Source organism: Pantherophis guttatus, chromosome 3 (genome assembly GCF_059756535.1).
Source record: "Pantherophis guttatus breed Tessera chromosome 3, ASM5975653v1, whole genome shotgun sequence".
In the NCBI taxonomy this organism is placed as follows: Eukaryota; Metazoa; Chordata; class Lepidosauria; order Squamata; family Colubridae; genus Pantherophis; species Pantherophis guttatus.
In genome coordinates, this window is record NC_142065.1 from 41,102,423 (window position 1) to 41,174,511 (window position 72,089).

Here is a 72,089-nt window from a genome sequence, read left to right on the forward strand (position 1 = left end):
CATATTAAGCAATATGAACTATAACAATTCAATTTAAGGGAATATGGAGAATATGGATTCATCACGTCTGCACTAAACTGAGTTTATCTAAAACAGAAGTAGAAGCGTACAATGCCTTCCTAGCAGCCATCCCAAGGGGGAGGAAAGTATCTCCAGTAAGTGTTCATGTTTTATGTAGATGGTAGTCATAGTATTATGGATTTCCTCAGATTTATTGTATTCATAGTATGTATGCTAGGAAACCTTAATTAAACAAGTTGATTGGTGTGAATTCTTTCATTCAAATGAATGAATTAGTCCTTATCCACTCTTCATATGTGCATGTGAATTAAAAGAAGGCTTTGCACCAGATTTAACAATATTGTCAATATCCATTAAATATACTATGAACTTCTAGAGTGATTTTGTCAGCGCATAGCTATACCTTGACGTACATTGAAACAACCTTAAATTGTTTTAGTATTTAATTAACATCTTGTGGTAAAATATGCAGGTGTTTTTTTTTTATTTTATTTTTCTTAAACAAAGCTCTTTCAATTTTACAATATACATTCAGAGTCAAATGTTATTCATTGTATATTCGTATCTGTTTAACTTCAATGATGCAAAGATTGCTAAAAAAGTTTTCCAATCCCATATCCAATAGTTTCTGTATAGTTACCCTCTTAGGGGCTAGCCATGTGAAAGACTTAATGCATCTTCCTTTTATGACCAGAGTTAGAATATTCTAAGAATGAGCATTTATATAGAGATACTGAGATAATAATGAGAAGAGACAATCAAACTAATATATATTGACGGTTTGTTTCTCTGCGGTCACCAAATTCCACTTAGCAATTCCTGCATGAAACAGGATTTTCAGAGAGAGAGGCATAATAATGTGATGTCCATGATTGGGGTAATGTCCATTCTTGCAGTGGAATGTACTTCCTCCAGCACTTAGATAATGGTGGGGGTTTTAAACATCATAATATAGTTGTTTCAATCAATTGCTGTGACCCATAAAAGTTCTGTTTTTGACATACTGGAGTACTAATTTTGAAAGGGTGCCTTTTGTGCAAGCAAATGACCTTCTAGGGTGGTGATCTAGATTTATTTATAGCCTGCATTTATAAATAAATGCACATTAATCACACATGTAGGGAGAGCCTCTAGGAGTTGGGCTTCATTATCAATTTTTCCATACAGTCAAGCCATCAGAGATCTAAATATTTTTTTTATATATACAGCTGCTTTGCACAAACATAATTTATAATGTAGCTTCATTTTTTCCTTATAGGAAGAGGCTAGGTTGCCTGGTCTTTTAGACATTCTATAATGGTATGAATTTAAAACCATATCTAAAACCATAAATCTAACTCAAAAGCATTTTAGGTCCTATGGTCCACTTCATTAAAAACCACATCCAGAAGACAAAATTAACTTCATTCCACAGATGTAAGTGAAGCCATTAGTATTGCCTTGCTACTTAGATAGTGTCAGAGCATTCTCTGAGCTAAATTATTAGCTTTTTTGCAAGGCAATTATATAATGTATTCTATCGATTAATACCGCCTCCATCTATCTGCATTTATCTATTGGATCAAATCTGTATGATTTGCCAACAGGTTGTATTCAACAACCTTTAGAAATTCCTCCCAGCCCCATCATTAGTGTGTGTCAGTGGTGAAATCCAAATTTTTTTACTATCGTTCTGTGGGCACGGCTTGGTGGGTGTGGTGTGGCTTGGTGGGCATTGCAGGGGAAGGATACTGCAAAATCTCCATTTCCACCCCACTCCAGGGGAAGGATACTGCAAAATCCCCATTCTCTCCCCACTCCTGGGTGAAGAATATTGCAAAATCTCCATTCCCACCCCATTCTGGGGCCAGCCAGAGGTGGTATTTGCCGGTTCTCCAAACAATGCAAAATTTCCACTACCGGTTCTCCGTACTGCTCAAAATTTCCACTACCGGGTCTCCAGAACCTGTCAGAACCTGCTGGATTTCACCCTGGTGTGTGTGTGTGTGTGAGTGTGTGTGCGCGCACAAGCGTAGTTTCTTGTATTTTATTTTAATAGGACGATGACTGCAGCCATTAAATAAAAAGATGTTTGTTATTTGGTAAAACAAATAATGATAGACAAAATATTATTTCACAGTGACAACAAAGATATTGTGAGGCTCAGTTTTCCAGATGTAACATATGGCTGTGAAAACTGGATTATCAGAAATCCCGAATGAAAAAAAATGGATGCCTTTCAAATGTAGTGTTGGAGAAAACAGTTAAGAATATCTTGGACTGAAAGAAAAACAAAGGTTTCAATACTAAGTGAGATAAAATCAGACTACTCACTAATAATAGTACTATTAATTAGATCAGGCACACTGGCTGGGAATGCTGGGAGTTGAAGTTCACACATCTTAAAGTTGCCAAGTTCTATAAGAACTAATGACACCTGAATTTCAAATAACACAGATGATCTTCAGGGGCTATCATTTGAATGCTACATATTTATTTTCCATTGGAGCTATACATAATTTTTCCCCCCACATACTGAGTTTGCAATTACGGATTGAAAAGATATTCTTAATGTAAGTTTCAGAACGTTCCAAGCTATTTTCAATCTATGTAATACTTTTAATTCCACATGACATCTGTACATTGCATGGTTATATTTATATTTTGTGTTTACATTGTCTGTAATTGCAGTTATATATGTGTGCGCATGTGTGCGTGTGTGTGTGTAGGTATATCTCTCTGTTTGCCCCTGAAATAAACACCTCTTCAGTAACAGGCCTATGTGCTGAGCTGTGAATTTTCATCTCTCAGCTCATCAACTCGCCTTCCAGTCCAAACCTGTCAAGCATTTTATCCCCAGGCTGGCCGCCTTCTCTTCAGTCTCCTAGTGAGAGCAGGCATTCCCTTCACACACCCCTTTCTCTTATGTAGGCAGCCCCTCCACAAACAAACCTCCCGCCATGGTGACCCTTCCCCGTCAAACACATTTGACCCCAGATCCTCACACTCTGCTTGCCTCAGTGGCTCTGAGCCTGGCGGCCTTTACCATAACATTTGTTCTGCTCTGTGCATCTGACAGTCGGACTATCCCCAGTCACAGTTAGTAAAAAAGGGAAATGTTTACCAGGCGGCACTGTCTAGGTTGGGGGTTTATTAATTGCTGCCTTAGACAATTATTCAAGTGCGAGAGATTAATCATCTGGCACGGCACACATGCACGCATACACATGGCCTGTGAGGCAGACGAGAGGCAGCTGTGTGTAGAAGAACGTGGTTGGCTAAACCAAAAAAAGCTGACCTGGAAAGAGCTTGAAGAATTGGAATGCAGTAAAACGGGACCTTCCATTCACAAATCCTACTTGAATGTTCTTTGCCAAGGCAGTAAAAATTCATTCACCTATTTTTCTTGCCTTTATTGGAAATATGTTGGCAATGTGCAGTAAGCCCTTCAAAATATTTGGCTCATGGTTTTTCCAATACTGATGATTTGGATTTTCCTCTCAGATCACCAAAAACTAAACTATGGAAAGTTATGCTGTAAGATTCATGGCCTTAATTGTCAAAATCATGTTAAAGAATTATGTTCAGTACGCTCAGCTGGAAATTATTTCTGGGAAGGAAAAAAACTCTAGTCCTATTGGGCCCATCAACCCATAAGGCAACTTTGAGTAAAAAAATGCTGCTCTTTAATTGGGATGTTAACATAGCAGGTCGTGGGAGATTCCCAACATAACTTAATGGGGAAAGGAAGAAGAAAAAGAATAATGGAAAAAAATTCATTATCAATTCACTGTATAGAACCTTTCAAAAACACCACTCCATGTTTGGAAACCTAAGTAGTTAACAGTATTTTAGAGTAGCACTTAGTGAAATTGCATATGATGTAATTAAATCACTGTAGCAGGGAGGAGTAACTGGCACTTCCAATGCCATATATGCCTCCTAAGTCTTTGGTGCTCTCCCCCAAATGTCTCCAAAACGTTCTGCCAAATTGATTTGTTATGCAACAGAGAATGGTAATTACATGCATCATAGTAACTTCAATTAATTTAACTAAAATAACTTTTGTTTTGGCTATGTTCTGTCTACTTGTGTCTCCAGATCTAAGGCCAAAATATATAGCCAACTATGGCCCCTGAGCCACAACAAAGTTGTGTGCTCCTGCGTTATACAGATCAAGGAAAACTCATGATTTGCAATGGGTGAGGTAATATGGACAAGTACAGAACCAGAAGTTTGCTTGTATTTTTCCTGAGTTTAAAGGAAGCCTTTGAGCTTTCTCTTTCTTTGCTTTTAAGCCCAATAAATACTCTTCTCTTGCTTTCTGCTTTCAAGTAGCAGACAATTTCTTCACCAATTTTCAGCAATCGTGGTCAAAGAAATCTCGGAGAATACAAAAAATATACAGTACCTGGGAGATGACAATTGAACGTATTTCTGTTCCTTTAAGGGCTCTCAAAGCAAATTTCATTTAAACCAACAGCAGGCAGGAAACAAAAATGCAGCAGACAGGGCAAGTCCCAGGAGCAATCAGTGATGTGATTTTGCTGATGCTATTGTGTCATTTGTGGGATATTATTGGGCCACAGCACACTCCCTGTGGTCTTATCTGTGAGTGCTGGAGCATCTTCTATGAATAGCCATGCAACTGGGTTAGCAGATGGCAGCTAACATTATGAATATGTACCCGTAATATGTTATTTCAGAGCAATTGAATTGGAAGCATACTGATGCCACTGAATGCAAATATGGGGGCTGAGGGGGAAATTGCTATCAGCATTGGGCCTTGATCATACAAAATGGGTGGAGGATATTATGATAATTATGATAGAATTGCTGGGATTTATAAACTCAGGCATCTGAGTCCTGACTCTAAACAACCCCCAAATCACACTCACTTTGCTTTTATAAATCAGTGACACCCAACAACTGCATGGAATAGATTTTTCTAGTTCATTTCAACTTTTCATCCTAAGTGCAGTCCAGTCTTTGCCCACTAGGTTTGGTGAAACTCACTTCTAAGCAGGCAACCCTCCTCCCCACCAATCAATCTTCCCAATTGAGCTTTCCAAGCAAAGGGCAAGTTTCATTTCCCCCAATTCTAAGTAAAGCTGGTGATTGGACTGACTGCTACTTCCAACCTGGGCAGTAAGACAACATCTTGAGGGCAGGAAGAACATTTTAATGTAGTAGACTGAGGACAAGGATCCTCTTCCAAAATTTTGCTCCTTAGTGTTTCATCCAAATATAATGGCTACCATTCACTATCTACCAAACAAGAGGACCAGCTCTACAAACAAGTATGGTTAAGAAAACAGGCCGAGATGCACAAAATCTACCCATCTGTATGGGAAACTTGGTTCAGTCTAATTCTCATCATCAGTTACTTTCTGCCACAATGGTACTCTATAGTTTATACATCTTTTCCACTGACTTTTCTTACACTCCCTCCTCTACATACTCCAATATGTGTTTATATTTTAGAATACGACAAATCAATGTCAGAAATGTTAATGAGATTTATTCGGGATACAGACTAGAGAGAACTTTTAGATGAGAATTTCAATTCCCTCTTGGCAATATTCCAGACCTCCTGCTCTGCTTCTAAACTTCAGCTTGAAGAATCTGTCCTGCCAGCACATCAAAGACAATTGGGAAGCTCCACTTGGGGAAAAATAATATTCCACCCCCATGTTGCTTTTCTATCTTTAACACTCATTGTTCATGATAACATTGAAGATGAGAGGTATAAAAAACAGCTGGACATTTTTATCCTTGGCCTGAACCAATAAAACATATCCGTATTACAGTAGATGCAGTTTCTGGGTATAAAAATGACCCTTCTCTTTTCCTATACCAATAATTATTTTAATTATTTTAAGATCATGCTTTTGGAATGATGATCACACTGGAGAAAAATGCCTGCCATGGGTTTTAACATTTGATGACAAAGACATGATAATGTGTTATGATATCATTGTGCAAATTATAGGAATTATATATTTGGTTTTAGGTGCATCATGCTACAGTTAAAACTTACTTTTTAATTAAAATAATATTTTAAAGTTGGCTGGGGGAGTAATTTGACAAGTATATAGGGATTGATTGATTGATTTATCATAAAAGGTAAAATACAAAACATAAAAACAAAATAAAAACATGCATTCAGCCCTAACAACAACAAAAAAGAAAAAAAAGTGTACAAAAAAAGAGAAAAATACCAAATAAATTTAACATCCAAATACAAAATAAATTTAACATTAAGTATACAGGGATCTGATATCCATTTGGGTAGCATTGGCATTTGCAGATAATAGTGGGAGTCCCATTTTAAAAAAGTTGATTTGAAACCATCTACGCCCATTCTTCTATAATCATCCCTTCCCCCCATATTGCTTACACTCATTCCTTTGCCCAGGACAGGAATGGCATTAGTTCCTGGGCCTTACTTGAAGAATATGCATTTCCACACTATTACACAGAGGGGCAAAGAACTAGAGCATATCCCACTGCTTATTATATATACTGTAATGCAATGAGCATTATGAGCAGTTACCATCTTAAAGTCAGTTGTCTCTGCTTCTCTGGTACAGTCCATCAAAGTGGGTGCATTGCAGGTTTTATTAATTACAGAAAGTTGGACCAGGCAGTGCACTCACAGTGTTGGAATCCCTATCCTCTGGAAGGATCTCTTCCCAGAAATTCTTCTGCTGACTTAGCAGTTTGAAAGCACGTTAAAAAAATTCAAGCAGAAAAATAGGGACCACCTTTGGTAGGAAGGTAACAGTGTTCTGTGCACCTTTGGCATTTAGTCATGCCGGCCACATGACCATGGAGGCGTCTTTGGACAGTGCTGGCTCTTCGGTTTTGAAATGGAGATGAGCACTGCTCCCTAGAGTCGTGAACGACTAGCACATATGTGCGAGGGGAACCTTTACCTTTTACCTTATATCTGTACAAATAGTTTTGGTGAAAGATAAGGTTTTTGGCAATAACCTTCGGAAACTATAAGCTTCTGCTTTCATCAATGAAAGATTTACAGGTAAAGGGGGCAATCATAACCATAACTTTTTTTTCTGCTTAGATTTGGGAGTGAATACTGTGCTGTACTTCCTCTTGCCCGAAGAAAAAAATGAATAGTATCCAACAGGCAAAGCTGCCACCTACTGGTCCCATGTTTTCTTTATATCATGAAGAATGGGAGCATCTAGAACAGAATCTGAAGCAAGAGAGCTGGGCTGATAACAGGTTAGATAAAAGGCTAACATGGGACTGGGCAATTTGTGGCTCAACCTGTGTGTGAATTCAACCATTATGTTATGCCATTGTAAGTTTTTGGGTTTTTTTTAGCATATATAATGCAAAGAGAAAGTTCTCTGGAGGCTTTAGTGCTGGGAAGGGTTGAAGGAATGACAAGAGTATGACGAGCTATAAAGTAGGTGGGCTCAGTTACAGTGACAATGAAGGCACTGTTGGAACATCTGAAAGTTCAGGTTAGGGACAGATTCTCATGGAGAGATCCTATATATGTGGTTCCTAGGAGTCAAGAAATTTCATGGACCATAATCAATTAAAACAGTATCAAGTTATGATAAATTCAGCTTTGGATTTATGTGCTGTGAGAACATAGCTAAGAAGATGGATGAGATAACCTTTTTAGATTGAGGGAACATTTGGAATTTGGCAGAAGGCAAATTTACTATTGTCACCATCGCAGATATAATCAGAGGAAAATCCAGATACCCACTGATTATGTGTCATCAAATCGTTTTCAACTCTTGGTCACTGATCAAAGGGAAACACTTTTTTTGTATTATTCTTGGAAGTAGTTGTGTGATCCCAAATTATTTCTGGAAATACCATAATTATTTTTAAAGGATATGTTTTAATTAATCAAAAAAAAAATAAATCCAGAATACTAGAATGCTAGCTTTGTCTTTTCTAAAATATTCTTGATATTTACTTGAATATTTCTGCTCTTATATATATATCATCTTGGCATACTTAGAAAATAAAATAATGTGGGATAAGAGCCTGGTACTTTCTTTGGAAAGTGCCCACCTCTCCAGGAAAGGTAGAGAAAAGGTTAGTGGGTGGGAGAGCGAATCCACTCTAAAGGGGCAGGATAGAGGAATTTAAAATTTGGAAAATACATATACATAGCACTAAATGTTAGTGTGACAGAAGCTGCTATTAAGATTTTAATAAGAAACTGATTAAGGTTACTTGTATCTGTAAAAAAAAGGAGAACTTGAAATCTTGAATTCAGAGGTGTGGCAGAAGTCCAATGTGGTGGGTAAAGCTGGATCTGCCATTGTAGGATTTTGCCTCCTCTGCAATTCCGAAGTTCAAGAGAAAAGATTATTGCAACAACCTGGAAATTATATCATGATAGGTAATAAAGTTCATCTGGGAGGACAGAGATGCTGGTGGAGAGCTACTGGACCATTTGCCAGTAAAGGGAAATTTTGTGTTTGGCTATATCAGATCTATGTAGTGCTGAAGGCATCAGACTAGAAGCCAGAAGATTAGGCACAAAGCCAGATGGGTAACCTAGAGCTAGTCACTTTCTCACAGTCCTAGGAAGGAGACAGTAGGAAATCCCTCCTGAAAAACCTTGCCAAGAAAACTGCAGGGACTTGTCCAGGCAATCTCCAAAAATCAGACATGATTGAATGAAAGAAAAAAAAAGTAAAACAAATATCTAGCAGCTATTTTGGAAGAACGACCATAATATCCCTTGAAAATTCACTCCACTTACTTTATAGAAAATGGGGAGTCCTGCATTTAGTATTTATCCAGGCTTAAAGGTAATGTAATCCTTGAAATTTAAGAGGCTGAAGTTCATAATATCCTGATCTATACAGGCTTTGAGCATCCTGGATATGGATTATGAAAACTGAAGCCTGGCACATCTGGAAGACACCAGTTGGGAAAGTTATTTTAAAAGCTCATTTAGTCAAGAAGTATTGCTAGATCATAGAAGTAAATAAAATTTATGGATAGGTTGCTCCCTAGTGGATCTATTGTGTAAATGTTACCAGAAAAAAAATAATATTAGAGACTTAATTAGTTATATTCCTGTTCCAGTCTTCACATATCTGTTAATAAAAGGAAATCTAGGTCACGATGGCCCAAGAAGTATCCAGGAAGAAGATGAGAATGGCAAGGGCTTCCAAGAAATAACATTTGATTATTTTGGTTTTAAAATACTTTCAAGTCAAACTCAATTCCTGATGGTTACATAAACAATCTATGTAAGTTTTCTTCACAAAGACGGAAGTGGTTTGCCATCGACTAATTCTGGATGCTTGACTTCGCATCCAAGCTTACAGCTCTAAAGATTTCCTGACACTCTCCAAGTCAAGTATTAATCTGATTCAACCCACTGTAGCCTTTTTTGAGACCAACTATGGTCACAAGGTGCTATCATCTGTTGTGACTGATTCTGGTTTATAGTATAATATGCAGACAGAATGAGTACAAAATTTGATTAGTCAGGTTCCCAATCAATTCAAGTGGGATAGTTGTCTAAGCCATAAGGTACATAGCTCTACCCTTTTCCTAGGTGTAATGTTTGCTGTCCATCATTTTCTGTTCATTCCTGCTCTCATTCTACTTTTTTAACTGAGTCGCCACTCTGAAGCAAAAGTTCTACTGTATCTGAAGTAGGCAACCATTTCTGCACTTTTATAACAAGAAATGTAGGAAATGGGTCTTATGGAAAGATTGTGACATGATATAATCAGTGAACAGAATCAGAAGTCTCAGAGCATATTTTGTTTTATTGGTAAAGGGTTTCTTAGGTTTAGGTTCTCTAGTTTGTTTAGCCAGAGAGAGTTAAAAATAAGAGAAGTACCTATTAAAGCACATTCTAAAAATGGCAAAGGCAGCTGTTTTCCAGCTTCAAAAATTAAGAACTTGATTTACAGAGGCTGAATACATTCTATTAATGGATTGCTTATTTTTCAAGTCACTCTTGAATCCTGTTGACGATTAGTCCCTAAAGTTTCTTTGCAACATTTTTGGAAGTGGTTTGACATTGCTTCAAGATCACCCAGATGACTTCATGCCTAAAATGGGATTAAAACTCACGGTTTTGAGTTTGCTGCCTCAACTTCTACACCAAACTACACCAAATAAAACATACAAAATTTAAAAAAAGTTTAAAATAATTAAATATTTTTGGCCACAATTTAAAACAAACCCAATTTAAAATCAGTTAAAATTTAACCCAAAACTGTGGGAACTAGCCGGGCTGGCTTGACATATCAGGACTTCCCCCCTTTCATTGAACTGGGTGTGGGCATGGCCAGCACGTGACACTTCTGGCTGTGAGTTTGACAGCCCTGATCTACATAGACAAAGGTATAGTTGGTAACATCCTTCCTCAATTGGCCATGAATCTGTTATCTGTGATTAAAAAAGTAATTATCAGTAGCATGCTTCCAGATACAATTATCTTTAAAGCAAAAATTAATTAGGCTGTTATATTTGAACCACTCCATTTTAAAAAATGCATGACATTTACATTTCTATCCCAGATTTGGAGAAGACACTACAATCCATGGCATTTTTAGAAAAACAGGTAACAGATGTAATGGCTCAGGCCTGGGTGGAAGCAGGGATGGGCTTCAGTCTTCCCTTTTCATCCTTCTCAGGTGTATTGACATTGTTAGAGGAAGCAAACAAGGTTTTGTGTGTGTGACCCTCTGTGCAACTCCCCAGCCAGCATTGCCCTTGATGCTTAAAAGATTATCCACCAATTGCAACACATTGCATTTCTTTTTCTTCCTTTAAAAGGAATCACATCAAAAAGACAGTACAAGCCATGGATTTAATCATTGCTGTCAATTAAATTAAATTAATTAAATCTATAGCTTGCCCCATGATAAGATTTTTAAATCAGTCCAAATTATTCTCATAATACCACGGAGAGGTAGCTTTTATTTTAAAGCATGTTTTGATATATTGTTCCCTACCTCCAACTATTGAGAATTGAAGAAGCAAGTCCATGTGTGTGTATACATTGTTTTTGAAAATCCCATATTACTCTTGATGTGTCTTGACTTCATTGCCTATGCAACTGATTTCCACCTTGATTGTCTTGCTGAGCAAAATCATTAATTGCAGGAATTGTGCAGTGCTTCCCAGACTAATGGCTTTTCATTGGAAAAAAAGTTGATCACAAGTAGAAATTCTACTAATTAAAGAGCAAAACCCAACTATAACTTTATAGATGGTATTGTGAAAAAGGATGGTCAAATATCATAGCTTCGATGCAAGAACTGTTTTTATACTTTTTTAAAAAAATAAAGGCACAGAATGTAACTTTCAACACAAGATGGCACTAGTTATTTTCTACATTCTTGGAAGGGAAATTGCAGTTGTGATAGATAAGAAGTCAAAACAAAATACAATGCATTTGATGGATCTTTTTGACCCAACTATCTTTCTGCTTCTATTTCTGTAGATGCAAAACAGATTACAGAAATATTTTCTGGGCTATCGTGAATCAGACTCTTCGAAAGGAGACTGAGCAGATTGGCGCCATTGAGATTATCTTCTCTGACTTGAGCACAAGATGTGGAAAGTAGTGGGTGGAATTTTAATAGGCTTTTGATGTTGTTAAGTACATTTTGCAGCATTCCAGACCAGGGTGAGGGCTTTGCATAAAAGAACTCTATTGCCATGCCAACAAAGGGGAAAAAAAACAAATAAACCGGTGAATTACAGAACCATGATGCACATAAAAATGGCCAAATGTTCCTCATTTATATTTAATATACCTAATATCTGGTATATGTAAAGAAATTGTATGCCATCTTTGGTCTCATTTGTTGCTCTCCTGGATACATCCATGTTGAAGATAAATTGTACTGACAGAAGACATATCTAAGAAACACATCCCTACTACTGAATTTGTATTTCCTATCCAAGAAAAATAACCAGCATAGAAGGAAACTAGTTATATTGTAGGAGAAAAACTTATATTAATCAGAAAGTGGAGCAAAAGTGAATGTGATCTCAACCCAATATTGTTAAGACAGGCATCATAGTAACAGTTAAAATATTACGTTCTGTAATAAAGACTGTTAAACCTGTAGGCCAATGGTCAGCCCTAGAATAGCTGACCATGGATAAAGCCCTTAAATGGTGACCATTCTCAATATCACTGAGTATCAGCAGCACCACTAAATCTCTAGCCCTATTTTCCTTTTAAAAGCATTGTCTTTATAATGCCAGTTAATGGATGTATTTATGTATTTTCCTGAATTACTAATTTTAGGCACAGCTACCATTAGTGAAATGTTTACATACTATTAGTGAACACGGACCACTTGACTTTTAAACTATATTATAGCACGTAACACTCCACAGAAAAATAAAACCCTTTATTGATAGTACGAACATTTAACATGTTTAATGCTGCCATCTATAAAAATGATAAAAAGACTTCTGTTTCATACATTTGACTTTACAAATATACAGATGTTAATGAACAATTAATACTAGGTTATACAGTTTGAACTTCATTAAAATCTAATTAGTCCATGACACTTCTCAATACACAATCAAGAGAATATTAAACATTTCAATTCCATATTTTAACTATACAGAAAACTGAAATACTAACCCTTAAAATCTTAGGGGATTAGCTGGAATAATTTTCATAGTTGTGCTTAATCTCAGGATATTGGCTATTAGCAACAAAATACATTTCCTTCTACAGTTCCCCAATATTTCTATAGACTATAGTACTCAGTGCATTTCCTAATGAAATTCATTGCTCTTTATAAATCTCTATAGTGTCATGTTATAAAGAAAGGATACAAGTTAGTAAACATATAGAAATATTTTAAGGGCTGCTACAATAACCTTTTTTAAGGTAAGACACAATACCATCAAAACGTTTACTTGAGTTCAGTTATATAGCCTTCCCAATAATGGTTGCACTATAAAACTGAATTGTCTATGTGCTTATTAGGGTTGTTTCCTATGCATCTATATCCAAACACTTAGGAAAAAATTTATATAGACCATAATATGTGAAGAATAGCATTAGGTTTGTATGATTTCCTGTATCAATATATTGTGGAGTGTAATGCAACCTCAGAAATATTTGACACTTTGTTAAAATACAATAATCTAGCAATCCCATACCAAAAAAAGGGAGGGGGGAGAACAATGTCTAGATCCTATATATTGGCATCCTGAAGTAATGCTTTTTTTTAAAAAAAATTGTAACGAAGAACTTTGGTCTGATGCAGGAATGGGCAATTTTGTGGTGGCAACTGGATGTGTGGCACTTATAATTGCTGGAATGAGGCAAGATTTTTTTTGGCTTATTTTTGTTTTTAAAAGGCAAAATATATGTGACAATGACAGGCAAAGAAGTATGCACCAATTTCAGCCCTTATTTGCTTTAAAAGCACTGAAAAAACCTGCACCATCTAAACCCAGATATTTGCTCCTAAATTTCACAACAATACCACCCACAACTCAATGGTTTCCCAAACCTGATCACTGAATGTCAAAGCAGCAAGTTGCAATAATTTCAAAAGATCATGTTGTGATTCTTATAATTAGTGCACACTGAGTTTGGTGAGGCATTCACATATTTTTCCTAAGGTCAAATTCAAGACACCCAGTTTATCATTAACCTTGATGTTGATTATCTCAGTAGTGAGATACTCCTGAAACAATTTCAAACATGAACAGCTATATAAGTATATTGGCCCCACTGACATGATCAAGGCATAAACATTTGCCCTAAACTTTGCATTACTGGAAGATTTATTACAAAGAAAACTGCTTCTTGAGCCTTATATTGGTCCCAGATTATTATTTTTCTTAGGAAAATGGATTTTCTCAAATACATAAAGCCTTAAAAGTAATTGTACAAGTGATCTGAGGTATAAATAATGTCAACGTGATCACTGTTAAGATTAAAAATGTTGTGTCTAGGTATGTATACATCTCTCTATATAAACTGCATCTTTGAAAGCTTAAGAATTTGGTTTTCATATTACTGCCAAATGGGCAATTCTCTTCAGAGACAATAAAACTTATCTAGTGAGACCTATGCCTGCTTGAGTTACAGCGTTATTACGTATGAAGCAATTCTTTACTTATTGCTTTGGATCTTTTAATACTGATCCTACCTTTTTTATATATAAACATCTGAAAATCTTGATTAGTCATTTCTGATTTCAAGTAGTATTTAACTTTTTTCTCAAGGAACAGCAAAGGCCCTACTCTCAGAAGTTCTACACACAACAGTAGAATGCTTATTAAAATTTTACTTGTTTTGCTCTATGGAGAGAAACTTGTAAGGAATGGACAATATTTTGTAAAGACTGGTAACTTGGTTGCTTAAAGCTAACAACTCTTTTCAAAGTTTGTATCATGGGAAAAACATGGGTTGCATACAATTTAGCAACAGGGCCAAAGTGCACCTGACAGCAGCTACATTATTTTTTTTTGTTCATAACAGAGAACCAGTCTAATGTTCACCTTTGGGATATTTCCTATTCATAGCACATTACTAATAAATATGTTGGAAAGGATTAAGAACCATATTGATTTCAAACATTCATGATTCAGAAATTGTTATTTTTTACAGTTGGATAATGCCTACTGGTATTACAGAGAATCACATTCATAACTGCAGGCTTTAGCTCAGGCACTTCTTAGAAAAGGAATAGAAGTTTGCATGGAGTGTTTTTCTGCATAATTTAAAAATGAGTATTCTGTTGTCATAGTCCATAGGTCAGCTCCCAGAACAGAGCAACTGCTTCTCTTTTTGTTTGATTTCCCTGCTGCCATGAGATGCCTTGAGGCTCTGAATGTTCAAAAAATTGTACAAGTTGTATTACTTTCTACACTGTATAAAACAAAGAAACAAATGTGTTATACAAGAAGATTCTGTTAGTACTTAAATAAATAACATGGAGTGAATAAAACTTTCAGCTCTAGGAATTGCAAACGCTTGGAATGTTACTCTTTTTAAGACTAGCTATTGGTTGGCAATAAAATCTCAATATCTTTCCCATTGGCTACAACAGCGTTGCTTGAACAACTAGTTGCCATTTCCAGAGGAGAACCCAGGGATGCCTGACTTGAAGTTTTCACTGGTGGCGTGGTAGTTGCTGGAGAAGGAGCCAGACCAGGTTTCTTTGGAGGAATTGGTGGAGGATTTCCTCTTTCTGCTCTGGGTATAGTGGGTGATTTAATTCCAGGTGAAAGGGGACTTAAAGGACTAGAGACCTTACCTGGGCTAGTTTCACTTTTGGGACTCATAGCATTAGCGAGATTTCGGTAGTCTGTGCCAAAAGGTGAACTGTTAGGGGAGACTGGTTTGATAGGCCCCTGCTGACTGGTGAATCTGGAGAGAACCTGAGTGACTGTATTGCGGGCAAGCTGTTTTGCTGCAGAATTATCAGCAAAAGTAGGTGACAAATCTCTGGAAGGTGGACTTTGGAGACCACTTGATTGATGATCTTGATCAGCCTGAGATTGGAATTTGTGACGAGCAGCATGGAAGCGCTGATTGATTCCCACTTGATAGGAAGATTGGTAGCTAGGGTTGCTGGTTGATGTTCCAAGTAGACGCTTACTCATGACTGGGGAGGAACATGGTGAAGATGTCAGAGAAGAAGCAGCGGTATTGCTGGGAGACAAGGAAATTCCATTGGAAGGGAGTGGTGGAACTGAAGCAGAAAGAGACTCTGTTCTTACTGGGGAGGTGCTACTTTCTGCAGTACTCTCAGCAGCTGGCCCAACAGACTTGCCCTTGTCTAGATTCTCTACTGCAGTTTGAGACGCCTCAACACCTGTTAGTATATCAGCATCACAATGTCCGTTTGCCTTGGCATAGGGATGGAGAGCTGTGGCCAGTGGTAACGTGTGTGCCAATTTGATTGAAGACTCCTGGTTTATGTTTTCTGTCAAATGATTACTAGTCTGAGAAGCCACTGACCTACCTAAGGAATTTTCTGTAACAGTTGCTGTGGACACCATTGAGACACATGGCGATGTGCTCTCAACTTTGTTGCTACCAGTTTTCAAAGAAGTTTCTACGTGTTTTAATGTTTTTTTCAGATCCTCTATTTCTTCTTTTAGGACTTTGGTGCGGTTTTCTTCCCGGTTAAGTTTGGCTTTCAACTGCTCTCGTTCAATGTCAAACTCAGATAACTGTTTTTCAACTTGTGCTTCCATTTGCAAGCCTCTTTTCTTCTTGGCTGCTAGCTCCTCCTCCAACTGGTTTACTTTGCTTCTTTCCTTTTCCAACTTCATATTTAACTCTCCAAGCTTTTGCCCTTCCTCTGTAGCTTTAGTTGTGGCTTTCTTACATTCCAACACAAGCATAGAAGAAAGTTGCTTGTGGTGTGCACGTTCTTCCTCCAGTTGGCTAGCCAACTTTTTCTGTTCCCTCTCGAACTTCTTCACCTGAGATTTTTCAAATTCCAACTAAAACAAAAGTATATTTTAAAAAATGTTAAAAGCTTTAACATCCAATCAAAGTAAAATAAATAAATAAGAGTAAGTAATGAATATAAAGATTTTTCAGAGAAAAAAAATGAAGTTTTTAATATTTGCATTTGAATCCAAATAAGTAAAAAGTTATAGAGTAAATTGAACAATAATACATTATAAAGTAAATGCAACATGGAATGTCTAATTTTCTGCTTGAGGGAGAAAGTAAAACTCACAATTTAGAGACCAACATAAGTTCCCCCACCCACAGAAGGCATGTTCTCTTGTGTTAAACATTAATTAATCATTTCCCTCTGATTGCTACTTGCAAAGAAGACATACCTGTTGTGTGAGCCGTTCTCGTTCTTTTTCCAGCATATAAGTGACATCATCGCCTTCAGCAGTATCTTGGGCGTGTCGCTGCCTTTCTTCTTCAAGATCCAAAATTACCTTTCAAACCAAAATGAACATTATCAATCCCATTTAGAGAAGTAATTACTACTGTATCCAAATGTAAAGAAAGAAGATTCCTATCTGCCCAAAGCAAAATTTAAAGCAGACAGATACTCCTTAACTTTTGCTGATGAAATCGCTTTGAAAGGATCCAGGGCAATGGTAAAACAGACATCTACCATTCCCAGCATACCTTTTAATATTCTCCAAATTTATCCTTATTATTTAATTATACATGTAATCTTTGGCTTGAAACCGTAATTGAGCCCAGAATTACACTTGTAAACTATTCTGGTCATTATGAGTGGATTTATTTTATGACATTTTTGCATCAGTCATTTTGCGTCAGTCAACACCAGTCATTAAATGAATCCATTTCACCCAATGGACATTCTTTTCTGGAAATTAGAAGTAAATGGTGGAAACTGGCAAAAAAACCCATTGAAAATCATGCAACATTGGAGAATGCTACAAATGTCTGTAAGGGAGAGCCAGTTATCAAGCACCCAGATTGTGACCATGTGACTGTATTTGCATAGGTGTGTGTGGCTGTCATAACTTCAAATCCCTGCAATTTCCTTGGCAAGCCCCCCCTCCCCGGTGGTTTGCCATTGCCACCTTCTTAGGGCTGAGAGAAAGTGACTGCCCCAAGGTCACCCAGCTGGCTTTGTGCTCAAGTTTTTAGCCTGATGCCTCTAACCACTACATTAAACTGGCTCTGGGATGTAATTTAAAAGCAAAATAACAATTAAGCAGCTATTTGCATGATGACCCATCTAAAGAGCTCTTTTACATTATATGCTCTATTAAAGAAAAATCTATTTCTTTAAGTTTACTTTCTTTTAATTAGACTATAATAAAGAGGGCCGTTTGTGGCTTTAAACTTAAATGTAAACTTATATAACAGCATACCAAAATTAAAATTTAAATACTGCTTTTAGAAGAAAAACAAATATAATATAATGCAATAAATTGTATCACAGTAATTTATTTCTTCAACTAAGCTTCAACAATGGTAACATAAAAGAAAGGCATGGATATGACCTATAAATAACTATGAACTTATTTATTTATTTATTGGTTCGATTTATATGCCGCTCTTTTCCGGAGACTCAGGGCGGTTTACAATGCGTTAAGCAATAGCCTTCATACTTTTGTATATACCTGCTTAGTAGGGCTTTCGCCCCCCCCCAGCGGTGTTCTTTTTTATACAAAGTCAGCTTATTGCCCCCACAAACCGGGTCCTCATTTTACCTACCTCGAAAGGATGGAAGGCTGAGTCAACCTTGAGCCTGGTGAGATTTGAACTTGCAGTAATTGCAGACAGCTGGTGTTACTTAACAGTGCTTTAGTCTGCTGCGCTACCAAGGCTCTTTTTTACGAACAATATAAATATGTTTTTATGAACAATATATACCAAGGATTCATAAATATAAATACTAGGCAACTGAATAGATGCAAAATATGTAGCTGGTTGTAATTATACAAATTTAAAATTACAGTATTTTTAATTTACTGTTTGGTACATTTAATTTTAATGTTTTTGTTTTGTTTAAAAAATGCTTAAATTTGAGGTCATTTACAAAAAATGATCAGAGTATATATGTATGTATGTATTTAACTATTTAACTTTTTAACCATCCAACTCCCTCATTAATTAGCCAAAGAGATTCTTATATAACAGGGGTGTTAAACTCAAGGCCCAGGGGCCGGATCCAGCCTGCGGGGTGCTTAGATCTGGCCCGTGGGGTTGCAAACAGCAAAGGACCGGCCCATGGTGCCTCTGCCAGCAAAAATGTGTGGCCCTCTCCAGATTTGTTTTTGCTGGCAGAGGGTTGCAGGAGACCATCGCAGCTGAAATCGGAGCTTGGAAGCTCGTTTTTGCTAGTATAGTGCTTGGGCCACCGCAGGCACTCCCAACACAAGTGACATCGAGCTGGCCATGCCCACCCCAGCCCCCAAAGATAAACATAACGTTGATGAGCCTCTCAATGAAATCGAGTTTGACACCCCTGTTACATAACATTATATAATAGTGCATATTTAATAATTAAAATTAAAAGTAGGTAACTATTTAATGCTATAGTGTTCTATGTTCTATGAATTCCTAAATAATAACAATTATTACTTTTCATCAAGCTTCCAAGGAGATGGATACCCACCTTTCTGTGTCTACTCTCTGCAGCAGCCAGTTGAGACAACATTTTTTCCTGCATATTCTTGCAATGTTTCATTACTACCTTCAGGATTGATAAAGGATTGGCACAAACAGGTTGCTTTTCACCATAATTTTCTTCCTTCAGTGCTTCAAAATCTCTCTGAAGAGCCATCAATGGATCACTAATGTTGTATTTTCCATAACGTTCTTCAATAAAAGCATCTTTACGTTGGGCCTAAAATTATGAAGTAGTTATTAGCATCTAATATAGAAAATCAAATTAAAATCTTGTCACTTCATTGAAATAGAACATATGAAAGACTTAACAGATAAGCAAATGCCAATATAGCTTCTGCCTAAATACATGAGTATCAGAAAGGTTAATTTTTACAGCCCTATGGAATATTTGAAAAGAGCCTCAACAAATGCTTTAGAAACATTAATTTATGTATAGACAGGGATTGGACAGTGCAAAAGGGAACAGTGAAAAAGTCAAGATGAAAAATAATACTAAACAGAAATACTAAGAAAAAAGCAGACATGTAATGATTATTTCAATGGAAGGCACTCAATAAAGGAGTAATAAGAAAGGAAAGAATAAAAATATGGACAGGTATAGGAAAGGAAGCAAAACCTAGCCCTACAATCACTTTATAACCACGATCTTGTATGCATTTCCACTACATGTCAATTAAATAAAATAATGCATGTTTTTCTAGTTTTCTGAATGGAACTACAAACTATCAGATATAACCAGATAGGGAAAGGGATCTGAAGCCAGGATTTAACACCACATATTTCATCTGCTGTGAAATTCCTGGGACTGATGGTATATTTCCAGCAGACTACAATATATTTAGGGACATATGGCAACTGAACAAATAGTATATAACAGAATTAATATCTTGCTTCCAATTGCAGAGCATACCCATAGTCTGAAAAATATTTTTCTTTCACTATGATCTCCAGAATCATCACTGCAGCTTTCACTTTGTGTCCTCACTTTTCCCAACAGGAAACCATATGCAGGAAAGGGAAGTTCAAGTTCAAAATGCACAGCTCTGTGATATTTTAAGGGCCATTAAACAAGCAACTCCAAGATCAACACAGAAGAAACTCCACAGAAAAACTAATGGAGCATCTATCTATACCGTCCTAATCCTGAAGCCTGATTATGGGGATTGAGGAATACATTGTTAGAAAATCTGCTATCTTTCAATCTGCTTTCATTTTCCATTGTTTCCCAGATTGGTTTACAGATACCTAATACACAAATACAAGAGCATGTACCTGTGCATCACGAGAACACATACATATGCACACACACGTCCAAATAAAAATACAATATAGTAAAACAGATGGATTATATCAAATGACCCTAGAATTTGCTTTAATCTAATATACAAATTTGGACAAGTATTTTTTTTATTGTGGTACTGAACAACACTTCTAGGAAGTGGATCATTTAACTCAGGAAATAGATCAGTTATTCTGAATATAAAATTAAAGTAAAGCATTTTTTGACACAGTAATTTACTAGCTGTTTGAACCTGGAAGTACAGGCTTAAGTTTGTTACTTCTATTCTAGATTTTTTAAGAGGAAAAAAAATGCATGTATCTGACAAGCAAAGCATCTGACAATTTGATGAATAGTCACAGGAATTTCTCTGCAGGGTCTCTTCTGCACCCTGTTATTCACAAATACTTGTGACTAATTCATGAGTTATTATTTGGGGCTTATTCACTCTTAGGAATGTCAAGAAGCAGTTAAGTTATCTGGATGAGTGATATACTGTAAATAAGGAAAAACAAGAAGGAAGTATCTTTGTACAGGAATGGACATACATTTCTACTTGACTGAAATAGTATATGAATAACAATTGAACTATCTAAATCCTGACCAATATATGAAGATGAAAATGAATGAGCTTTGGAAGAATTAATACAAACAGTTGCTGAAGTAAAGGATTTTACCTTTTTAAAAAAATAACTTAGTAATATCCTTTTTTAGTTCCCTAAATTGGAGCAAATTTAAAGGAATACAGGGACTGCTAGAAGAGAAGCTCTTGTGGTTGCAAAATTTACCACTGTGAATTAAGTTCCTTCCTATAAGTTATCAAATACATTTGGATATTTACAGTGTACATGTATGTATATCTGTGTGTGTTAACCCACAAAGAATTGGTATCAAAAACCCTAAACTCCTCTGATTATTTGATTAGACAACTGTACTAAATAATATATCCGAATCCAGTAAATGCTACAACATTGGTGATGATTTTGGTATCTTGAGTGTTCGTTATCCATACTGCTGAGAAGACTGTTCTGACACCTCTTTGTCTCTGAACCTTGTGACTATAATATATTAATACAATGCAATTACATTAAATGGTGGTGAGAACATAATAATATGAAAGTATGATAAACTCAATCTGGCTAGTGATATCCATTAAGAGCTCAGTGAAATTACAGAAATTGCCTTTAAAACGAAATTGTCTGGACTTCAAGACATATCTGACAGCTTAAAATCCCCCTCCTTCCCTTCATTCCAAATTCAACATAGGTATCAGATGATATTAATAATTTATTTCTTTTGTCTAAGCCACTAACATTGTCTAAGCCACTAACATTGTCTAAAATCAGGCATTCTTCAAAAATTGTACTATATATATTGAATATAGTACATGTTGCAAATACTTTTCCTTTTGGCATTAGAGTGATAGTCATTCTACAGTGTTTTTGCTAAACAGTAACTGTGAAATGCTACTGAAACTGTAAGCGCCTAGAATTTTTTTGCTTTGTGAATCTATTTTGGAAATTTTCACCATAGCAGTACTACAAAGGCTCTACATACAAGCTGAACAAGAGTCAATTTATCAGTGGAATCACATGTTTTGAATTACAGACAACTCTTTCCCATTCTAGGATGAGAACACTGATTCTCATTCAGAATTACTCAATACTGAAAAAGGCAATTTATGAATGGCCACTGGAAAAAAAAACCTCTGTACTTGTAGAGGAAAAGTACCCCAGGAAATTGAAAAAGTAAAATGGTGCTTGTTCAATCTCAATCCATACAAATATTAAAATGAAAAAGCAGTTATGAATTATGATATTGATATTCCTGATATATTAGGTCCTCATTTTTGTGAACCATGCAGGAACATTAATTCTACAAAGAGGTTCTCTGATTATTCTCATAAAAGCAGAATAATATTAATGTTTATTTTGTCAAAGCCTGTTCCTTAGTAGCTGAAGTAGTTGATTCAATAGTAGTAGTTTCAGTTGAGGTTATGATGTTTCAATACACCTGACTTGATCAGGCTTGCTTACAATATTTTATAACAATAGCTGGCAGCATCCCAAAATTTAAATCAAATCAAAGCAGCTTAGAACTTGGTTGGGAGATCACATGGAAATTTCAGGACTGCAGTCTAAACTGAAAGTTCGAAAAAATAGTACCGCTTGGGTACTGTTATCAAGTTATTGTCAAGAAAACACATGTCCATTTTAAATGACATAAAGTAAAAGCTACTAATTCATAAAGAACAGCCATGTAAGAACATTCATGGTGAATTTCTGAAACAGGTAACTAAAAAAGGCTTTTGTTCACAGTTTCAGTCAGAAAGAAGGTATTAAAAGAAACAACTGTAACTTATAATTTTGAGGTATACATGTGACAAACGTACTGGGTCTTATCTATGTAATGTCATTTCAAAAGTTATTACCTACAATTTTATCAATATTATTGAGGATTCAGATTGTTGGGGGAAACATGCTGACTTTGTAAACTGCTTAGAGAGGGCTGTAAAGCACTGCAAAGCGGCATATAAGTCTAAGTGCTATTGCTATTGTGACCAAAATTCAGAAATGATGAAAAATGTAGCCAAACACCTAGACAGCATCTCTATTGATGGAAAACCCATTTCTACCCTTAATTTCTATATAAATGTAGAAAAGAAAACTACAAGTTCTCAAAATGATAAATCAGTATTCTAGAGAGTTCTAAATTATTCTGTTTATAATTTAAACTTCTAAGGCTACCCAGAGTTTAATAAAACTAGATATATGAAAACTCCTCTGAATTGGGTATCCTTAATTTTAGTTCTTTCAAAGTACAAATTATGATTGAATTTCAGTATTGTATGGTGGTGGTGGTGGTAATCTTTTCCCCATGAAAAGTGGGGGAAATACTAATGTTTCTGTCCAAATATGTGTTGCCCATACTCTCATAACTTCAAAGAGACAATACTGAAATCATGAATATGAAGATGTTAGCAAGAAAAAATCCTACTGGGAATGGTTTCATTCTCTCTTTGCAGACTGCAGAGTGCTTCTGGGGGGCAGGGAGGGCGAAAACGCGATGCAAGGTTCAGGAGCCCAAAAATGGGCCTGAAATTTTCACCCACTTTTTTGGGGGGAGGGGGGTGCGTCTTATACTCCAAAAAATACGGTACTTAAAATGAAATAGTTACCCTACTGAGATCTCCCTCCCATTTCCCAATGAAGTTGCCAATTAAGTCAGATGAAGATAACCTGCTATTCTAATGCATTGTGGAGCCTAAGTCTACTTTCTGCTGAAATGGACAAAGCATGAAAAATGTACTATAAGGCTTAAAACAGACAAATCACATGAAAAAACACAAAATATTTCAAACCCCTCTCTTGAAATCCTGCTCTGCCCATATGTGATATAGCTCCATCTATTTCAATTTCAGTTACATCAGTACTGGCAATTTTTTTCATTTACTTTAGATTTTCCAAGAGGACAAGGAGTGTATTAGACAGGGTGAGGATGGAAAGATATTGGTATTGTCAATATTGACATTCATGATAAAGGTGAGGAACTTTCCTTATCCCCCTCCGCCCCCCAGGTTGAACAGAAGGATTTGGAAATTAGGAGGGTTCAGCCTGTTTATTTTAGCCCATTTTTGTACATTTCCCATTCAAAAATGGAGAATTTCCCATTCTCTCAGGTGCTTTAATACTGCAATAAGCAAGTTCTTCAGGGCTAATATAAATCCATGATCTACGTCTCAAAGGTGCTTTTTTTTTCAAATGGCAACTGGACTTCAATTTTTCTTGAAGATGTTTTATTTCTCAAAAGCTTAAAAAGTCCTGTTGCCATTTGAAACAAACGCTTTTGGGACAACCATGACATGGATGTCTGAGAATCTTCATAGACATTCATATCTAAGTGTAGAGGGAATACTGATTGCATGGCATATTGATAAATTACTCTAGAAACTATGAGTGGGCAGCATAAAAAAAGTTAAAGAAATAGAAACAATTCAAAATTATGGTCATAGCAAACTTTGTTCATTGCTGAAGTCCTCTGTATGCCATCAAACGCAATGCTTTGATAAACACAAGCATAACAACATTATGTTATCATATTTACACTCACACAATGCATCTAGCATTAAATATCACTCTCTCATGTGCCCCTAAACATGGAAGGATATGTATATAAACAATATTTAGTACAAATAAGATACAGGATCTAGGCAAATAAATATATTTTGGAAATGATTATATTTTTTCCTTTTGCTTAATTACAATCAATTAAAAGGAACTAGAAAAAAACTGATAAGCAATGCACCAATATATAAAAAGAAACTTAAACTTGTACATAGTAAGACAACCAGAGAATAGTACTTAAAATAGCTTAGAAAGAAAAACTGAGATTGAAAAGCATCAGAGATTTTATCATTACTTTGTTTCTATATAGGAAGTTTAAAGGGCGAATATCTAGAATTCTGATAATTATGAACATTATTCAAGTGTTATTTAAAGTGAAGTATTCACACTTTGTCAAATTCTACTTAGTTCTATACATGGACATTACTTAAATGACACTGTCTTCCATGCAACATTTGCATATTCAAAATGTCTGCCAGAAGGGAACCATGGCACATTAGCTTGCACTAGCTATTACAGCTTGTCTCCTGCAAATATTCACACTCATTGTGCAAACGCTTGTATTAGGAAGCTAACATTACAAAGCAACGTTGATGGGGTTTTCCATAACACTCATGTGATCAGCATTCCATGAGTAATAACTGCCTCTCCTAAGAATGTATATTTGTCTTTTATCTTTTCAAGGCAGACATTCACAAAAACCAAAAGAAGTTTCTACAGTAATTGTCATATTATCCTTAGAGAAGGAGATACGAGACAAAAGATAAGTTCTTTCATCCTATTTGATACCAAGGGCAGCTACTTTAAACAACAACAAAAACCTATTCATGATTCCAATGTTTGGGGCTTTATTGGTTAGAGAATGTATATAAAATGGTGGAAATGATTTCTTCTGATAGAGCAATTTTGTCTCCTGCAAAACTAGTAATTCTATTAACTATTTGCCTCATGCATGTGTGGTTCACATCTGGGAAGATTTATGAATACAAACACATCTTTAAGTTATACTAAATTAAATACAGTAGGCCTTTCAGCATCAATAAAAACTTTAATTTTAAACAGTGGCTCTATAAAGCAGTAGTTTGACTGATCCTTTTAAACAACATACAGCTGTCAAAACTACAGGAAAAGCAAGCTAACAATTTGTATTATAGAAGGAAATAACATCCTCGGTACAATCTGTAATGCATTGTTCTAGGAGTTATATCACTTGCTAAAAAAAGCAGGGTTGGGAGGTACTACAGAATCACTCTTTGTGAAAATGGTTCAAAGGTAACAATATTCTCATAATAAAACAAAGAGTATATTTTTCTAAAGTAGAGGCTTTCATTTACGTCTTTGAAGTAATCTGTGATCTAGCCACAAAGCTAGATTTTGTGAAGAGCTATTCTGTTTCTACACATATAGAATTCTTACCAGTAAGTAGGAGAGTAAAGACTAGATGCATTTAATGCTGCATAATACTAGTGATTTAGTCAGAAGAGAATTAGTACTTATTGCTATGAGTATTTAAAATCTGATGAGAATAGAAAGCTGAAAATTGAGCAAAATTAACTGTACTTGTAATTTAGTGCTTTTCTGATGGTCTAGACATCAATTCACATTATGCATTAATTTGCCAAGCAACACAAGCCAATGTCAATGTGTACACATCAATGAGCAGGTGCAGCTGTGGTCAGGACTGCTTTTGCCTAACTTTATCTGGTGTGCCAGTTGTACCCTTTCCTATATTGTGGGATCCTTCAGACAGCCATTCATGTCTGGGTGGTCTCCCAGCTTGACTATTGCAATGGGGCTGCTGTTGAAGACTACCTGGAAGCTTCAGCAGGTCCGGAATGAACTGCCATAGGCAACGATGGGTTTGACTTAATATGCCCGTGTAATACTTCTCTTTTGCAAGCTGCACTGTTTTGCTTCTGGGTGAAATTCAAGATGCTGATTGCTAAACTTTTCAGTCCTGGTGTCAACAGAAAATCCAAAAAGGTAGCTAAAAGTAACAATATCACTTATTTTATTTGATCAAATAAACCAAGTTTGTATTCTTTCTTTTTATTTCTAATAGTCCTAACCTAAATAGTTCAAATATTGTCATAGGATTTGATTTTTCTTAATTTCTTCTTTGTCCCATCGCACAGACTACTTCAAAGCTTTAAGAAGCGTCATTTGTAAATATAGTGAGGAAAAAATTATCCAGGTCACTCTCTTCATTTGTTATTTGTATTTCCCTTTTAAGTTTTAAAAGCTCAGCCAATTTCTTTTGTAGATCCAGTGAAACATTCTTTTCTAAATCATTTTATGGCCTCTCAGTTCTAAATCCATTGTTGATATCATCTCCATTCATATCAGATAAAATTTATTCTACATCTGACATTTCTTCAGTAGCATCTTTTGGACATAGTCTATTCACAGAAGCAGCCATAATTACTCACATTGTTCATATTGTGTCTATTTTCTGATTTCATTCTTCAAAGGTCTCCTTTAGTATGTGTATTGCTAGAATGCTTTGCACCTTCTTGCAGTTCTGTACAGTATATTTTTCCTCTCACCCTTCTAGGGGCCGATTTTTGAAATCATGGAATTCTTTATCTATGTTATGTCTTGTAAAAACCAAGAGGAACTATTTCCCACAAAAACTATTCTTTATAATTAATTCCAAAAATCATATGTAAACGTATGTAGGTCAGTTTGGGCATATTTTAATCAAGATGCCAAAAGCATGACTCAGACCAAGTTTTTCTTCAAGCACCTTAGCACCTTACTCTGTGCTAATGAAGCTCTCTAATCTAGCGAATACCCTGCACATTGAATTGCTGTTGCCAGTATCTCATAAATTCAGAAGTACATGTAATATGCTGAGATATATTTTCATCTCATAACAGAAAACTGATTAAGAAGTTATTTTTTAAAAAGAAAATATCTGGTTTTATAATATAAAGCATATATTTTAATATCCAATGATAAATTAACCAACATTTTGTGTGCCGAAGGATATTGTGATTAATCTAAAATGGAACTGAAATCCTCTGTATTTCACATTGGACTAGACTAGAAGCTAAAAATGAAATAGAGAAGTCAAAAGTTGCGAACAACTTATTCCGGTAACATTATATTTTGGATAACTTCTAGAGTTTTACGTTAGTTTTACTCTGTTTACCTGCCTAATTTTAATCCATATTAAGGAAAACCTATTTCTTTTTTCTAATTGCATTCCTTGACCAAGACATTGATTCAATTTTGTTCTCACTATTATTTTAATAGGAACATGCAACTTCCCTTTATTGTTTCTATTTTTGAATTGTTTCATTTTATGAGTCAGAATAGTAAAAATGTTATCAATTCTAATTTCTATTCTAGTTTCTTTTCTTTCTTTCTTTTTAAAAAAGGGGTTTTCTTCTTATTTCTAATAACTTCATGTTGTTTTGCAAAGAGTAATGTGAATCAATTATCGCTGTTTAAATTAGGTCCAAATCATAAACACTTTTGTGTATCAAAATTAATCTATTACTAACTCTGGCACAGATCTGATTTTGTCATATCCTTTTGTCTGGCAAAAGGGACATATTGTGGGTCCCATCTACAAAGCAGTTCCATCTGACAGGACCCAGGAGGTTAGCTTTTTCTGCTGTGGCACCTTTAGAATATCATTCCTCCTGGGGTTACATTGACCCCAAAATTACTGGTCTTTAGGAAGTCTCTAATATGTCATCAGGCCTGGAGGTGGAAAGATTGCAATATGGCTATAATGTAGAGAGCTATATGTTTGCACTCTCCCATGAGTTTTATGCTTCTGGTTAACTGTTTTAACTGTTTTTAATTTTATTTATGAGGGTTTTTTTTTGTTTTGAGAGACACATAGAGTGATATGGGCAGCTACATAAATTTACATAAATAAATGCAGTTAAACATTACATCAATTACCATCAATTATATTTTTTGGAGTATAAGATGCATCTTCCCCCCCCCAAAAAAGGGGGTGAAAATTTAGGTGCATCTTATATACCGAATGTAGCCCTGCCCACCCACTGGCCCCCACCCTTTGGCGTCTGCCTCGCAGCAGTTACCTCCTTGCAAGCAAACAGCAAGAAAAAACAGCTCCTTTCAGCTTCAGCACAACCTAATTAGCACAAGTTGATTGGATCTGCCTCCCGACTCTCAGCTGATTTGCTCTCAGCTGTTTTGCGCAGGCCTCTGCTGCTTGCTGCAAAGAGGTAAATTGCTGGAGCAGATTTTTTTTTTCTTCCTTGTGCTAATCAAGCTATGCTGAAAACGAAAATGAAAGTAAAGCAGGCTGTTTGCTGTAATGAGGCAAAATTGCTCAGAGGCAGAAGGAGATTTTCTTCTTTTCCTCACCAAAAAAGGTAGGTGCATCTTATACGCCAAAAAATACGGTATGTGACTAGAACTGTTTAGATGAGATTCAACATATAACTGCACAATTGCCCCCCCATCCAATAATGTTATTTTTTTTAACTGTGAAATATAACATTTCTAAAAAAGGGAAATAATAGTAAAAAGAATCTTTGTGGTCCAGGAAAAAGAAACTAGAAACCTCAGAGTTCCCATTATCCAATTTATATCAGAATACCTTTATTATAATTTTTGGCCAGCTTTTACATAAAAAAGTTTAATGCAATAATTCATTATTTAGAAAGGGACAAAAACTCAATAGGATAATAAAACAACATATTTAATTAAATTTGCACTGTTGTATAATTTGGTGAAGATATTTGGCCCTCTGATATGTGTGTGTGGGATTAGCAGCCCTTAAAAAGTAATAAACATAAAATTTATCAGTGTGGCCCTTGTATTTGGAAACAATTGAGATCAGAACATGCTTTGGGGCATCATAAAAAGGATGTATGAAGACATGGCAAGAGATTCTACCTTGTTGGATCCACAAGGGCAAAGTGTCTCTAAATATGGTGTCCTATGAAATCTTTCCACCAATACAGCATCAAAGTGGGCTCCAAATTGTATAAGATTTGTGCTTTTCTGTTTGTTTAAAAAAACATCTAGAGTTACAGGTGAACTGTAAGGTGGTTTCCTAAATAGTTTTCATCAAATTAGCTGGATAAAACTTGTGATCAGCTTGAAGAGTGATAAGCAGCATCAAAACAGAACATAGAGGCTAAAGACTGAAGCTACTGCAAATACAAAATTAAGAGATGTTTATCTTATGAAACAAACTATTCTATGTCTTAAGGAAACAATAGAGTTCCTCCTTCCCCTGCCTGCCACATGGGTAAAAAAAAGACTTAAGTGAATGTTTTTAATATATATCTACATCAGTTGAAAAATAAAAAACTTGAATATGAAGCAGAATTCTACAGCTGTTATGTGTATTTTTTCAATATGACTTTATATAAACAAGCTACTGTATGTTTCAAAATTGTATTATATTATACGGTTCCAAATAGTTTTGTAGAAAAGTTCCTCTTCTAAAACAGAATCTCCTTTAAATAGCTTGCTGTATAATCTCGAATTTCCTCAGTTCCTAGTTTTCTCTAGAGAAAGATGTTTGAAAATAAATACTGTGGTCATAACGTGAGGGGAAGTGAGAAAACAAAACTTTGTTTACTGACTGGCTAGATTAAATTAGAAAAAAACTACAACCAAGAGGCTGAACCACTTATAACTGGACCATAGATAAATCCGGTCCAAAGAAATGATCTTTATTGGAAAGGGAGGGAAATTACTAATATTTTAAAAGAAAATAAAGATATCTAAAAATGCATCTGGCTAACCATATATCAATATTAATCAACTGAATAAAACGTGATCTAGCAAAAATACAGGTGGGAACTGGCAGAGTGTCTTACACCTCTGCATAATAAAACTTCATAATATATAAAATTTTAATAGTTAAAAATAGTTTCAAAACTTTCATGAACATCATTATATTTGAAAGACATAGAATCTTGAACTACCACCTTCCATGCCACCACTTTTAACTCTATTTCACCACTGGCTACTTTCTTCCTCTAGTCAAGCTTATCACATACAATACTGGGAATGCTCCCTTGTTTTATTAAAATAATAATAAAGCTAAATCTGAATATCTGGATACATTCTTAGCAAAGCAAGAAAACAATGAAGTGCTTTGGATTTGATCTCCAAAAATTCCATCGCTCATGGGAGTGCAGGAAAAAGACAAAATTGCTTTGAGAAGACAGGTATTATATTTGTGCTCCACTGGTTCTGAAGCATCTTTTGGAGATTAAATCAGAAGCCCTTTAAAGCAGTAACAATGCAAATCTCTGCATCAATGCATTTCTTCATTTCTGAAGTCCTCTCATAAAAATGCAACTCTATATAATTACAGGTGTTATTACTCCTGATATCGTTCAAAATATTAATTTGAAACCTATTTTTATATAAATCTTGAGATTCTTTCTTCCTTTTCTAAAAATTTTCTGTAGCACTTTATGATTCTATTTTATGATCTGTGGCTACATAAATAAATTTATTTACACTTATTTTGTTATTGCATCTTAAACATTGAAGCAGTTTTTTATACTGGGTTACTTACATTTCAATTTTCTCTTGTTGAAGAAGACTGTAATGTAGGAGCACTGAATATTTAAGTATTTAACTGCTTATGAAGTTCAGTCTTATTAACTGAAACAATATATGAACTTATATTAAAGCAATGATTAAACCTGTAGCTTTATACTATTTTACAAAATATTAACAATAAAAAGCTTCTTTCCCTTTAAACAGAATCTTCAGAGAGATTTGGTAGATAATACAGGGGAAAAAAATAAAGTCTCCAGACTGCTATTTATATACTATAAACACAAAAACACATATCTAGTTGATCTTCATAGTACTAAACAGAAGTAATGCAAAAACAAAAAAAAAAGAAAAAAAGTATCTTTTCATGCAGTATTCTTTTCTTTTTATTCTATTTTCTTTGAAGTTAAGAAGACCACATTTCCATATTCTGTCTGTGCACACCCTAAGATTCAGCAATTAAAACAAAGTTCTGGTAAACCAGATAATATTGCTGGATATGAGAAGACCAAACCTACAGTGCTACAGTCAAACCATTAGCATTATTTTAGTTTTCTCCATTATAGTTTTCTTTTGCTTTAAATGACTACCAAATTAAAATCAAATAGCACATTGGTGGATATATTTTTCTGTCATCAGTTGCTGTTTACAGTCCATTTAACTTTTAGCAGTTTCAAGCTATCATCCCTCATCCCCCACTGTTGACACTGAGGATTCAAAATACTTTTAAGAATATAAAGAACTAGAGAAAATCACAAAATACAAAGTCCTGTAACTGGAACAAAAGAAAGCAAAGTTAGTATTAATAGTAATAGGGTGCCATCCCAAAACATTTGGATCACCACTTCAATACCATCAGCATTGACAAAATCATTAATAAAAGCAGCTTTATTTGGAACAACTTACATATGCGATGATATCTTTAATAGTTTTAAATAACATCTGCCTATATCAAGTCTTTAGGAAGGATTTAATAGGCAGACAAAAATGTATTTCTACCACAAATACTGTCAAATAAAATTGTCCATTAATAGGCATATTCATTGTAAAAAGTCAACAAGAAAACATTATATCCTTAAGCATTGTGAAAATTATCTTTAATTCTGTAGCTAGGGACAAGATTCAGAATTCTTGTTTTGCTTAGACTTCTAATGGTTATCCACAGTTCCAGGAATAACATACAGAAACATTTTGAGAGGATCAACAGATCTCAATACGTCTAATTCATGTTAAAACGACCCTAGGAAAAGCCAGCATGCATTGGGGAATATTAACTTTAGGATGAATCATTCAAAGGGAATGAGACGGAAAATGTTAATCACCCAAAAGGGAACAGGAACAATAAAAAAAACAAAAAACAAAAAACGAGGAAAATAGCCAGTTGAAAAGACAGAGGATTATAGCTGAAAATGCCAGGCAAGAAGCATTAGAAATGACAACATATAATCTCCTCGACACCTATGATAGAAACTTTGGGTGTGTGTGTGTGTGTGTGTGTGTGTGTGTGTAATGGCTAGGATGTTGTTCCTCTGTAAGTCAAAATGTACATAGATTTTTTTTTAAAAAAACCAAACTTGAAATCTTAAAAGAAGCAGTTTTTGATAGACACTGTAGTGATAAATACCAGTCCTCAAACACAATAAAAGGACTAGAAGTGTGTTAAAGACAGTAAAACCCTGAGCTGATCTTAACATGAAAAATGTTATTAGGAAAAATCCAAAGAAAAAGCATAAAAGTTATAAAAGACTTCAAATTAACATTTTGACTGGAAAAATAAGAGCACAGAAAAAAGGGAGTCAGTATATACCATAAACAATTATGCTAACAAAAAGATCACAGATCTAAAAACAAAAAAAGCTCTTCTACTGATTTCACTGTCACTCTTTCTAATCATCCAAAGCAAAGGAAATTTATTGCCTAAACATTTATTTTGAAAAAAAGGAAACTTGTAAAAAAAACAAGGAAACTGATACATATGAAGTAATAGAACACAGCTTCAGATCTGAGCCTCAAAATTTTTGATTGCTACTAAGCAAAAATGGCAGTTAAGAGGTATGTTCTGTATGTTTCAGTTGCCACCAAGTGAGTTTGCTCAACCCAGATCTAGTTAACATGAAATATAGTAAACAGCAGTGACGAAATGCAATCGTCAGCAATTTGTAGTCTTTACCACAGTAATATGACGAGGAGGGGAGGGAGAGAGGGAGGGAGAGGGATATATATATATATATATATGTCTTCTTAAGTTTTCGTGGGTGTGCATATGCAAAAAATTAAAATCTTGAGTGTTTTCCCGCATCATTATAAATAAGTTGGTTAAAATATTTAAAATCCTGGTTAAAATCCCAGCTTAAAATCTTCTAAAATTGCTTTAAGAAAAACTTTTAAAATCACTGGTAGGATTTTAGCTGAGGTTTTAAAGGACCTTGCAGAGTGCTCTGTAAGGAATTTTAGAAGATTTTAAGCTGGGATTTTAACCGGGATTTTAAATATTTTAACCAACTTATTTATAATGATGCGGGAAAACACTCAAGATTTTAATTTTTTGCATATATATATTTTGCATATATATATATATATATATATATATATATATATATATATATATATATATATATATATATATATATATATCCATGTTTAGTGGATATACAAACAATTTGGATATCAATCCAGGTTTAAAGCAAATACTTAAAATTTCAACAAGAGTCCAGCAAAAGCCAAACTATACCATTATGAAAACTAGTGATATATTTCAATATTTGGCATTAAACTCATCAATTGAATTACAAAAATACTGTCAGAAGAAGATAAAGAGAAACAATTTTTAAATGGATGTAGGACATGAATCTATAGTACTATTCCTACCTGTTGAGATAACACTTTTGGTTTTTACCAAATCTTCTCTTTAACAGAAATACATTGATGGCACTGACAACAAGAAATTCCAAGTCTCACTATTCTAGTATGAAGGGAGAATATCTTTTATTAAAATATGATGTCCTTATTTTTTATAATCTTCAAGATGCTGATCCATCACATTATTTATTTTTGCTGTAAATCAAATGCCAAATACAGACCAGGGGTGAAATCCAGCAGGTTCTGGAGAACTGGTAGTGGAAATTTTGAGCAGTTCAAAGAACCGGCAAATACCACCTCTGGCTGGCCCCAGAGTGGAGGGAATGGGGATTATGCAGTATCCCTCCCTTGCCATGCCCACCAAGCCATGCCCACAGAACCGGTAGTAAAAAAAATTGGATTTCACCACTGGTACAGACTATTATTACAGGATTTGTTACATAATATTTATATAGCAGAACTGATGTATTTCACGTCTCCTAATATCTATAGGTTACCTTTAAAGCTTCTATGACAAGATCTCTGGCTTCTAATTCTCCTTCAAGGATACTAAAAAGTGTCAGTAATTCAACTTTGTTGAGTTTTTCGAGATTCATCTTGAATACCTGGGGAAAAAAAATTGGACGTTTAGTCAATATTATTCTATAGTCAAGCCTATTTTAAGAATGCAATACAATACCATATAATTGCAACAATGGCATTTTAATGTTTCCTAAGTACTTTTCCTTTTCATGACCAGTGTAACCCCTAGTAATTCACCTTTTCTCACGTGCTCACAAAACGATGTATATGTGCTTTACTTGGTTTGGATAGAACACATGCATTCATTTGGAAGTCAACATAAATATTTAAGATCTCTACCACAGTGGGCTCATTCTACATTTAAATGAATAATTTAAAATATTTAAAGGGATATAAAGTAATTGGCAGACAAGACAAACCAATTCTTTATACCACCTCAAGATTTCTAAAACCTATTTTGTCTTTTAGAAAAATAGTCTTTGCTGGGGCACATTTTATCTCAGAGAGAATTTATGCTCCACAGTCACCATTACCTTTTTGCTTGTAACAAATGTATGTAACATACAAACATACATAAATGTTTGTAACAAAATGTATTGTTCCATACAGACCCTGAAAAAATGAAGGCGCAGTTGTGTTTGCTTGAGGTGTAATACTTTGTCTATGAAATAAATAGCAATACAAACTGTACTTTAAAAAAACTTTTCAGCAGGAAAAATATTTTTTTAGGTTTTAGAAACTATGTTCCTATGTTTATAATTGTTAAAAAAATTATATGAACTTTCTAAAAAGAGAAAAATAGAAAGTTTTTAAAATTACTAGAAGACAATTAAAAATAAGAAACCACTTTATTTTTCACTAAGCAGTAAATTGCCAAATAATTTAAACCAACAAATTAATGCATTTTTAGATAGTTTTACTCTGAAAAAAACTTTTAAAAACAGTAAATAATTAAATATCTCAAAATATTGGGTGATATCTTTTCAGAATGATAGCATTTGCATCTTGTGGTATACAAACACGCAGTATCAATACTGTGTGTTTTATTCTACACACACAGTAAAACAAACTATCTTTTCTATGCAAGAAATACAAAAATACAAATTGTGTATCAAAAGCAGAACCCCACCCCCAGTTCTTAATTGATATTAGAAAAATGAAAATATCAACCACAGGACATATTTGAAAACCCCTGATGAAATGATGCTTCAGCAAACTAACATAAATAATATTAAAGATTTGTTTGCTAAGCATTACATACTCATTACAAGACAAATATTTTAAATTACAATATTCATAAACTAGGAGATATAAGTGTTAACAAGCCATAGAAGTAACAAATAGCTAATATAAAACTATAGTTTATAATTGCCACAAAAATCCCACAAAGTACAAAAATATAATTCAACATATATACCATATATATTTGTGGATAAATCAATCTTTGGATAACCTCAAATTTTTAACCAAAATGCCATGAAATAAATATGTGTCATCTGTGGATAAACTAAGCTGCATTTTTCATGAGTTTTTTTGGTTAAAAATGTAACAGCCTGCTTATCAGCATGTGGACTTATCAATGAATATATATGGGAAATATGATTACTTTAAAAATGAATTATCATATATATTTATGGATGATCTGATTTTGGAGATGTATTTTGGCCACTAAAATTCTCACCTTACCCACAAGCACATATAATAATATTCTTATGCTAAACAAATTACAACTCTTTTGAGGTTTTAATTTTTTCACATTTCTGGCAATCTCTGACAACAGAATTCCTATTTTTCGCATGAAGAATTAAAAATATATATTTGCATAGACATTTATATTTCCCTAGAGTTATGTAGATAATTTTTAAACATACAGGAAGCAGTAGCATTTGACAACTATTAAGTTCAAATAAAGCCACAGATAAAGTCTTCATTGAACTTCGGGTGGCTTCATGGATATGATTCTGTCTTCTTGGATACAATATGGAAATGGGTTGATACTACCTTCGTCTGGGAATTGAGTTTGAGATTTCTTAGTGGTCTCAAAAACAATGAAGTTGGGCTAAAGTTCAGCCAAGGTTAGGGCTCCCAATAGATACATGTTTGTGTGTATGTGTGTGTGCATGCACATAGTTTTATAGACACATTTTTGTATTCTTTTACACACACTTTTTAATAGCTTTTTTACTATTTGAATTCCCCCCCGCCCCGAAAGTTTCAGAGAAAGTACATGCACTATTCCTCATGGATTATGTTTATAGCTAAGAACTGAAAAATTTGGTAAGATGTTTGATAAACATTCTAGCCACAAACAGGTAAAATTTTTTCTTTTCTTCTCTTCTATCATTCATTCTGTCATTTGCCTTTTTTCCCTCCCTTTGATTTTTCAGTTCTATTTTGAGAAATAGCCAATAGTGATACCACACTATAAATCTAAGCCACTGGAGACAGAGACTGCACATCTATGCAGCCTTTGAATTAGCAATTGTTCTCAAAGAAACCAAACACTATTTCATGAATACTCTAACACAGGCTAAATGATACAATTTAGAGATACCTAAACTTTCCACAAATAAGTTGATGCTGAAATGAAGAACTGCTTGAATTTTCTGAGATATCCGTCCTGATTCATAGTATCAGATTTTTATTTTTGTCTGTTTATACTAAGTATGCAAGTTGGACAGAAAAGAATTTGAAGACGTTAAGGATTCTAAATTGTTATGATTTAAACAATCAAACAGCATGAAATAGTATGTGGGGGGAGAGAGAGGGAGAGGGAGAGGGAGAGGGAGAGGGAGAGGGAGAGGGAGGGAGGGAGGGAGGGAGGGAGGGAGGGAGAGAGAGAGAGAGAGAGAGAGAGAGAGAGAGAGAGAGAGAGAGAGAGAGAGAGATTGAGATTTAATGTTTTCTATATGCCAAAAGGATATAACGCAAATTGAGAGAATGAAACTGCAGTGATTTGATGGAATGACCTACTGCACTCGTTTTATTCTCTCCAGATACCTAGTAATTCACATTCCTTAGAAATCTGTGCTATTTGTTGCTGATTTACCTTTCTTCCATGTGTTTCATGGCAGCAACAAGATACAATTTTCTCAAGCATTAATAAACAGAAGCAAGCTTTGCCAAGTTTCTTCCCATCTGATGGCTAACACAGTATCTTTATGGAAAATCTTATCAGCCTAATTTATTACGTAATATGAGTGGATACCAACTGTATATAAACCCATATAATGTATTGTTGGTATAAAGGCTAGTGTAATAATTCCTTTCAATCTAAACATTAATTTCACCTCTTACATGCCATCCCATTAAATCAAATATTGATAACATTAGTTTTACATTATATCAATGATTCTAGATTTGAAACCTTTTATTTTGAGAATCAAGCTTGCCTTTCATTGCCTTTTAGTATCCCATGCTGTACATATTTTCTAGGACTGTATATGAATCTGCTTTTTTATCTATACTGACAGAAGAACATTCTTATTCTCCACTTAGAAATATACCTTTGGCAATAAAAAAAGGTATTTTTATTATGGAAATATAATTTATTCCTAACAGGCTGGGAAAAACATATAAAAATAGAATTTACAGTTATTTCATATGCATACACCCTTTAACATTACATCTGAAACCTGTAACTAAATCTCCATTTGACAAACTAAATTGCTCCTTTTGGAAATTCCCTTCATAGCCAGTGTGAGGCAGGACACATGGAAACAACAACACTGAAAGAAACATGAAGAAATTATACATTCAGGATTATTTAGTGATGATCTTAATACTAAAAATAACACTATTCTATTAAGGTATCACTAAATAAATTATTGAATTAAAGATTATGTCTTGCATAAAACAAATCACTGTGTCTATTTGAAGTCCCTGTACATGTCTATAGATACAGTCAAATAATCATTTCAGCAGTTATTTGCTAGTGCTAAAAATCAGACACTAGACAGGATCCACTGCACTGTCCCATGAGTTATAAAATGCATGATTAAATAAAGTATTAGGGTGAATTGATTTCAGACATACTGTAAAAGACTGTGTCAACATTAATATCAAACATTTCATCAGAATATGGAATAGATATTTAAAATACGTAGCTAGATACTTCCCTACCAGCAGTTAATTTTATTATTTCAAATTAAAAACTTTCAATATACTATATTTTACTGCAGTAGCAGCTTGTTTTACAGACATTCAGAAAAAAGTTCGATTTTTATTTTCTGTGCTCCTCTGGCTACTTAGCATACTTTCAACAACTACTAAGATAACGTATCCTTATGTACAAAAATACTGGACTTCGTGATGACAAACTTACAAAAGCAATCTGAATTGTTTAATGAGTGCAAATATTTTTAATATGACTAAAATTTTGCTTTTCTGTAACCACAGGAAGGTAATTTTCAGGCTTGATGTAATAGTTTTAAGCAAGCTAATTTCTTTTTCCTTCTTTTAAAGAAAACACATAGTTCCATTTACATACCCCTATGATGGTATATGGCTATCTACACAGTAAACGATTAAATATGATTGTATTATTCTATAAAAACAGCATTACAGCATGAGCCTATTAAAAAAAAATAACCATGGCATTTCTCAAATCTTGGACATTGGTCATACAGACCAAAAAGAAATCTAAAGCAGTCATCTCATAAACTAGTTAAAAATGAAATAAATACAAAGATATTATTTCCTAGGTCCAGATTGTTTTCCAGAACAAGACTGACCAATAGTTGTATAAATACTACCTTTCTCCTTCCTATGAATAGGTACCTCCAATCCATCTTCTGACCTTATTCAGTTCCATCTCTCCACACTTCCACTCTTTAAATTCTCGCCCTTAATAACTTACCTTTAATAACTACATATACTTCTCCATTTCCGGAGGCACCTTAAAAACTTGCCCGGCCACAACAATGCCTCCTGATCCAGAGAGAAGTTACTTCGCACCGCAGCATCCCTAGGTCTCATAGTGTGAGTACCAGGAGTAAACAGGTCTAGCAGCATTTCCCCAATTTTAATTTCCAGAAGGAATTGTGAAAGCAGCCAAAGCCAAACCTAAGAAATTAATCTACTCCAATCCCCGCCCTTATCACCCAACTATTAAGATTCTCACGGCCACTTCCCATTTTATACGGCTAGATTAATCGATCTACCCGCCCGGTTACTTAAAAAAGCTCGGGTGGTTGGTTTTATTCTAAGCTTCAGATTCCGTAGCCCCGTTTCTACACAACAGCGGGACGCAGGCAAGCCTCTCACGCCCCCCGCCCCCATTAAAACAACAACAACAACAACGAACGGATTTCACTTACCGCCGTCCGTCCGCCCGCGAGCCTGAACACGCTTCCTTTGAACCCCCTTCAAGTCAAGCCCCTGACCTCCTCTCTACCCGCCCAGGCCCTCGAGCCCCCATCGCCTTCACCCCTAACGCATCAGCCTCCCTGACAAAACTCCAGCGCTGCGACGGCGGCTACAGCGACAATAGCCCGTGGTCCTCTCGGGTCTGAAGCACGTCGGCTGTCCCTCCCTCGCGTCCGGCGGCTCTCGGGGCAGAGGGGCCCTCACGCCAACGGGCCTCCAGGTGGCTCCCGCCTCTCCTCCCTCCCCCTTGCCGGTTCCCAAAGGCACAGGCGCGCGCGCGCACACGGGGGGGGGGGATGCTCCGGCGCGCCATTCCCCGCCAAAGGCCCGAAGCCGCCAGATCAGCTCCGATCCGGCGCCGACCTACCAGGAGTTCGGCCAAACGCCCGCAGCCGTCGTCCTCGCCGCCACCGCCTTCGTCGCAGCCAAAGCCAACGTCCCCGCTCGGCCCCACTCTCCATCCAGCCTTCTCGAGCGGTCCAAGATTGACGTCTCCCATCGCCAACCGATGTCCAGCGAAGCTCAGGCACTTGGCCAATCGGCAAGTGAAAGGGCGGGGACGGTAAAATAGTCAGTCCCTTCAACGTTTTTTCTAGCCAATCGGAAGCCGAGACCGGTGGTTTGTTGCGGTGGGTGTGTAACGTCGGTCTCCGAACGGGTTTGGAAAAAACCCCTTTTGTTCGCCGTGGTTGAGGTAGATAGAGCGGAGTTCTGATTGAGACGTCACTTCCGGAGAAAGGTTTTCGGGCAACCGAATTAGCTGAAGCGGGTTTCGAGTGTTTCAGACGTTCGGTGGGCCGTTTTCTTTAGTGGTTTCTGAAATTTTGCCGTCGAAATAAATGTCAGTGAAGCGGGATGATATCGCGCTTTAGCCGTATTGCAACTTTTATTCCTTTTGCTGAGACTTCTCGGCTTCTTGGTGGATGTTTGCTTGTAGACCGGGTCTCCTAATAAAAGTTCCAGTTTATTTTTGAGCAAGTTGTTTTAAACGTGGGGTTTTTTTAAAGAAAAAATTGTGTGTGTGAATGTATGTATCAGTATACCTAGTTCATGTCCTATAACGGTCTCATTTATGATGCTGATAACTAAGGAAACATTTATTTGGAAGTGAGGTTAAAACTACCGAGCTAAAGTACGATAGCAGAATTACTGATGTAGATTAGAGCAGCGCTTACTCCCCTCTTCAGTCTGCGCTTGTTTTGATGGTTCATTTTCAAAAAGCAAGCATGAAAACTTCCAAACAAACAGCGGCTCTTTCCAGTTACCTCCAAAATACCAGCTGTCCATGTTGTTGCATGGGCAGCAGCAATTTCAGTGTATTCTACCTTAATTCAAAATGATAAAGGGGAATCGGCGCCTATGGGCTTCCCTTTGACCTATATAGAATCTATGCACCTCTGTTGCACAGATGGAATTCCTTTTCAAGGTGTCTTGAATAGTAAATCATCTTAATCCCATGTAGATGGAATTGTAGTTGAGGTCATTTTTTAAAGGGCTTCATACCTGTTAAAGTAAAACCTAAACGACATTGCTTTTTATAATTGAACAGATGCTAGAAAAATTGTAGCATTTTGGGGGAATGCAGATCACACTGTCAACACTGCCATGTTATGGACAGAACCTAGACTGTTTTGTTCATACATTGCCATTAAATCATAATGTCACTTCTTTGCTTTTGCTTAGCATATTCTGTAACATCAGTGAGGGAAAGAATCTGCCATTCAATCTTCCCACACATCCCAACCTCCCAACTATTTCCAGGGCAAAAGGTGAGAAATTGCACTAAACAAAAGATAACAAGCTTGACAAAGAGGTGGAGACTGGGCAAAGGCCCATCCAGATAAACATTCCTTTTTTAGGATACCATATATTAATACCTCTTTCTGACTGCCTCCTCCAGCTGCAATGCAAATTAATCAGGAAACTAGTTGATATGGTAAAATCCCACAAGCTCAGCAAGGTGCCTAACCGCCATCTCCTTTTGGCAATCCAGTTAATTATAGCTTTCAATAATTCCTAGTGGGCGGGCTCTGTTTCTGGGAGGAACAAAGGAAAAGGTATAAAGGTAATCACTTGATAACTGTAACTCTGTTTGCAATCTTTGATCCCTCTACTTACGCTCTTGAATAAACATTGCCTCTGCTCCAAGCAACTTGCCTGTATATTCTTTGGATGACCAAGTCTGGTTCTGAACTCAGGACTTTCATCTAACACCAGCTGTTGCAATTTGTAAACCAAGCTTTATTACTATAAATACATAAAAATAGTTTATAAAATTATTACTATTATAAGTAAACTATTAAGGCATGGGAGTTAGTTACTTGAAGGGACCACCTCTCTCCAGTTATATCTACCCATTCTATCAGGTCCAACCTAAGTGGTATATTGCAGTCCCATCAGTCAGGAAGTCTCATCTGGTGAGACCCAGAAAGAGGGCCTTTTCTGCTATGGCACCTACACTAAGAGCCTCATCCCCTGGAGATTAGATTGGCCTTAACTCTGTTGACTTTTTGCAAGGCTCTGACATTGAGATCTAGGAATGTGATAGAACTAGTGCAGTTACTCTACTAAAATTGTTTTAATGAATGGGATTACCTTGGTTGTGAGTTTTATGTTTTTTTAATCCTTTTTATATGTTTACCGTATATATTGGTTTCTTTGGTTGTTAAATTGTTGCAGTGTTCCTGTGTGCTGTTTTTAGATTTGTTTTAATTGTAAGCCACCCAGAGTCATATATGAGATAGGTGGCTATGTAAATTTGGAAAGAAAGAAAGGAAAGAAAAAGAAAGAAAGGATGAAAGAAAGGTTGGAGGTTTACATAACGTGTAATTCTTCACCCACACACAGCAAATGGATGTTGAAATTAGAAATTTTCCAGAATGTGTAGACGTATGGCTTCATATTCTGAAGTCACTGCTGCTGTCCAAATTATAAAAATAAAACATTGTTTCTTAAAATTGTTTCATGTTAATATGTGGTTTCATGATTGCTAGCAATGTATTCCTTAAATGGCCCATTGACTTAATTTATTTCAAGCGATGAAAACAAGTTCAAAATCAAATATGTCATTTGTGTGAATATAAGCTTTAATTACATTTTTAATCAAGTTTAGAGAGTCTTAATTTCTGTAAAGATACTGCTTGGGTTCAAGGTGAAAACAATTCCAAGGCACCTTAAACATGGATTAGAAATGTGTCTAGAAGAAATAACATTCTCTGGATAGTGCATCATTTTTTTTTAAGTTCAATTTTGAAGTATACCTAACATTTATAGTCATCTTGCATAAGAAGCTGTTTTATTCTGTGTTGGACACTTTGTTCTTGGCATTAATGATGGTTCAGATTTCATAGCATTTTTTTTCCAATCTGACCTGGAAATATCAAAGTTTGCATAAATGTGTGCATTTCTACTGAACTACTATTTTTCCAAATGATAGAAGTTTGCCTTGTATTTATATATTTGGGTTATATCTAAATGGAAACTTAAATCCTATATAAACGTATGTAGAAATAAAATATTCTTAATACCATCACAAAATAATCCCGCCATTGCCTGGATGAGACAGGAGGGTAGGCATCAGACTCTGTGACTAGTTGAAGGGCTACTTCAAAATGGCAAAATTTATGCCATTCTCCCTCAATCTTTTCTTAATTTTTGAAGTGGAATTGTAATGAACAACTGGACTCTGCAAAGCTTTGAAGGGGACATTTACTTTGTGAAACAATCCATATGACATAGTCACATAACATAAAAGTTAAGTTTAAAGTGTAACTAGTATTATACCAGATATAAATAGTACTTTCAAAGCACATTACTAACTCACTGGAACAGCCACTAAACCCACATGTGCAACTTGTTATAGAGTAAGCATATTGTTCATCATTTAAATGATCTTGCCAATAATTTAATAGGGCATATTCCAAACTCTCTCTTTTCAATGTTTCATCCTTTGCAATTACACTTTTCTGATGATAGACTTGAAAGGTGGTTGTGTAGATTAAATTAGAAAACTGTAGGTGTTCAATTTCTTGGACTCATTCAGTTCAATTATTTAATCAGTCAACTTGTCTTGCCTGAAAGCATAGTTTAAAAGACATGCATTTGGATTTGACATGAGTTTTATAGTTTAAAAACACAATGATTGTCGTTATGCTACAATGTGAAAGATATTCTTTAAGATGCATGTTTTAAGATGTGAAGGGCTCAGATTCAGATTCAGAAAGCCTGAAGTAAACACTTAAATCACAGGCGGTCATATACGTAGCATAATTTTCAGTATGTTTACTGGAGAGAAATCTAATTTTTGGACTGGCCTTCCTTTCATGGTATAAGTATATGCATAGGAGTAAATTACATTGCAATTAGTGTTGCTGATTCCTTAGCTGATTCCTTCCTTCCTGAAGTGGGGCACATGTACAGTTTCTTTTTATTAAATGAAATTCTCAAGCCTATCAGTTTCAAAAGCATTTGTGGTAATATGCCGTCAGGCTGACAAACTGATTGTGGTTTGAACAAATCTACCTTTCTTCTCAAATGTCAGGAAAATACAACCTTGTAGTTATTTGCCAAGCAGACAGCTTTTAGATGATTGACCCTGTAGCTTTAATAATAGTAAAAATAAAAAGAACCTGACAATGTCACCAATCTATATAGTGTTCATGTAAAGAACAAAAGAAGGGGAAAAAATGTGCCAGAATTCTCAGCAGATTCAGCTTGTATAGTTATGAGGCTGTTAATGTATATTCCTGTAATAATCTACCAAGGGGGCAAAACAGGACATTTCTGCTGTGGGATAGAAATTGTAGCATCTCTACCAGAAATTGGTTTTTTAATGCAATTTCTACCCAAACCTGAAAAACTGAGGATGCATAATAGTAATTGTTAAAGCAGCTGAGTGCCTTAAATAGTGAGGAGTGCATACCCTGCAATTACTGCAATTACTCCAGTTTTTATTTCATTTGAAAGGAGCTCAATGAAACCTTATTGATAGTTTACAACATTTGCAATCAATCATGGATGCATAAATGGTACATGACGTAGGTACACTCTAACAGTCCAACAAATTCTCTGAAGGTAACTAAACTCATATGAAATCTTCCAAGATGTGTCCTGAGATACTCCAACTCAACAACCTCTCACTATCATTCCTAAATGACAGGCAATTCCTCTGTTTATTGCATCTTCATCCACCTTTCATAAGGGAGAAGAAACATCCTAAACCAAGTATCTTATTGGCAAGGATAGCCTATTTTGGGAATAAATATTTATTATGTACCTCTTGACAATTAAAAAAGAATAGTCTGAGAAGTGTGTATTATTATGTAGAGAATATCCAATGAGAAAATCCCCAATAAATAAATGCATTCATGTTAAAAAACACCATTCAATTGGGCAATGTAACAAATCTCACATAACTATTTGGAAGATCAATCTATTGCTGATATTTTTTTTACAACTGATTCCTGAATTAGATAATTAGATAATTCCTGAATTATCTACAAATAACTCCAGATGGCAAGCATATCCAATACTAACATGCTGTCTCTTACAAAAGAATATAAGAAACATATTAAATAACAAGTTATATTACTTCAATTTGGTCAAAACTTGATCTGTCAGCAAGAAGTCATAATTTAGCTAAATTTTGGCAGTCTGTAACTGGAATTCTGAAAGAATGAAGATGTGCATTTGCTATATAATTTCATCTGTGGATTGGGAAAATTATTATCACAATTTATTTACTCAAAATCTGTTGAGAAACAGTTACTAAATAGTTACTTTCTAGGAGGTATACCAGCAACAAGTTTTAGAAACTAAGATTTAATTTATTATAAAAAGTCCAACAAACAATAAAGCCTCTTGTGATGGATGATTTTCTACTGTTTAAGCTATTTAAAAGATACTCTGACTGATGTTCTCCTTCTCTTGGTGGAGTTATTTACACATATAAACAATCCCTGTTATATCCCAGTTAAGGGGAAAATATCAACTGTAGTTCTTACATATAAAAAAGGGAATAAAAGAATCCTAGTAATTATAGGCTTGTTAGTCTAAAATGTATCATGGCTAAAATATAGGCCAGGTTTCTCTTCAATAAAGTTGAGAACTGGGTAAGTGAAACATGCATGTTTGTAGAAGCAATCTGGGTTTAGATGGCCAGAATCCATTATTGATAACTGTTTTCTTCTGAATCAACTAATTACTAAATATGTCAGCAAAGGGAAGCAACTGTTTTCTGCCTTTATAAATAATAGTGTGGTATTTTGAAGTAGTTAACCAGAGAATAGTATGTTAGAAATAGACTATCTGTCCACTTAATTCTATTTGCCTTCATTCATGTATTCTTAATACTTGCACTGATCAAAGCCCTTTACACAAATACCTGCTTCAGAGTGCATTCTGGCGCCATGACAAGTAGGATTAATACTTACAAATGTTTAAGACAGGTGCATATTTGCATATTTGCTATTTCATCTACAGTTCAATGCCTTACCAGGACTGATGAAGGATCTTGAAGTACATATGCCTAAGGCATTCAACATGCATTGCAATGCTTTGCTACAGTATATTTTTATTTATATACTTAGCAAATTATGGAATAGAATTATTAGTGGAGAATTGATTCTATGGAAACTGATAGATACCAAAAATTGTATTTGATAGAACAGACTAAATTTCAGCTAGAGGTCTCTTGGATTGTATCAGTTATATATTATTTTTAGGAGTTGTGGCTTCCTTGTCTCTTGATCAACTGTCTCTGGACAACAAGTGAAAAGACTTCTACGCAAAGAATCTTAGAAGCTCAAAGAAATACAGCTATCCTCAGTAAGACTGAGATACAGAAATAGATGAGCCATTATAAATGCACTTTCAAACTGAAAAACATCAAAATATAAGAAGGTCCAAATATCTCAGGTGGGTAGTTATCTGAATGAGATTTTAACAGTTGCTATAAATTCAACAATTAAATATGGAAAGTTTAACCAAGTTCCCTATCATTAATGTACATGTATTTCAAGTGCTCCAGAGATTGATGACATAACACACTATATGAAAGCCAACTGTACAGTAAAGAGAGATCATGAACAGCCTTTTGGGATCCCTACATTAGAACAACATATTTGTTGGTTGGTCAGAATCGGGTGAAATGCTACCGGTTCGGGGTGGTTCTCTGGAACCGGTAGTAAAAAAATGCTTTAAAAAGTAAAAAAAAAGTTCCAACGATTGCATAGCACAGCTGATTGTCTGAATTTTAAAAAAAAATTTTTAAAGCATTTTTTTACTACCCGTTCCAGCAATAGATAGTAAAAAAATGCTTTTAAAAAGTAAAAAAAAAAGGTTCCGACAATCAGCTGTGACAATCAGCTGTGCCGCGTGGAATTTTTTTTTTTTAACTTTTTAAAGCATTTTTTTACTACCTATTGCCCTAACCGGTATTTTTGTCTAAAGTGTGATAGTTTGTTTTTGAGCTCTCTGTGACTCTGTGAGTTTCCTGCTTGTTGCAGGGGCCATTTTGTGTGAAGTCCAGCTGCTTTTGCATTGTGTGTGAGTCAGTTGTGTAGCTTTTGTGTTATTTTTGTGTAAAGTGTGATAGTTGGTTTTCCCGGTCACATTTATTTATTTATTTATTTATTTATTTATTTATTTATTTATTTATTTATTTATTTATTTATTTATTTATTTAATTCAATTTGTATACCGCCCTTCTCCTAGTGGACTCAGGGCGGTGCACAGCCAGAACTAAAACACATAACAATACAAAATTTAAAATTATTAAAAGAATTATATACTTTGGCCCAAATTTAAAACAATTCGAATTAAAACCCATTAACAGATTAAAAGCTAAACAATTAAAAAACTAAAAAAGGGGGCGGGGTTCACGCCAGCCCTGCTTGATGGAAAAGAAAAGTTTTCAGGGCACGGCGAAAGACCCGGAGATCCGATATCCTTCTTATCTCCGGGGGCAAATCGTTCCAGAGGGCGGAAGCTGCCACAGAGAAGGCCCTCCCCCTGGGGGTTGCCAGCCGACATTGCCTGGCTGATGGCACCCTGAGGAGTCCCTCTCTGTGGGAGCGTACTGGTCGGTGGGAGGCCATCGGCAGCAGAAGGCGGTCCCGCAAATACCCAGGTCCTATGCCATGACCACCAAGCCATGCCTACCCAGTCACATGATCACCAAGCCACACCCACCCAGTCACATGACCACCAAGCCACACCCACAGAACCGGTAGGGAAAATTTTTGAACTTCACCACTGGTCAGAATCCAATTATTACAAACAATATCACCTTTTATCTGAATAAAAACTATAAGCGAAAGTTACATGTATGGAACTGATTGGGGTAAATTGTAGGGGTGATACAGCAATCTGAATTGTACTTTCATCTAGCTTTGGCTTTTATTATATTTTTATATCATATATATATATATATATAATATTATTATATCTGTATAATGCTTTGTCTTGTATTTGTATTTTGATGTGATGCCATGGATAATAAATAATGTATTATTATGTTCCATCAAGTTGACTCTTAGAAACTACATCGATAGATTTTCACATGGATGACCTGTCCTTAATCTGGTCCCTAAGGTCATCTAAGGGTGTATCCATTGCCATTTCAACTGAGTCCATCCACATTGCTTCTGGTTGTCTTCTCTTTTCTTCCCCCTTTCCCAGCATCAGAGCCTTCTCCAGAGAATTTGGTCTTCACATAATATGCCTGAAGTATGATAATTTGAGCTTGGTCATTTGTGCTTTGAGTGATATTTTTTATTGCAACCATCTAAATAGTCTATTACTTGCAATAGGCTAACAGAAGGCACACTATCTCATATATACTAAGTTAATTAAAAAGACAGGCAAGCAACAGAAAGGAAACAATAGGAGTAATTTTTGTTTTTTCCAGAGGGAGTGGAAAGAATAAGAGAAATAAAAGAGATCTGAAAAAGTTGAAGTGCAGATAGAATAAAGAGAATAATAGCACTGATAAATATACATTGGATTACAAAAGGTTATGGATAAATATAGTAACCTTTTTCTGGAGCTAAGCAGGTACTTGCCTCATTAGAATTTAGATGGGAGATTAGCAAGGAATACCTTAGCTTTGAACAGGGTCTCTTTCTAAAACCTTTATTGCATTCAGTTCAAAGAAATATTTGCTACACAACATATTTACCCAAACTGAACAATTAGCATTTGCTTTAAATATGCTGATCTTTTTTTAAAAAAAAATTCAGGTAGATATTTTAGAAGAATACACCATTATTAATAAAATCTTCCTAGTTTGGTTGACAATTACAAATATGGAATAACAACAATACATGTGGGTGTATATATGTATATATATACATACACACACCCCTTTTACAAACATGAACTGGAATTTAATTGTGTGCTTGCACATAGAATGAAACTTTCTATATACTTTCAACATTTGCTCTCAAATAGCCACACACATACACACAAAGATGTATTTACATTGTTAGAAACAGTATACAATCTGTTATCACAGGAATTTTAAAAAGTATTGCACTATTGAATGAACCAAACCTTTCTCCCTGGTTTGCCTTCCATAAAGCACTCACTTCAATTTGGTATGCTCATGTCTTGTGTTGCTGGCTGTTTACTCTTGCTTTCATGGGTAAATGTTCAATGTGCTTTTCTCCATGCTCCTTTGTCTGAGTGATTTTGCCCCTCTCCCTCCCTCCTTCCCTCCATCTTCCTCCAAATTGCTTCTCAACTTTTCCTCTTCACACCACTTTGACTCAGCTACCAATCATTGATCTGAAATTCCTTATATAACATCTCCTACCCTTTTTTCTTCATCTCTGGCTCATAAAGTAAGTAATCTTTGTGTCAGAGGGTTGAGTTGGCTTCCTATCATGCTAATCAATAAGTTTATTTTTTCTTTTGATTGCATTCATCTTGCCTTTCCAACTTTAAGCTGAAATTAGTTATTTACTTAGTGTGGGTGTGCACATGTATGTGTATGTGATATCTATCTATCTACCTATTTACCCACCCTAAATCAGAGAACTTGGAAGAGTAGGAGATTGTATTGGCAGAATGTCAGCCTCAAGATCTGAGGAGGAAACAGCCACCTGAGACTGACCTCACTAGCAGTAATCCAGAGCAGGTATAGAATGAATCAGATGCTAAAGGTCCAAATTCAGAATGATAACTGAACCCAAGAGTGCATTGAAAATTGTGCTAGGTTCCTTGAGAAACAAAAGTGGTGATGACTTTAATACCCAGACTGATCTATGAGAGAGCAACCACCCATGGCTGGTTCCTTTCTTAGGAAGTAACAGTAACAGAGTTGGAAAGGACCTTGGAGGTCATCTAGTCCAACCCCCTGCTCACATGGGAGACCTATACTAGGGATTCAAACTGCTGACTTTTCTGATCGACAAGCTCAGCGTCTTAGCCCCTGAGCCACCTAGGGACAATCACTCCAACCTTGCCTCCATTATTCTCAGAGACATTATGCCTGTGCACTTCCTGAACCTGGTCTTTTTGATCACAGATTGATTTATTCTTTCCTGAGATATGAACCCTAGATTGTTTCTCGACTATTTTACTTGTATGCTGATTTGACTTTGGAATAAGGTTATTCAGGTAAAACTTTGCTTTCCTGTTGTAAGTATTGCTGGTGTGTCTGTTTGCATATGTTACTAATTTGGCTATCCTTAACTATTTGCAGCTTGAAGTAAACTACTAGTAACTCAACTCTGCAAGCATGTTTACTTTAGCCCAAAACAGAACAATAATCTTTGAAGTGAATGAAAGAAGGAAGAGTGAGGAAGAAATAGGAGTTGTGTGGCTTGGATCAGAGGAGGGTTTCAGCAGGTTCTGACAGTTCTGGAGAACCGGTAGTGGAAATTTTGAGTAGTTCAGAGAACTGGTAGTAAAAATTCTGACTGGCCCTGCCCCCATCTAGTCTCTTCCTCCCAAGTCCCAGCTGATCAGGAGGAAATGGGGATTTTGCAGTAACCTTCTCCTGGATTGGGGTGGGAATGGAGATTTTACAGTATCCTTCCCCTGCCACGCCCACCAAGCCATGCCCACAGAACCGGTAGTAAAAAAATTTGAAACCCACCTCTGGCTTGGATCTTTTGTTATGAAAGACAGTCCTCTGTATGAAGGATTGACCAGGCCAAGTCCAATTTATTGTTCAATGAATATAACAAAAATAAGCGACTTGAAGCTGCCCATCAACTTTTGGACCTGTTAATAGACTGATCAAGAGGCAAACAAACAAATCTTTCCCATCAGAGTAATGGGGATATTCTTATTTAAATTACACTTGTTATTTCTGTGCTTTAATTTTATAATATAAACAGTTTTTTGAACACATCTTTTTTAATGATGCATTGTTTTTTGTGCAAGTAGATTCCTAAATAATCATGGCCAGTTAAAGCATGACATGGACTTGATACATTTTCAGCAACTGTAATGAACAATGCAAAGCATTCAAGCGCTGTGCCATGAGAACTCTTCTGGCAGCATTGCATATTTTAAACATATTGAGGCTTTTTTCTTAAATAAGGAAGTCATAAATTGAAGTAGAAGCATGTAGGGAGGAGTTTAATTCTTCATTCCCATCACCATTTCCTCCTTTGACTCACTGACAAGTTGTTTTTGCTAAAATAGCTATTTACTACAAATAGAGCTATTTCCCCCTCCTTCCCAAAACGATACTGGGGAAGATAACAGAAATTCAGGGCACTAATCAGCAAAGTAGGCAGGAAGGCTGTGAAATGTACCATCTAAAAATAGATCCCAAAGCCTAGTGTTTAAAATCTAACCTATCACTGGTTGTACCAATGGGATCTCAGTAAGAGAAGCTCATGAGGTAAAGACTCAATCAGTATCCCACAAAGACTGAAGAGTTGTTGGGAAGTTTTTGAACGTCCTTTACTCTATGTTTATTGAATGTTTGCCTGTTGCTAGACACATTTGTCTAATGTTGCTCAAGCTGACCATTGATAATAATCTGTGACTCATGTATTTGGGTGTTTCCATGACCACACCTCCTCATTGTCAAGTAAGAACCACACCAGAAAGACTCCTACGAATACACCGTTTTACCTCTTCATTTCAAAGTCTTTTAGCTGTACTGGCTTATTCTAGACATTGGCAATTTGTTCTTACTTCAACTTATTTTCTTAAAACTGAATGCCAACTGATATGAGTTAGTTTTTAAGATGTTGTATATAATTGATTAAATATCTAATAAACATGAATTAATAATCTTACTATTCTGCCTTTATTCCTTGAATGTCAAGCCAACATGTACGGATCACTTAATATACCACAATGTGGAGGATACGGAGGTAGTGACTTATCCAAGTTCACCTGATAAATCCTAAACTTGATTGAGGAGTGGAAGCAGTACCTCCATACTGCCAATTTAATGCTTCAACTTTGATACTGAAGATGTGAAATGTAATGTTTCTTTAATTCAGTAATAGTTAGTGGCGGGAAGAAAATCACATTTATTGCTCTTGCCTTTGATATCTATTCTTTTTGATACTTAGAAAGGATCCTAAACAGTAAGTTTTACTGGGATATGAAACCAACTAAGCATTTATGGAATGGGTTATGAATGGGGTCTTTCCTTAATGTGCTTTATCCCCAGAGAGCATCATCTCTTGGACCAAATGATGAAAGAAATAGTAATTCTCATGAATATTGAGTGTTTCAAAGCTTGGTACTGATGCTTTTCTAGCAAATAATTATATATGGCAAAAAATAAGGTCCCCCCCTCAAGATTAAATGGAGATTTCCCATGTGCCCTTACCTTTAAACATCATTAGTTACACCCAAAGAAATGGCAATAAAAATATTTATGTAAACTGATCTGATTGTTATGCTAGTTCCAATCATGTTTTAGGATTGTTACAAGCTACAGACCTCCTAAAAAAAAGAATTTAGAATTGTTTATGTGAATATGTATCTCCACCCTGTGTCCAAAACTTTGTACTGCATCACAGAGCTGTGTCATCTGTGCCTATGGAAATAATAACCCTGTTTTGTATGTCAAGCACAGTCAAGTCTTTTACATACAAGTTAAATAGCAATAGCACTTAGACTTATATGGATTCTATTTGCGTATGCTGTATGGCTTGCTTGGATGTCTATTTCAGCAGTAAAGGGACGAATGGAAAGAGAATTAGAATGGAAAAACAAAAACTTATTTTTTTAGTTAGACTAAAATAATTAAAGTAATTATGATTACAAAAAGACATTCAATAAAAAGTAACAAAACAAAAATTAGTTGCTTTGTGTACTAAATAAAAATGTATTTTCTCTTACAATTTCATAAGATAATGAAGCCATGAGTTTCTATGAAGGATCTCACAGTTTGCTGAACTCTGTGTAGTGCAATGACCTAGTAAAATATCCTCTTTTTTAATGTAAAAGAGCTGATGACTCACACTTGAAGTTCATTTACTTTTATTATTTTCCATACAGACCAACATTTTTACAAGCGGTGATGAAAGAAATAGACTTCTCCCATTGTTGACTTCTCCCAACCTTGCAGTACCCAAAGCTTAAAAAGGAATAATACAATGGTATCAAAATGGGAAGTGGGGGACAGGAAGTGAAATGATTATGCAGATTTTAAGAGCTTTGTTCAAGCATTCTCCATTGAAAAGGCACTGAACCAGAAGCTAGCTCCACCTTCAGGATACTTGTGTTCATGAGACTGTGGTTTTAGACCTTCCTGCATAAACTTGGAAAATCTCCAGGAAGAATCTTTGCATATTAGTCTGGATGTAAAGTCCCCAGTTCTTGGCAGGATTCAATGTTCACTCATCAAAAATATTTGTGCTGAGCTATGAGTAAAACCCTGATGTTGCTGCTGGTAATGACAATCAAGATTAATTAAACAGAGACTCCATTTCCTTAGGGCCTTGCGTAAAATCAGGGCGGAACAACAACTGATGATCTCCTTTTACCAGTCCACAATAGAAAGCGTCCTCATTTATTGCATTACGGCATGCTGGTTTGACAGCCGCGGATAGAAAAACATTATAGAGGGTGGTGAACCAGGGGTGAAATGCTCCCAGTTCGGATCAGATCGCCCGATTTGGTAGCGATGGAAGCAGGTGGTTCAGAGAACCGATAGCAAAAATCCCTCCCGCCCCCATGCCCAGCTGAGCCGCAGAATCATCAGAGGCTTTTTTTTTAACTTTAAAAGCATTTTTTCTACAAACTCTTTGGCAGAAAAAATGCTTTTATAAGTAAAAAAAAAGCCTCTGATGAGGCTGGGATCATCAAAGGCTCAGCTGGGATCGTCAAAGACTTTTAAAAGAAAAAAAACTCTTTTTTTCTTTTAAATGCCTCTGACGATCCCAGCTGAGTTGCCTGATCGGCAGAGGCTTTTTTAAAAAGCCTCTGCCAATCAGGCAAGTCAGCTGGGATCGTCAGAGCCTTTTGAAAGCATTTTTTTACAACCTCTTCGCCGAAGAGGTTGTAGAAAAAATGATTTTAAAAGTAAAAAAAAAAAAAATTGGCCATGCCCACCCAGTCACATTACCCCCCCCCCCACCAAGCCACAGAACCGGTAGTAACAAATTTTAGATTTCACCACTGTGGTGAACACAGCACAAAACATCGTGGACTGTCCCCTGATACCACTAGATAAGATTGCTAGGGCTCGCTGCCTTAGAAGAGTGAGGAAAATACTCAGGGATGACTCATACCCTGATCACCATTTCTTTATCCTCCTACCATCGGGAAGGAGATACAGAAGTATAGCCAGCTGCAAGAACAGGCTGAAGAACAGTTTTTATCCATGGGCTGTTGGACTCCTGAATGCGAAATAACATCATAACTACGTAGTATGATGGACTTGCAGGGCTGGCGCAACGTGTAAGTTGTTCACACTGGTGCAATAGGACTGGGTGGTTGTTAATATGATTTATTGGGTTAGGGATTTTCTGTCTTCACTGTGAGTTGTATTGTGTTGGGGGGGTGCACTGAGGGAGCTCAACCAATCTCATCGTACATATGTGCACTGACAAAAAAGATTTGAATTGAATTGAATTATGTTTATCCAAAAAGAATTGTGTTAGTCCATCTTTACTTAAGCACTACCACCTAAAAGCTGATAAGTCTTTTGTTTTTAAACATTAAATATCCATGTAATAACTGAAAAATTCTGATAAACTGTGGGGTTATTTTGTAGTAGACATTTAGAAATTCAATTTGAGACTAAAATGTTATATATTTTAGTGGTCAATGGAATTTATTTGTGTGCACGTCTCTGTGTGTATACATGTGTATAACAGAGATAGAAATTTATTTGAGCTGGTAAATCCTTCCAGTAGCATTAGCACCCAGTGTCCTTGGACAGATATCAAATTATCCTGATTGCTGTGATACTTTGTTCCTCTTCCAGTTCTTCTTTCTTTCTGTTTATGCACAAGAAACTCTGAAAAGATTTCACATCTTTGCAGCACAAATATCTGTATCTCAAATTACAAGTCTTATTTCAACTGTCCAACAAGTGTACACTCTGTTCTAAGGAAAACTCTGAGCCAGAAACACCATTACTATATTCAAAATACTGCCCTTTCTAATATATCTTCTGAGAGACTCCAACAAATCTCAGAGACTTTGGACAATGAATATGTGAATAGAGAAAAATCTTTTCCATCAATATCCTCAAACAAGATCTAGTTTAATTTCCTTCCCACATTTATAAAGGATGCTAGTCTGAGTAGACTCTATTGGATCCAGATGTCTGTAGGAAATAGTCAAAAAAGTCAAAATGTGGCCATGATAGCAACAATCAAAGCTCTACCTATTTTTAGGTGCATTTTATGTGTGATGCATATAAAAAACAGGTGGAACTTGACACATTATTGCAACTTCCAGCTTTATTTATTTATTTATTTTTTGTCATACCCAGACTAGATCTGTATACCTGATAGTGTACTGCATACCCCACAACATGTTGACTATCTCCTTTACACATTAAAATATATATGTTTGATATGGTATGTTCTCTCAAGTGGGTAACAAGTATTATTATATCACTTAGACACAAAATGTAAAAATTCAGGTACCTGAATTTAGAGATCTGATAATAAAACTAAAAATGACATCTGTTAGTGAGCATTATGCTGCTCAGTCAGAACACTGACTGGTAAAGGATACTCAAGGGTGAAAGATATATAGATGTCATGCATAACTTGTTGTTGTTTTTTAGTTCTTAATCTGTTTATGGTTAGCTTTTATTTATTGCCATTTATTTGCTGTTTATATGTTTTTGTATCCTTTTGTGTGTCTATGGGAGTGGAGAGTTGTAGCCATTTAAAAATAGCTGAACAAAAATGGATTTTTGCTTTACTACAAGTATATATTATTGTGAGCTGCATCAAATGATATTATTATACCATTGGTTTTGTTCTAGTCACAGAATGCTTCACAGAGTTAGGGACTAACTGGATAAGATTTGAGATATACACAGAGATGGAAGTGAGAATTACAGAAACCTGACTGGAAATCTGCTCTCTTAATGTTAGATTTACTTCTCTGCTTCCTTTAATGTACAACATATGATAATTTTGGCTTATTATTTAGCTCTGTCTTTAAAGTGTAAAATAGACATTGTCTGTGTAGTTAAGATCTTCAAACAACAAGACAAATAAATGTACAGTGGACCCCTTCTGAGGTCTATTCAGAAGTTATATGATACCGCACTGAAGAGATTCAACCCTTTAATTTTTAGCACAAAAGGAGATGCTATTTTGGGTTTCAGGAAGAAAAGCATCACTTTCAACATTCAAGTATTAATTGTACGTCAGTTTCCATTCCTAGTAAGGCTTTAGCTGAAGCTGCACTCAGAGTTATGAATACTACAGTTCCGAAAAAAATGTCATAATGACAAGTTACAGCTATGACTGACGGGATCTATATTTCCATATAAGATGATACTATTACCACAGTTGGCAGGGTTCTCTGTCTTCCAGCTGTATTGCAATTGTAAAGCAGTGAGCATCTTTATCTCCAAGAGACATTGACTCATTATTTCCCAGAATTAATGAACAGATGTTTCCTGAGCTGCATTTCTAACTGGTTTTTGCTGCTTTCTTGTTGTGCTGTAAATATTCCTCTTTAGCCAATTTGTTCCAAATAGCAAGAAAAAGAGAAGCACTGTAAAGAAAGCATATCTAATAATTTTTAAGGTTTTAACAGTTTGCATGACAGATCGTATATCCTGAATCTGGAATAGGAGTTTGTAACTGGACAACAAATTTCTAAAACTTAAGTGAAAAAGAGAGGAAATACAGTAGGAAGAAATCTGAATGATTTTGTTTAAATTCTAGAATATTCGGAACCCTTTCTCAACATGATTTGTCCAGATGTGGTGGATTATTAGAGCCCTGGTGGTGCAGTGGTTAAATGCATACTGCAGGCTACTTCTTCTGACTTCAAGCTGCCAGCAGTTCTGCAGTTCAGTTCTCACTGGCTCAAGCTTGACTCAGCCTTCCATCCTTCCGAGGTGGATAAAATGAGGATCCAGATTGTTGGAGGCAATACAGGGGTGAAATGCTCCTGGTTCGGACTGGATCGCCCTATCTGGTAGCGATGTCGGTGGGTGGTTCAGAGAACCGGTAGCAAAAATCCCTGTCCCTCTCATGCCCAGCTGAGCCGCGTAATCATCAGAGGCTTTTTTAAAAAAATTAAAAAACATTTTTTCTACAACCCCTTTGGCCCAAAAAAATGCTTTTAAAAGTATATAAAAAAAGCCTCTGATGATTGTGCAGCTCAGCTGGGATCATCGGAGGCTTTTAAAAGCCGAAGAGATTGTAGAAAAAAATGCTTTTAAAAGCCTTTGACGATCCCAATTGAGTTGCCTGATCGTCAGTCTTTTAAAAGCTGAAGAGGTTTTCGGCCGAAGAGGTGGTAGAAAAAATGTTTTTAAAAGAAAAAAAGCCTCTGCTGATCAGGCAACTCAGCTGGGATCGTCAGAGACTTTTAAAAGAAAAAAAGCCTCTGCTGATCAGGCAACTCGGCTGGGATCGTCAGAGGCTTTTAAAAGAAAAAAAGCCTCTGCCGATCAGTAACGCAGCTGGGATCGTCAGAGGCTTTTAAAAGAAAAAAAAGCCTCTGCCAATTAGGCAACACAGCTGGAATTGTCAGAGGCTTTTAATAGAAAAAAAAGCCTGTTGTGACCCCGACTCCCGAACCTGTCCTAACAGAGGAAGAGGACTCAGAAGGTGATGGGGAGATTTGACAAGGCCTCCCTCTCCAGGACCCTCCTTTCTGGCAATGCCTCAGGTTCCATCCGAAGGCCAGGAGGAACAGCCTGGGATGTGCCAGGAGGAAGGCATATTGGAACACCAATTGATAGGGAGCGAGGAGGATGAATCCTGGCTTGATCCTAGGCAGCGTCGGAGGGACAAGCGTGCACAGCAATGGAAGAGGCATGGGAGGGCCAGAGATTGAGCTGAGTCATGGAGCCATGCCCCACCAGGAATAAAAGTGGGTGGGATTGCTCTTCAGGCTTTGTGACGGACAAAGTTAAACCCTGCAAGTCACATCGTGATCTCTGAAATTTGGCTTGGATATATTTTGGACTGAACATTGACTAAACTCTTGTCTCGTGGATAATTTGTTGCTTCTGGAACAGACTGAAGATAAGTCCTCTTCTGCTTTATGGGAGTGAAACCTGTTTTGAAAGGCATTTGGCAGTTTGCTGCCAAAACCTTGGTCTGCCAAGAATTCTAATCTGTTTACCTAATAAAATATTGGCAGGCGTGCTTGGTATTACGTTTGCCTGTGTGAGGAGGGGGGACAGAACAAAGCCTCTGCCAATCAGGCATCTCAAAAAAATGGTTTTAAAAGTAAAAAAAAAAAGTTGGCCACGCCCACCCAGTCACATTACCTCCCCACAAGCCATGCCCACAGAACTGGTAGTAACAAATTTTACATTTCACCACTGGGGCAATATGCTGACTCTGTAAACCGCTTAGAGACAGAGCTAAAATCCGGCAGGTTCTGACAGGTTCTGGAGAACCGATAGCAGAAATTTTGAGCAGTTCTGAGAACCAGTAGTGGAAATTTTAAGTAGTTCAGAGAACCAGCAAATACCATGTCTGCCTGGCCCCAGAGTAGGGTGGGAATGGAGTTTTTGCAATATGCTTCCCCCAGGAGTGGGGAGGGAATGGGGATTTTGCAGGATCCTTCTCCCGCCACGCCCACCATTTAGTAGAGTGAAGGGACAGCAGCAAATCCACTGAAGGTACCTGCTGATACCACCATGGACTATGTTTGAGGTGGGAACTGTCCTTGATTCAACTTCACTGGAGAAAGGGCAATTTCCCTACTCTACTAGATCAAGCCAGATGTAGGTTCATGAGACTTGCCAGGACTCCTTACTTGCTCAGGAACTGCTTGTTGTCTAATGTAGATAAATTAACTTCTGCTCTGCCACGTTTTTTAAAAAATAGGCCCAAATTACTTATCCTGGAGTTTTTTTATTTCACTTTTTACTTTTGGTACGTTCTCAATTTCTTTTGTTGGTGCTAATAAAAAGTTAGTTTCATATATTTATGAACATTATAAAAGCAAAGAATATATTCTAAAACGGATTTGCTATTCTTTTAATGAAACCTTTTTTTATCATAGAAAAGAAGGATACTAATAAATAAAATGTATTATGAATTCTGTTCCTCATTAGAAACTGTTCTAATTTCCCAGCATTTTCAGCTAGAAGACTTGGATCATGGATGACTTTGGCTCAGGTCTGTTACTCTTTTGAGTTCATGACTTAGAACCTTAAAGATCAGATTGAAAGAACTTTGGTTTCAGGAACTCTTTTTCTAAGAACCATTCATATTGTAATAGTAATAGTAATAGTTTAATGTATTCTTAAGGAAGAGGAGGGTAGTTTCCTTGTGGTCAAAGCCATTTTTAAAAAAATGGCATTTTAGGCCCAGCCTTAATATGACTGATGATGTCAGGATATTGCTAGTGTGTGTGAGTGTGTGTGTGTGTGTGTGTGTGTGTGTGAGTGAGAGGTGATATCCTTCAGCTAAGTCCTGCCTGAAACTATCCCAAACAACTCCAGGTTTGGTCGTATTCAATCTAAAGGTGTCCCAAAGGAATAATGGATGCTCTGGGAGAGGCTGCATGCACAGAGGAATTGCCCAATCCTTCCTTAGAAACTTAGATTGTCTAATAGGGCAGACACCATGGTGCAGAGAAGCCTCCCTCAGGAAGTAGATTGAACAATTATACGATATGTAGAGATTCTATATATTTAAAGAATCAAATCCAGCATACAATGTGTTACATATTGTGATCCTGCTCTAAACCAGCTTTTTCTAACCAAGGGCGTTCCTGTTAATCTACAGCTTTGAGAACTGAGAATTTTAAGAGCTGTAGTTCAATATATGAATAGAATAGTGGGAAAAAATTTCCTCTAAATCCTAATTCTCCTCTGCTTAAATCTCTACTTAAAGCTATACCCACTCTCTTGTATCAACCAAGCATGTCTTAAAAAAGAATCTGAACTAAATAAATATCAAGGTTTTATCTTGCTGTAATTTTTAATAATTGGAGAAGAAACATCTAATTTTGAGTTGTGGAAGTCCACATTAACACATGATGGCAGCAATAAGAAATTCAAGTCTAGGTTGCATAATCAAGAAGGCATGCACATTAATTTAATTAGCGTTCAGCTGATTACGATTGTTGTTTTCTTCCAAAGCATCTTGGTCAGCCTGTGTTGAGAAATGTGTCTTTTATCCTCATGTTCTTCAGAATGCCTTAAAAATCCTGATATGAGTAACAGACCAAGTTATTTTGATGTTAATTTTTGGGGAGTGGTTTTAAAATAATCTAATAAAGTATTTGGTATGTATTTGCCCCAAACTGAAATTCTGTATTTTATTTTATTTTATTTTATTTTATTTTATTTTATTTTATTTTATTTTATTTTATTTTATTTTATTTTATTTTATTTTATTTTATTTTATTTTATTTTATTTTATTTTATTTTATTTTATTATTTTATTTTATTTTATTTTATTTTTTCAATTTATAAAGCCATTTCAAATGAGCGACTCTGGTATTTATACTACTAACATGGTGTCCCCTCCCTCTCCCTCTCCCCCCCCCGCACTCTCTCTCTCTTTCAAACTTTCATTGGATTCAGTGCTAATATGAAGGTGAAATGAGGGAGCTAGTTTGATATTGTTGTCCTGAAAAACAAGTGCTATATATCAGATGTCAAAGCAAAGAGGACAAAGGAAATAAAAAAATTGGTTCTCCCTTCCATACACCCAACAGAAAAAAATAAAAGATGGATACAAAAATATTATAAAATATCTCAACTGTCAAGGCTGCCACTGCAGGAAATATACAACCTGAAAAATGTCCAGAAAAAACTCATGTGAGGGATAGTTTTTTCTCTTTAAACAATATGAGGCATCCATCCTCAGTATTAAGCCTTGTATACTGGACACATTTTCACATTCCAATTAACGTTATGTCCAGACTAGATGACTCACTTGTTGCTTTGGCTTTTGTGTGCAATCTTCCTAAGAATCCTGGTTTTCATGCAGAGATTGCTAATGTTTTTTAGGCAATTAAACCTGATCTGAAGATTTAAATATGGTGGGGAGAATGGGTAATCATTTAGAAGTACACTTTCTTGGTGTGTTTTTTGTCATATAGAGAAGGATAAGAAATAGATTAAAAATAAGGATTGGGGGACAGTGAATTAAAAACAGTGAAGTGAGAGAAAAAATACAGGGAAAAGGATTAAAAATGGGGAAAACAGAGGAGGAAGAGAAGACTGAGAGGATGAGGTAAAAAGACAAAGAGAACAGGGAGAAAAAAGAGGGAATGCAGGATAAGTAAAAATCATTTTTTCCTCTTTAATTTCAGATATTCCTCCTCTTCCCCAATCTTTTTGATTGAAATTCCAATCTTTTTGTCCCAAAAAGGAGGCTTGACTTAACAGTCTTTCATAGTGGTGAAATTTGAGTTAATTCAATTCTTTTTAGGGCACAAATTTTCTTTTAATTCAAAGAAATGGAGAAAATTGTTCAGTTCATTTTCAATAGAGGAAAATACTTTCAACCTGGGAAAATAGTTGCCTAGTACTACAGTTATTTGCACTGGGAAGCAAATGTATGATGAGGACCTCAGCATGTCCTAAGAGACACAGTAATTCCAATAAATCTGGTGATCTCAGATTTAAAGGATGTTCCTGTTAGAAGTTGGTATTCAAGTTATTTACGTACCAATATCAATTCACTGACATTTCTTTGCACCTAAAATATATGTATCTATCTCATATCTGTCAGTTTTGTTGTATTACTTCGGAAAGGAAGGGCTGAGAACATTTCCAGGAACTTTTAGATTTTGCTATCCACATCATGTGGGTTCATGGCAATATTACCACCAATCCACATGCAAAATGATACCTCCATATGGATCCATTTGGATCTCCAGTCCATTTGGAAATCTCCAGTTTGCTTGAAAAGCTGTTAGAACAGGATTGTCAGGTTATAGAAAAGTACTTGTCAGTGTGTAAGAAATTATGAGCTAGGATAGCCATAACAACAAGTCAATGAGAACTGGTTGGTGACTGAGAGCCATGTCAGACAGCTCGGAGCCTGGGCGTTGATCTGTATATACTGTATATATAAGAGATGGTTTGTCCTTGTATTATTGATTCTGTGCCTCTGTATTATAAAGCTTCTGTGTTTCTTTCTTCTGAGTTCTGGTTCTTGCTTCTGCTTTATCGGTATTGTATATAAAGCATGCATCTTGCTTTATATTATTGTATATAAAGCATTGTATATTGCTTCTGCTTTATGGGTATTGTATATAAAGAAGTTATATAAATGAATCCTGCTGAATTATTTATTTGAATGCTTGGTTGAATTGCTGCAAACTCTAACAGTACTCTGATCTTTCAGTTGATCTAGTCAAGAACTAGTATAAAGAATAAACATTTTTGAAGTGAAAAAGATATGGAAATGTAACAGAAGTTTAAATTTTCAATTAATGATTTTAAATTAATGTTTCTCGGCATGGAATGGGACAGTTTCAAATGGGTTTGTTCCAGAAACAGTGTGTTTAGATAGCTCTCTCTTCTAAGAGACTTCATTTTACAATAATAAAATTGTATCCTTGATAAACAAATTTTGTTTTTCAAGAAAGATCCTTGCTAATTTGTATGCAACAGGCTTTATGGAGGTATAAAGCTAAGCGTTTCTTCCCAGGGGCACATTGCAATTGGAAATAAGTTAGCATGAAATTGTCTTAAGCAATCAGGGAACAATTAAACTTATTACTATGGTTGTAGAAAGCTAAGGATTCCTTTAAAAATACTTCTGAAAAGCTACTGTACAATGTGAACGTGGCTGTTGGGTGGTGGGGGATTAAAAAACAGACTCTAATTGCTGTTGACTTAGAAAAAGGCTGAAAGAAATACAAAGGTTTCTCTATTTAGCATAGAACCACTGGAAAAAATCTGAAGGGAGATATTTGATTAATGTAGCAACAGGACACAACCCCCTAGCTTTAAATAACATTTTTTTAATTAGAGTGATAGTATAACAAGTACACAGAGTAAAGAAAAGGCATTCTCTGTCAGGCCCAAAATTTAGTAGCTTCTTACAATGTAGCTTCTTACAATGGTCAACCAGATGTATCTGAACCAGTGGTGGGTTGCCCCTGGTTGGTAGTAAAACTGGTGGGAGCCCCACCCACCACCCCGTATGTCATCATCAGCGATCTGCGCATGCGCGATCCTGTTGCGAACCGGTAGTAAAGGTAAGTAGAACCCACCCCTGATCTGAACAGTCCAAAAGCACAGTACAAAGACAATCTTTCTTCCTTATTGGATCTGCCTTCTCCAACTTGGTACTCTCTAGAGCCACTCTCAATTCCATCTATCCTTATTTGGACTCCTAACCAAATTGCTTTTGAAATGGTTCTCAGTGTCATGGAACATTTATTGAGCAACCTTGGGAACATACTTCCCTCTTATTAGAATGGTTGTGATCCAGCAATAGTTTAGAAAAATGAATTGTTCATGTCTTTTCTAAGAGGGTTCTTAGATAAGTGCAGTGGTGCTATTCAGCCGGTTCTATCCGGCTGGTAGCGGCAGCTGCGGGAGGCTCCGCCCACCTGCCCAGATGTCATCACATCCCGTTTTTGACGCTCTGCGCATGCGTAGAAAGTCCTCCCATTTGCATGCTCCCATTTGCGAACTGGTAGCAAAGGTAAATGAATACCACCCCGGATAAGTGGGTTCTTTTCTCCATCTTCTTCTTACAAAACAGCTTGTAACAAAACAAAATAGGCTTATTTTTTTACACTACAGTATATCAACTCATTTCTGTTATCTGTCTGCCTGCCTGCCTGCTTGCCTGTCTGTCTATTACTTCATTTTTTATGCTGAAAATACTGAATTCATTTAGAAAAAGAAAGGCTTCAGGGGGTGCCTAGCATTGTAGATTTACTTTCAGATGAGAATTTATGGTGAAATCACCATGATGCATTTCTTCATACTTTACAAGCTTGATTAGACTAGATTGATTGATGGATGGATGGAATTAATTTATTTATATACTGCACTACCTCCACTAAGCTAGCCCACAATGGTTTATTGAAATCAAATAAATAGCAATCTAATCCAAAAATAAAATATTAAATATCAGCTCTGCTGTTCTTATCTTTTAAAACAATAAGTAATATAACAATCAAAATGTAGCAGAAAGCAAGAAACATAGCAACACCATTAAAATCAGAGAGCAGAATAAAAACATATTTTGGGGGGGGTGGGGAAAGGCAAAAGTAAGCAAACCTTTTTTTAAAAAACTTTTTTTAAAAAAAGCATTCCATGCAAAGGCAAACAGATTGGAAGAGGGAATTTTATAATACTGATGCCACCACTAAAAAGACTCTGATAAATAAAATTCAAAGTAAGTTTCTTTTCATTGTGCCACATCTATCAGGGCTTTCTCCAGTAATTGCAGATCCAGATTACTACATATATTGGAAGCTTTTCCTCCAGGAAAGTTTTGCCTATTCTATTTGTAGATTCTGTAGAAGAACATGCACTTGAATCTTTTCTGGAATTCTGGTGGGAGCCAATGCAGCTTAGCCAGAATAACTGAAATGCATTCCTGCCAGTAGTGGGTTTCAATTTAGTTTGCTACTGGTTCGCTCATGTGCGCGTTCATGCACGTGTGCGACGCTTCTGCGCATACGCAGAACCATCCAAGTGGGTGGGCGGAACCTCCTGCCACCACCGCCGCTACTGGTTCGCCAGATCTGGGGCGAACTGGTAGCAACCCACCACTGATTTCAGCTGAGACTCACCTGTGAGACTAATGATTAGAAGGAATAATCTTGAAAAACAAGAAGAAGAACTGCATCTGAGACAAAGACAGATAAAAGAAATGTGAGTCCAGGGCAGAGTATAATTTGAAAAAAAAAATGAGTCAGATAGACCCCTCTTTAGTTCTAATAAAAATAACCTGGGGGTGGGGCATATTCAGATTTGTTCTCTATAGCCTTCTAATAAAACTAGCATTAGCATTCATAACCTTGATTTCCTGGGCTGGTCTAGCTTTTATAGTTGACATACAGTATTGCTGGATAAATTGTTACCTAGATAAAAGAGGCTGAAGCATTTTTTAAGCCCAGAATTACGAGATCATATTGGGAAATAGCTCAGGCAAACACCTTCCTGAATTAGAAGGAGGAGGAAGTATTGCACAATTGGATTTGCAGGATTCTGTCACTATAATCATCTTCAAAAAAAATTGTTCTTATGGAGTTGATTTCCTGGCTTGGTTTACGTAGTGAGATCGTCGTTTTTGTTGGATTTGCTGTAATTTCTAAATCTCTTTCAATGTGCTCTATGTGGTATTGCCACATAGAGCACATTGCAGTATTCTAACTGGGAGGTAACCAGCTTCCAAGACAGATCACATCTCTCAAGGAAGAGGTGGAGCTGGTAAATTATGCAAAAATGGAAATAGCCAACCCTTCCCATTCCACTGTTCTGACAACTCATGAACAGCATAGGGCAAGGAACACCTAATCCTTTAGAGTAAAATTTTTCTAGTCTAGAACAAGAACATTCCCTTTCCATTGGACAAGTTTTCCCTTGATCACCAGATACTGAAGCTTTTCTGGATTCAGTCCTAATGTGTTGCACGTCATCCAGAATACAATCTGGCCCAAGCAGAAGCCAACCTTAAGGCTATCTCATCAGTTGAGAATAGAAAACAATAGATTTGGGTCTCATCTATGTAGATATGGCACTTGGTTCCACAACCCTTGCTGATTCTAAATCTCAGTTTCTGTATGGAGATAATTTGTTTGATAGGAGGTTGGTATAGTGTATATCAAACTCAGACTGAATCTCTCTCTATGAACTAAATTGTGAACTAAATCCATGAACCACTGAACAACATTTTCATAACATAAATGCCAAAATCTCATAACCCTTTTAAGTATTTTGATAACAAAAAATACAGGCAAGCTGACAAAAAAACTTAGGCAATTATTTGACTGAGATGCAGAGTCAATATTAAGACAACAGTAATGGCCAAAACAAACTAATATCTGCTTATCTCATAATATACTTAAGTAAAATGCTGGCAAGAACAAGTCTATCTCCCAGTATTTGTAGCCAGGCCACTGATAATGATCATTTCTACAAGTAACATCTGGCTTTTATGAACTTTGCAGATACCATTTTCTCAAACTTTTCAATATCACCTTGACCAAAATAAACAAAGAAACAAAAAAATCAGGCAATAAAACAAGTTTTAAATGGAAAATATTTGAGGATTTGGTGATTAAATTTTTCTTTACAGATTTTCTCAGATAGAACTTTGGAGCCTCTGCACAAATGATTTATATGGAATAAAAATAAAATTTCCTTTACTTTGCAATGACAAGATATGGCCACTTTGAGCCAGTAAGGTCATTACTTATGAAAATTGCAGACTAGCGACATCTGGAAAGTCACATTTTCCAACCCAGCTTTAGCCAATATTGCAAGATTTTCCGATATCATGTCTGTCCCATGTCCTATCTGATTGTATTATTTTAAAATTGATTTTAATTAAAATAGTCAAATAGAAAGTTGGCACACTGCAAAGAAAACATTAACTCAGGCTACTTTATCTTTAGAAATAATGCTGGGTAGACTCTTCAGGCATTCATAGAAAATAAAACTAATCTACAAGCGTGTCTTCTTGGCTTCCCCAAAAGGACACAACTTTAATGGATAGCATCCACTGAGAAAACAGAGGGTGGCAGAAAGCAGCCACACCAGTTTGCCATTTCATCTTTTCTTTCTGATCATAATCTACCATGGTGTCCATTTTGCACAGAATTTCCATAACATGTTCTCAACAGCTCAGGTATGTCCACTGTCAGAAAAGAGCTGGGAACAATATACATAAGGAGCATGCATGCAAGAGAATCAGCTGGGCCAATGTTATTGTGATGTTTCAAGCTTCTCTCTAATCTGGAGATTTTAACATCGGGTTTATTATAAGTGTAATTTATAAGTATAATTTTTGGTGCATTTAAAGGTAATACTGAGCAGTGCATGTTTGGATGAGTTCATACTTACCTATTAATCGGTTGGATTATTACAGCATCAAGCAATGCTTTGAATGTATGAAATAGTCCCAACCAGCCAGTCATCATCTAACACTCACTCTAACACAATAGGACTAGTTCATGCCTTCAATAAATTATTGAGTGATGTGTTATTGTCCAATTAACATGCATGTGTGAATTAGTGCCAACATGTGATATACAAAGTAATATGATATCATGGATCCTTTTTTTTCCTTGTTAAAGTAGTGTGGGGAAAAAAATCACTAAAATGAGAATCAGAGCAGTGGCCATCTCAGTTTGATTTTAAGGTATCTGTGTAATGATTGCTGGGCCTTAGCCAGAATGAACTGAGAGCCCTGAACTTAGGTCATTATTTTATTACTATTATTATTAGATCATAAGTGATTATGTAAATTAAGTAGCCTACCTCTTGTGTCACTAATGAGGCAAATTCTTGGATCAGAACCTTGTGGCTGATGTTTGTTTTTTTGTTTTTCCTTAATCTGCACCATATAACAGGGAAGGTGGTTTTGTTTCTAACTGAACATTCAATAAAGTGACTTTGCTACACATTTCTTGCCTCAGGATCAACTGTGACTAGTTGCAACATCAGAAACCATTTTGCATTCCTTGTTACTTGCGTTATATGATAACAATACTATATTAAAACAGAAGGAATAAATTTCTTGCTTTCTTCAAGCTGAGAATAAAATTCAGACTTCTAAACCCCACAGTAGTTTCACTGGCTAGTGATTTATTGGGACAGGGTGGGGACTGGGACAGGGCGGCCGCTGGCGCTTTGGACCGAGTCGTGCCTTTGCGGCCTCTGACCCGTCACCGAATTTACTTGGCTCCTTGGTTTTCTGAGGAGCTGAGGGAGATGAAGCACCAGAAAAGATGCCTGGAGAGCAGTTGGAGGACCAGCCGTTTCAAATCTGACCGAACACTGGTGAGGTCTCACATTAAGACCTACCTAGTGGTGATAAAAGCGGCAAAATGTAATTATTTTTCCACCCTTATCACATCTGCAGATAATCGCCCAGCCACCCTGTTTAGGGTGACCCGCTCCCTTCTCCATCTGGGAGCGTGGGAGGATCCCTTGCAGGGTCGGGCTGAGGATTTTGTGCATTATCTTCACGATAAAATCACTCAAATTCGGGAAGGCTTGGTCTCTGACTGGGTAGGTTCAGGCGGGATGATGGGTGAGATCATCCGTGGTTTTGGGGTGGAGTTCCATCAGTACGCTGATGATACTCAGCTGTACATCTCGACCCCAAGCCATCCCAATGATGCCCTTGAAGTGATGTCGCGATGCCTGGAGGCTGTGCGAGTCTGGATGGGGAGAAACAGGCTCCGACTCAACCCTTCCAAGACTGAGTGGCTGTGGCTTCCGGCGTCCCGATATAGCCAGCTGATGCCATCGCTGGCTATTGGGGGCGAGTTACTGGCCCCCACAGAGAGGGCTCACAACTCGGGCATCCTCCTGGATGCACGGCTGTCTTTAGAACAGCATATGACGGCTGTGGCAAGGGGGGCTTTTTATCAGGTCCTCCTGATTCGCCAGTTGCATCCCTTTCTGGATCAGGACTCCTTATGCGCAGTCACTCAGGCACTTGTCACCTCCTGCCTGGACTACTTTAATGCTCTCTACATGGGACTCCCCTTGAGGAGCATCCGGAGGCTCCAACTGGTGCAGAATGCGGCTGCGCGGGGGATTATGGGAGCAATGGGGCGCTCCCATGTGACACCCCTCTTGCGTGAGCTGCACTGGCTCCCAGTGGTCTTCCGGGTGCACTTCAAGGTGTTGATTACCACCTTTAAAGTGCTCCATGGTTTAGGGCCTGGGTACTTACGGGACCACCTTCTGCCACCGATAGCCTCCCACCGGCCAGTACGCTCCCACAGAGAGGGACTCCTCAGGGTGCTGTCGGCTGGCGACCCCAGGGGAAGGGCCTTCTCTGTGGCAGCACCTGTCCTCGGAGATACGTAGGATCCCAGATCTCCGTGCTTTTCGCCGTGCCCTTAAAACTTTTTTATTTCATCAAGCTGGGCTGGCTTAACCCCCCCCCCTTTAGATATTTTTAATTGTTAATTGTTTTTAGTTGGGGTGTTTTAAATTTACTGGGCCAAAATTTGTTTAATTCTTTTTTTTTAAAATTTTCTTTGTGATGTTTTTATTCTTGGCTGTTCACCGCCCTGAGTCCATTGGGAGAAGGGCGGTATAAAAATCTAATAAAATAAATAAATAAATATTTTGCTTAAGTTATTTCTGTAGTTTATTGAATTAGCCAGAAAAGACTATACTCTAATATTGTACTGGGCCATAAACTATGCTTTTACAAACCTCAGTAATTAGCCATAAATATGGTTTTATAAACCCCAACGCACAGAGGTGGGTTTCAGCAGATTCTGACCAGTTCCGGAGAACCGGTAGTAAAAATTCTGACTGGCCCCGCCCCCATCTATTCTCTGCCTTCCAAGTCCCAGCTGATTGGGAGGAAATGGGGATTTTCCAGTAACTTTCCCCTGAAGTAGGGAGGGAATGGAGATTTTACAGTATCTTCCCCTGGAATGGGGAGGGAATGGAGATTTTACAGTATCTTTCCCTGCCACACCCACCAAGCCACGCCCACCAAGCCATGCCATGCCATGCCATGCCATGCCACGCCCACCAAACCACACCCACAGAACTGGTAGTAAAAAAAAATTGAAACCCACCACTGCCAACGCACCAAATCAAAATTAAACAAATCACATAAAGATTAGAACAAGAAGGGATCTAGAGACTATAATGTGAGCCATAATGTGATTTGCCTGTTTGGTCTTAGCATGCTATGAAAAACTAGGCTTTATAGTTGGTAAACTCAGGTAAAGCTTAGCATAATGTATGACTCTAGCTACATTTACATTCTCTATAGTTCATAATTAATACAAGCCATGATTTAGCACCATGTGTGAACAAAGGCTAAATATAATTAAATGCCTTGATTATGTGTTTGACCGAGAATAAAATTTGAGAATCAACTTTAACATCACCAGATGACCTCTCAGTTCAATTGACAGACTTGTAGTGGTGATAAAATGAAGGAAGATTCCAGTGAATGTCACCTTGAACTTTGAGAGGAAAGTGGAATATAAATGCAGTGGCTTACCCATATACTGTATATCCAATAGAAGGAATGATGTTGTCACAGAGGTACGATTTTATCATTCAAAAGACACAGATTATAGTAATTGTGTCATTTATAGTATGATGTCATGATGAATTGACATCACTGACATCTTTTACCCTCTAACACCACCACCCCTCATTAATCTTCCTAGTAATCCTCACTTTGAAACTTGAGATTTTTGCATTGACAGTGGAAAAAATACAGTTTAATTGCCATCATCTACAGCCAATGGGCCCATTGATCAGATATAAAGGAGTTGTAATTCAACAAAAACAAGAAGGCCCCAGGCTCCTCACACACTTGATCAATTTGACCTTTGACAAGTCAGTCTTTCAGGTTTAAATATTGTGTCCTCTAGTTATTGCTGTACTGACTGACTTTACAAGATAAATAATTGCACTAATCAGCCAACACAATCACGATGGTGATTCCTTAAGGGAAATGTAAATGACCGCATCAGTTCCTTCCTTCAGTGATGTCTCCCCACTGTGTTCTGAATATTTCTTTGTCAGAAGTAACTTTCAAACATCTGTTTCATATTCCTAAAACATTTTAACTACTTTTGTAGGTATTAGAAGAAATCTCTGAATCTGCTGATATCTGAAAAATTATTCACTGCTTTAAGAGAGGGATGGGAAACAATGGCTGTTTTATGACTTTTGGACTTCAACTCCCAGAATTCCTGAGCCAGCATGGAAGATCTTTTTTCATGAGATAAAAACAAAGTGTATGCTTTATCTGGATGTGCCATTGCTGAGGAACCTTTGCATAATTGTGAATAAAAACAATTCTGATGGATGATAGTACATCTATTATAACTGAAAATCAGCATTTAAATATTCAAAGAGAATAAATTCTGGAAGCAATAGAAGATTCTGCTATCTTATTAAATCTCTAGTTCCCAATATAAACATGTCACTAACAGATATTTTTATCACTGATAGAAAAATAATTACCTGATTTGTAAGAAACCCTTTAATATAATAATCTCTAAATGTTAGAATTATTCTGAAAATAACCTGTCACAATTGATATCTACTATAAAGCCCTCAAAACAAATTTACAAGTTCTAAGGCAAAGTCAAATGTAACTACTTGATTGCACGACAGCCAAATTCCAACACTATAATTATAGGTGAATAGAAACAATCATTCACAATGATTGTGAATAGAAACAATTCTGTCATAAAGAAGAGGGAATCAATTGAGTAATTTCCTGATAGTGAGAACAATTTATCAGGGGAACGGCTTGCCTCCAAAAGTTTTGGGTGCTCCATCACTGGAGGTTTTTAAGAAGAGATTAAGAAGAGATTGGACAAACACTTGTCTGAAATGGTGTAGGGTCTCCTGTCTTAGCAGAGAGTTGGAAAAGAAGACTTCCAAAATCCCTTCCAACTCTGTTATTCTGTTATTCTTGGTTTGGGATATTTGTTCAGTTATCTGGATTTTTTGCTTGAATTGATAAATGATAAAAGCAGCATTGCCACACTATGATGAAAGCTCCTCCCCCTC

General features: G+C 36.3%; 1 protein-coding gene across 4 annotated transcripts; it reads right to left on the bottom strand.

Annotated features, from left to right (window-relative positions):
• Window positions 1–12,380: 12,380 nt before the first annotated feature.
• Window positions 12,381–40,382, bottom strand: CTTNBP2NL (CTTNBP2 N-terminal like). 4 transcript variants are annotated; one of them, XM_034414302.3, is made up of 6 exons: window positions 40,140–40,382; window positions 34,381–34,488; window positions 19,095–19,325; window positions 16,822–16,929; window positions 15,276–16,473; window positions 12,381–14,887 (listed from the first exon to the last, which is right to left on the bottom strand). In XM_034414302.3, the coding sequence occupies exons 1-6, from the start codon at window positions 40,269–40,271 to the stop codon at window positions 14,883–14,885; spliced, it is 1,782 nt and encodes a 593-aa protein (XP_034270193.2). In that variant the 5' UTR covers window positions 40,272–40,382; the 3' UTR covers window positions 12,381–14,882. The 4 variants fall into 4 exon arrangements, with proteins under 4 accessions (XP_034270193.2, XP_087745504.1, XP_034270190.2 ...); XM_087889378.1 differs by lacking the exon at window positions 40,140–40,382 and adding an exon at window positions 39,724–39,820; XM_034414299.3 differs by having other exon boundaries at window positions 12,381–16,473; window positions 40,140–40,369.
• Between the last annotated feature and the right edge of the window lie 31,707 nt (window positions 40,383–72,089).

Bases quoted from the DNA above. Each gene is read 5' to 3' on its own strand.
- CTTNBP2NL (XM_034414299.3), bottom strand. From the start codon at position 40,271: ATGGGAGACGTCAATCTTGGACCGCTCGAGAAGGCTGGATGGAGAGTG. The intron at 19,326-34,380 runs GTAACCTATAGA...TCATAATTTTAG, and splicing joins TTGTCATAGAAGCTTTAAAG to GCCCAACGTAAAGATGCTTT. The intron at 16,930-19,094 runs GTGGGTATCCAT...TTGGTTTGAAAG, and splicing joins CAGAGAGTAGACACAGAAAG to GTAATTTTGGATCTTGAAGA.